Source organism: Gorilla gorilla, chromosome 1, assembly GCF_029281585.2.
Source record: "Gorilla gorilla gorilla isolate KB3781 chromosome 1, NHGRI_mGorGor1-v2.1_pri, whole genome shotgun sequence".
NCBI classification, from domain to species: domain Eukaryota; kingdom Metazoa; phylum Chordata; class Mammalia; order Primates; family Hominidae; genus Gorilla; species Gorilla gorilla.
Window position 1 is genome coordinate 115,604,390 of NC_073224.2, and position 72,089 is coordinate 115,676,478.

Here is a 72,089-nt window from a genome sequence, read left to right on the forward strand (position 1 = left end):
CTGTGGTGGCACATGTTCGTGCCACTGCACTCCAGCCTGGGTGACAGAGCAAGACTCTGTCTCAAAAAAACAAAAACAAAAGCAAAAACCAGTGTATTTTTCTGTGCCACACTGATGGTGAAGACTGGAAGGTAATGGTTTGGAGTATAAAGGGAATGTCCTTTGATCATGTATGGGGATCAAGAAAGGAAATTGTTTGCAGTATATTTGTGGACAAGATGGGTATGTATGGGCTGGATACTGAAGCAACTAGGCATGTTCACCACTGGTTAAATTACTGGAGCCCCAATCCCTGGTATACAAGGCCTCATGGAATAGGCCTCCTGCCCACCTCTCCAGCCTCATCCTCCACCACACTCCCTTTTGCTCTCCCCCCAGATCTCGAGGAGTTGGCTGCCTCTTGTCATTTTAGATCTCAGCTTAAATATCACCCTCTCTCACATGGGAATATATGTATGTACGTATATATTTAATTGAGTGTTTATTTCTACAGAGACACAGTAGAAGCCCAGTGGTTAAACACACAGGCTCTACAGATAGACTACCCAGGTTGATGCTCCATCCTTTAGGATCCATATGACCTTGAGCAAGTGACAACTTCTCTGCATTTTAATCTATAAAATGGGAACAAGAAGAGTATTTACCTCATAAGGCTTTGTGAGGAATAAACACATAAAGCATTTAGAACAATGGCTGGCACATAGGCAAGCTAAAAAATATTAGCGATTATTTGTTTTTAAGTGTTTGTTATCCCTTGTAACCTTCTCTGCAAAAAGCAGGAACCTTGTCTGGTTGGTTCACTGCTGTATGCAGTGAACATGCTGGATGCTATCTGTAGATCATAACCTGGCATGTAGTAGGGACTCAGTTTGTGCTTACTGAATGAATTTGCTGAATTAATAAAGAAACTAATTCAGTGGTCAGCTGTTCTTCAGGGAAGTGTTCCATGTTGTATGATAGGCCTTTGCCCTGTTGGACACGTTTTTTTCAAAGATTTGCGTAAAATACAACTGAGTAAAGATACAGGGTGCAGACTGGCCACATTTACTGAAGACATACAACTGGGGAAAATCACTTACTGGATGACTAATTGAATGAATGAATAAATGATAGATGTCTTAGATATGTTTGTGCTGATATCAGTTTTAGATCCTAGGCCAAATATTTTAAGATGAAACTTAATGGAGACAAATGCAGAGTTCTGATCTTGGGGCCTCACAATCAGTTGCCCACAACTGAAGAGGGGTTTTAGTGAGGGATTTGTTCAGTGTGAATCTATAGTATGATGTGTTCCTCAAAATCCTAAATGTGCAATGGCTATCCTGGTACTGGAATGAAGGAAGTGATGTTCCACCCTGCACAGTTCAGAGCACAGCCAGGGAACTGTGCTCAGATCTGAGAGCCAGACTTGATAGCAGAGCTAGACAAGCTTGTCAATTGGAGAAAGACCATCAAGAGGAAGGGATCAAAGAGACAGAGGGCATATCAAATATTTGATTTATGTGGGCACTGAGGACCACACGCAGAACAGTATTGTATAAGTTGCAGGGATGTATAGACTTGAGATCAACATAAGGAAAACCTTTGAAATAATCAGAGCTGACCATGGATTAATTGGACTACCTTAGAGGGTTCTTTTACTAGAGAATTATAAGCTTACACTGGCATTAGCCAAAGTATTGTAGAGGGTCACACACGGGCCAGTCCCTGCCTACCATGAGAATCTGAAGTTCTAGGATTCCACAGCATCCTTCATTCTCTGTGAACAGTTTGAGTCAGAGTCAGGCCTCATTTTGCTTTTCATGTGGTCAGGGATGGAGTTTGGTCCTCTAATTAGATGATTCTGAACTTTAAAAGCAGGAGGAGAGAAGTGCTTGAGAATCTGGTGACCCCAGTGTAACCCTATTAAAGTGTTGCTGTTATCCCCACCTTGGGCTGGCTGGGCTTGGGGACTCCAGTAGCTCTTGAAAATGCCTTCCTGCTGTGGCCACCACCATCCCATCATGGAATTTCCACTGTGGTGCTTCTTTCTCTATGGCTTTTCTGTGCTACCTTTCAGTGCCCAGGAGGGCAGCAAGAGGGGTCCCTGCGTGTCCCTTCTGAAAGAAGAATCATGATTTTCTGCTTCAGCTAGAACCCTCTTACTGCCCAGCTGGTGTATCTTGTGAGCTTTCTAATTTACCAGAGCAGCCATTTCATATCTTTTTGCATTACAGCCTAAGGCATCTCTCAGAAATGCTCTGATAACTCATACTAGGCATACACACATGTTGTCCGATAACAGTTTCACAAAAAGCCTATGACATCCAAATGTGAAGCAGCCAGCTCAAAGAGATCAAAGTCAAATATCCAGGGAGAGGCAGAGGCAGGACTCAAACTTTCACCTTTGACCTGAGGATCAGCATGTTTTCCTTCCATATCTGCACATCTGGCTTCCGGGATGTGTCCCTTTGTCTCTTTGCTTTATCTGCTTCATCACACATGGCACCTTTCTCCTTTCACTTGTGGTATCTTTCTTTCCCCAAAGCTTACCGCTACCTGTGCTTCAGTTCCTGTCCTGCTTCTTGTGATCTTCCTGCCAAAGATGGCAGGACTTCTTTTGCGTCCTCAATCCTTCCCACTCAATTGGTTCCTTCCTTTCTGTCTTAAATTCGTAGTACTTCTGTTGTCTTAAACTTTGCTTATTTATATTTTTCTTCTATCTAACCATCCTATTTGTCTTGCCTGGTACTGCCAAACCTACTGAGCATGTATAACTCAGTATCTCTTTGCCTCTTTCACACTTACACCCTTTCCCCCACATGCTTAGGTTTCTCTTTCTTCTGCTTTACCACAGCTACACTCTGGGAGACCAATACATTAATCAATTTCAAGTACCACCGTTAGTTTCCTCACCTTTTTTGATTGATCAGAAGTATTTGGCCCTGTGGACCACCTCCTATTTCTTGAAAGCCACTCCCCCAACCCCTCAGGACTTATGCAACTCTATATTTTCATAGCTGCCTTAGTCACGGATTCATTTTTATCTGGACAACCATTTCCTCATCAGTTAGATGGGAGAGGTGGACTAGATCATTTCTGTTTTCTTCCTATTCTGTGAATTTCAGTTTCTTTTGCTGGAACTTGTTCCTGCCTGCAGACTGTGCCAGTCCCTCATGACTGAGTTCTTGGCCCTCCACTTGGCTCTCTATTCTCTCACTCCCATAGAGAAATAATCTATATTCATCTCCGTGTGGAGGAATTCACATCTCCATATCTAGTCCAAACTGCTCACTCATCCCTGTCTCTTATTTCCAACTGTCCACACATAGACACCACTTCATCATTTCATACTCAACACTCCCTCAACCCCAACAAGGACTTCTCCCCAACTTCCCCAATTTTTACTCATGATAATACTAGAAGCTTGGGCAAGATTGGGACAGGAAGAGGAAGCTGAGGGCTCTTAAGCTGTATTCTGAGAAAAAAAGTAATGAAGAAGTAAAAGATAGGCTCAGCATCTGGGGGAGAAGATTTAATAGAGGAGAGAGAGAAAATGAAAGCAGTTAAATCCAAATCCCTCTCTTTCCTAGTAAGTCTTTCCTAACAACAGAATCTACCTTTAAGCCACAAATGGCCCAAGATTGCTGGGAGGGATTGAAATCTTAGAGCAGTGAGGACAGCACCTGGTTGATGTCAATGAGTTCAGATCTTCCTATTTGGTAGGTAATACTCTGGAGTAATTAAAGTTAAGTTATAGATGTCACTTCAGACAGTAATCTATGAGAAATGAAGATACTCTCAGATTTCTAGTCTCAAAGAACCAAAATACAAAGGCAAATGTGGCCCTAGTTTTTAAAACCCATAAAATGATAGACTCCAGAATTTAAGGACTGGAGAGCTCCTTGGTCTAGAGTGGACTTTTAAACAAAGGAAAAGTCTGTGGAGCACTTAGGAAAGAAAGCAGCAATCATTATTAGTATTTGGCTGAACTATTTCCTTTCTCCTTTGGGTTAACAGACCAGTAGATAGAAGATTCTCAGGAAATTTGATAAAATATTTTAGGTTGCACTTCCCTGTCTTTAATGTGGGCAGCTTCCTTTTCTTTCATGCCATGACTGTGCTTATAATTGCTTATTCAGTGTTCGACTTCTTCAATAGACTCTGGGTTTGATGAGCTCAGGGTGGGACCACTCCTGACCAGTTCACTGCTGCATCCACAGTTCCTAGCCTTGTAGAGACTGATGAATCAATCAAAGAGCCAGTTACTCAATAGGTAGATGGAGAATGTGAGCTGGATGATAAGAGGTAGAATTATAAGTGATTACGCAAGTATATTTAAAACATTTAAAAATTTCTGAATTGATGTCACTCTAAAGATTAGCTCTAACTATAAAATCTTAGAAGACAACACAGGGGAAAAGCTTTATGACATTGTATTTCACAGTGATTTCTTGGATATGATACCAAAAGCCCAGGCAAGGAAAGAAAATATAGATAAGTTGGATTTTATCAAAATTAAAAAAAAAAAACTTCTAGGCATCAAAGGACACAATCAACAGAGTGAAAAGGCACCCCATGGAATGGGAGAAAATATTTGAAAATCATTTATCTGATGAGGAATTAATATCCAGAAGATTTAAAGAACTCCTACAACACAACCACCACCAAAAATCCTCATCAAAAAACGGGCCAAGGACTTGAATACACATTTCTCCATGGAGGATACACAAATGGCCAGTAAGCGCATGAAAAGATGCTCAACGTCACTCATCAGAGAAATGCAAACCAAAACCACAATGAGAAAACAAACAAAAATAATAAATGTTGATAAGAATGTAGAGAAATTGGAACCCTTGTACATTCTTAGTGGGAATGCAAAATGGTGCAGCCCTTGTGGACAACAGTATGGCAATTCCTCAAAAACTTCAGAGGGAGAAATGGGGTTATTGTTTAATGGGTACAAAGTTAGAATTTTACATGATGAAAAAGTTGTGGAGATGGATGGCGATTATGATTGCACAACAATGTGAATGTACTTAAAGCCATAACACATTAATATATACTTAAAAATGGTTAAAATGGTCAATTTTTTGCTGTATTTTTTACCGCAATTTTTTTAAATGGGTGAAAAAAGCACCTCAGTTATGAGCTCCAGGTCTTTATCCTGGGTTCTTGTATCACTTTGATGAAAATATTACCAGCTTTGCTTTTGATAGAAAAGTTAGAACCAATATAAAGATTGTTAGAATAAGTTTCTAAGGACTTTCAGATTGTGGAACAACAGATCAGAATGAATATTGAAATTAAATAGGAATAACTAGAATTCTGAATATAGGATAAAAATAAGCAAAATAATACACAGGATTCGGAGCGATGACTTTTTTTACATGAAAAAGATCTTGAGGTTTTCATTTCCTAAAATTCCAATATAACTCCATAGCAGTTAAAAAAAAAAAAAAGAAACTTTTGCCTATTAGTGAAACTGTGCTCAGATAAAAGAAAGTAATAGTCTCACTGTGCTCTCTGCGGATCAGATAGTACTGGGGCACCAAACACTATTTCTTCTTTCAAGGTATGTGTAAACTGTGATAAAACAAGATAAAACTATGAGGGCAGTTAGGGAACTCAAAACCTGATCTCATTGGTCTTAATTGATGGACCAGGGCATTTAGCTTGGGAAAAAGAAAATTAGGAGGGAAGTAATAACTGTTTTCAACTATCTGAAGGGCTGGGATGAGAAAGAAGGACTGCTCTTATTCTGTATTTACTCCTACAGTCAGAACTGGGATAAATGGGCAAAAAACTAAAAGAAGCCTGATTCATTAGGCGGCAGAATTTTCTAAATATTAGAGCTAATGATGTTCAATAGAATGGGCTCCCATTATCGGACAGCTCAAGTGGAGGTGCTGGCCACCTGTCAGGGATACTTAGGGCAGTAGGATGGCCCCTTCCAACACCATGATTCTACCTTTCTTTCAGCTTCTCAGTCTCAAAATCACCACGTCGTGTTTGATTCCTACCTCTTCTCCAGTGATTGTCCCCATTATCCAATGAAGTCTTGGGGGTTCTTCCTTCACAGCTGTCTTTGCTTCACCCTTTACTCTCCACTGAATCGCCAGGAGCCTCACCTCCTCAACTGCAGAATAGGTGTGTGCTTCCAGTCAGCTCTTCCAGCCTGTCCTTGCTTCAATCCATCCTGCTTGCCCCTGCCAGACTCACTTGATAAAACACTTAGCATGTAAGTCCTCTGATTAAGACCAAAGAGTGGGTCCCAATTGTTTCCCATATCAAGATGAAATTCCTTTTCTTGGCTTTTGGGGCTATTCATTCTTCCCTCCCTTTTCAATTTCACATTCTATTGTGCACATGATCAATTTTGTTTAAGCTGTTCCCTTCGCTGTCATCTGGCCTGCTTTTCTTTATCTGTCCATTCCCACTGCCATTTCCTCATTCGTGTTGTTCTCTGTGTGTCCTCCACCCCCAGCCTCATTATAGGGTCCACCTCATGTACCACAACCAGCATGAAATCTTTCCTGGCCACCCAAGCTCATATGGATCCTTCTTTCCTCTCATGTATTTAACAGCTATTTACTGATCTTTGATAGAGTGCAGGCACTATGCCAGATGCTGGTGAACAAGTGATGAGCAAGAAAAATTTGGCTCCTGACTTCACACAGTGGGCAAGATAAAATACATAATTGCTATGAAGGATACAAACAGAGTTGTGATACAAAATGATGGGGTGTTTGTGTGTGTGTGTGTGTGTTGGGCATAGGTAGGTATTTGACAGGGTACTCAGAGAAGACCTCTCTGAGGAGATGACAAATAAGCTGAGACCTGAGGGGCATGGAGAAGCCAGCCATTGGGAAAGCCTGGAGTCAAGTATGCCAGGCCAAAGAACTGGTGTGGGTAAGGTCCTGTGGCAAGAAGGCCTTGGCACACTGGAGATACTGAAATTAGCATGGTTCGGCTGGAGCACAGTGGGTGGGGGAAGGGCATGAAGCAAAACTGGAGAGGCGCTGGGGCCTGGCAGTCCTGCCAAAAATCTTGGGTTTCATACTAATTACATTAGGAAGCCATGAAAGGGTCTTAAGGAAGAAAGTGGTGTGATTCATACTGTTTTTTTGTTGTTGTTGTTGTTTTAAGACAGAGTCTCACTCTTGTCGCCCAGGCTGGAGTGCAGTGGCACGATCTCAGCTCACTGCAGCCTCCGCCTCCTGGGTTCAAGCGATTCTCCTGCCTTAGCCTCCTGAGTAGCTGGGACTGCCGGTGCGTGCCAACAAGCCCCGCTAATTTTTGTATTTTTAGTAGAGACGGGGTTTCACCATGTTGGCAAGGATGGTCTTGATCTCTTGACCTCGTGACCCACCCACCTCGGCCTCCCAAAGTGCAGGGATTACAGGCGTGAGCCACAGTGCCCAGCCAATTCATACTTTTTAAGGTTACTTTGTTTATATTGTGGAGAATAGACTGAAGAGCTAGAGTGAAAATACTGGTTAAAAAACAAACAAACAAACACATAATAAATGAGGTGAAAGATAGTAACTTCATTTAGAGTGATGAAGAAAAGTGCATGGATTTAAGATATGTTTTGGAAATTGGCATGAAAAGATTTGCTGATGGTTTTACATGAGGAGTAAAGAATTAGGAATGAGTCCCAGGTGTCTGACATGAAAACTAGGGGATGGATATAATGTCATTTACTGTGATGGGGAAGTGGGGTATGGAGATAAGATGTGAGAGAAATTCAGAGGTTAAGTTTAAGGCATGTTAAGTTTGAGGTGCCTGTCAGATAATTTCTCTCCTGGGCCTGGTTCTTCCTTTGTATGGAAGTGATCCTTGTATTTCCTCATTGGTATTATCACACTTTTAAATAATGATGATTTTATTTTAAAGGCCTTGCAGGTACCAAGCATAACAGGAATGAAGAAAATTCTAGGGCTTTTCCAGCCTCATTGACAAGGAAAAAGCAAACTACTCTTCATTGCAGTGTTGACATTTCAAAACTGGCATTTAATTATTTACATACTTTCATATATTAAAGGTACATATACATGTGTATAAGTAAATCTGTATGTGTATATGTGTGTATAAAAGTTTTCAATAGCTCGACTACTCACAGCTATCCTAGAGAATTTTACCAAAGCCCAGGAGATCTTCTGCAGTTTGGAGAACAAAATAAATCACAGTAATCCACCATGCCCTGTAATCAAATACATTTTGACTGAACCCAATAACAATGACTCAGTTTCTAGCAAGGTGCCAGATGCAGCCCTTGTCTTCATTTGATGCTGAGAACCGAGCAGCCAGAAGCCAGTACTCCAGAGCCCGTAAAGCACCGCCAATAGCGTGGCCTTAGATCACAGACTGATTCATGGGGACAGGCAGGAGTCTCCAGGGAAAACAGCTCATGGGGTAGCTGTTGAGCTTCTATGTGGGAAGTGAGGAAAATGAAAGCTCCTGGAAGCTTGGTAAAGATGAGAAACAAACATGAGCTCCTGGGGTCTTTAATAAAGAGAACTTTGGCTGTAGAAAACAAAAAGATTATTGAAAACTAAATTCACCCTCAACACTAATTAATTGGACACTGGATATAACTGAGATTTGTAAGCTGTTTCTGCCCTTGACCCTGGCTCCAGCCTCTGGAGAATGGAAGAGTGTGGCTAGCACAGAGCTGCGGGTCAGCCCCTCATGAGAGGGAGTTGCTGGTCTAGGTGCAGGTGCTGAGGTATGAGAAACCCAGCCGCCCAGAGCCACACAGCAACATGCCCAGCTGGCCCCGGTGAAGACATGCAGTTTCCTAGGGCTGGGTCTCTTTAACCTGTTCTTTGGAACCGCGGGGTACCCACATAATTGTTCGTGGACACTAAGCGGGTATTTTGCAAGAGAAATCTGGTTTCTTTCGTGTTTGGTGAAATAACTGAATTTTCCCATGCTTTAACTATGTGTGAGGAAATAATTTCTGGTTCTTCTGTTTATTTTCTCTTTCTATGGTCATACATACACTCACCGTCTTCCTCTGACAGTATTGATTACCAAGCACAATTAAGCACTGAGACAGAAAGTTAACAGCTGAAGTGGGGTCACCTATAGGCAGAAAATAGATTCGTGTCTGTTTAACAGTAACCCAGATAAGAAGCCATGTTAAATAGAGACAACTTTTATTACAATCCTTATAGCATACCTTCCTTTTAACATTATTTTTATGATTTAGCTCCCTCCAATAGGAAATGTTTGGCCACCCACTGGTTTTGTGCTTTATATACTTATTGCTTTAAATGTGTTATTAAAATCTTACCACCAAATTAGGATTCCATGACTTTTCTTAAATGTAAGGGTTTGTGACTTTGAAAAAAATAACAGGTCTGAGTCAGAGAAAAGAAAGTGGCAGTGAGGCTCAAGTTGCCTAAACAGCATGGGAAATATGATACAATTTAATGTTATTTCAAGCAAAAGAGATGAGTCTGAGGATTTTGTAGAATAAGCAAATTTTTGCAAGTGATCTTCCTGTGGTTCTCTCACCCCGCCCCCAGGCTATCTTCCACAATCTGATCACCTGATCCTTTGCTTAAAACTTTGAAGTTCAAACTCTTTAGTGGGCCACACTGGGCTCTCTGTGACCCACTCTCTCTCTAGGCTTATTTCTTTCCTTTTTTTTTTCTTTTTTTGAGACGGAGTCTCGCTCTGTCGCCCAGGCTGGAGTACAGTGGCGGGATCTCGGCTCACTGCAAGCTCCGCCTCCCAGGTTCTGGCCATTCTCCTGCCTCAGCCTCCCGAGTAGCTGGGACTACAGGCGCCCGCCACTACGCCTGGCTAATTTTTTGTATTTTTAGTAGAGATGGGGTTTCACTATGTTAGCCAGGATGGTCTCGATTTCCTGACCTCATGATCCGCCCACCTCGGCCTCCCAAAGTGCTGGGATTACAGGCGTGAGCCACTGCACCCGGCCTAGGCTTATTTCTTACTTCTTTACTTCTTCCTCCGTTAAAGAGGCCATCCCATCAGCAAGCCCTTGCTGTTCCCATTTCCTCTGCTTCAGTGCTCACCACCATCCTCTCCTTTAAGAGTCAGTTCAAACAATCACCTTTCCTTTGAGGATTCATTGAATTTTCCTTTCTGGCCCATTGCACCCTGTCCACACTTTCACTGTAGCAATCATCATATTACATCGCAATAACTGGTTTACACACCTGTTTCCACATCCCAGCCTTTGCACAGTTCCTGATACAGTAGGTGCTCTATAAATATTTGCTAAATAATGAGTCCTCGGGTTAAAATGCAACTTCCCTCTCCTTTCAGCACCTTGAAATCACTCAGAAAAGGAAAAGGAAATGACTGAAGTGTAGACAGTTTAAGCGGAACACAGCAAGTACCCTGCCTGAGGTGCTCCTGGCCACTAGTTAAGGAGAAAGAATAAATATGGAGACTGAGGTCCCAGCGCCTCTGTGGAGCTGTTGTGATTTCTGTTTACAACAGCCTGGCTAAGCAATCTGTGGGACCCAGGGCGAAATGGAAATGTGGAGCCCCTATTCAATAATTAAGAACTCCAAACAGTGACAGTGGAGCATTAAACCAAGCCGGAGTCCTGTCCAACTGCACAGGTGGCACAGATGACCACAGTTGCGTTGTGATGATAATATCAAGAAGTATAGAGCGCAGGGAGGCTGGGAGAAATGTTGGATCCATTTTTTAAGGAGTAGCTTTAAATATGTAAAATTGTTTTCAATTTATTTTCTCATGCCGCCTCCTTCATAAGACCCCTATAATTATGTCTGTTTTCATGTATAAGTGCAGAATCGTTTCTAAAGTAAATTATTTTATTTTACATTGTTTCAGGGAAAATGCTACATACTTCTAGTTAGTCCTTAACAAATGCTATGAGCCACACACACTCCACCACTTTCCCCTGAAGTGAACAAGTCACTACTGCATTTTCTCCATTCAGTCCCAAACTTCAGGAGAGGAAAGAGAGAAGATTGGCTGGGCTTTCACAGGAATCTGTTAATATGAAACATCTTTCATCACTCTTCCACTGATTTTTAAAAAATCTTGCATCAGTTCTCCATGCAGTAGCATCCAGTCTCTCTAAAGGTAATTTTATTTTATAACAATCTTAGTAAATGATAAATTGTTGTATTTAGACCCTAAATTTGGCTTGTCAGACATTATCGTGATGAAATGGCATGTGCTGATAAAGTGAATGAAGTTGTATGATGGGGTATTTTAAAAACTCAGGTGGGGAAGTTGATCTGCACTGCCCCAAGTTCTCCAGCAGGGGGCTGCGAGAGGAGTGCCACACATCCAGCTGCCCACAGCAGCCAGACCCACCGGTCTCCGCTAGCCCTCTAAGTGAGTACCTGCTCTCCTATGTGGGTACCTTTTATGCCTTGACTCCCTGCCTGTGAGAGTAACAACAGGACCACACACCATTAGTGACTGCAACACTGTTGGGTACAGCAAGGAGGGGAGCAACCCAAGAAGCCAGACCAGTAGACAAATGCCAGGTGGGACCCTTCCTTCAGGTTCTCATCTTGTGCTGCCCATGCTTGGCTGTTAGCCTGTTCTCATCTATATACTTTAAAGCCAGAGAACCCAGAAACATGGCTAAGTTTGTGAAACAAAATCTTCATTTTACTATCCTAATTTCTCTACAACATGAAAGTTTCACTACCCAGCACCAATAGAATACATCAGATTGAATCAGAATTCTTAAACTCGTGAGCTCAGTTTTCTCATCTGCAAATGAGATCATTACCACTCACTTCATAGGGCCCCTTAAAAATCAGCAAGATAAAGTGCAGGGAGGCAACTGGTAGAATAGGTACTCAAATGTTCATCTCCACATTTTTTGTTGTCTGGGGCACTTGTGTTACTGAGAAGACAGGGCTGCTGAAAAGGAAGAGAAAATGGCTCTCCAAAACAATTGTCGGAGAGAAAAGCTCAGACAGTGAAACACCAGCAGAGCCCAATTTGTACAAGTTTGTCTGCAGATGACTCTGCACCTGCCGCTCCTCGCTTAGATTCTCTCACCTAAGAACAAACACGCACACAGACGCCCACTCACTGAGCTAAAAACACCTACAACAACTCAAAGAAATACACACACCAGAACAGAATTAACTGCACAGAAGCACAACAGCAAGTCCATTAGACACATACCTTGCAGGATACACACTGATCTGCTGAAGATGTGTGTGGTGAGAAGTGAACTGTGCACAAAGACTGAGCGGCGTTAGCAGAGGTGATGGGGTAGGGGGGAGGTGGGGAGCCAGAAAGGACCACAGAAACCCACGGACTGTGGAAACCCATAATTTGCAGGTATGGTAATAATATTCTACCTTAACAAGACCAAGGGACATCTCATAGCTTATTCAAATAACTAAACATACAACCTTTGGCCTTCTTAATTACTTCATACCACTAAACTGGCTCTCACAAACATTCCTAATAAAGACCATTAATTGCCCTAAAGTTCAGCAATGGGACCAGGGTTGCTCTTCTGCTTATAACTAGGATTTCATGACTGAGATAGGAACAGTATAGAATAAACCTACATGAGTAGTTATTCCTTAACAGCATGGAATATGCTTTGAGAAGGTACTTTTATTTGGTTTCCCTAACCATCACCTTACTGATCAACTCCAATACAAAGAGTCTACACTTCTGGGTCACATGGCAACCGGTATGCCCAATACTAAACAATCAGGAATCCAAATGAACAAAAAAGGCAGTTCAATTTTGTAAGAAACAATATATTTTATTTTTCTGACACCACAGCTCTGGCGAGTGGTTTTGTACCAAATTTAATGGAGGTTACACAGAACGTCTTACGCATGGGAGGGGGAGGAAAGGGAAGGAACCACAAAATTTAAAACAAACAGAAACAAAATCCTGGATAGCTTTTAGCATCTGTTCCACTCCCTCATTAATAAAATTCACTTGGGAATTCCTAATAAAAGGAGAACAGAAAACAAGGTGGGCAGGGAAGGGTATGATGGGAAAGAGAAAGACTTAGGGGAAAAAAAGACCAGAGAGCATCCCAAGGACAGACCTTTCCCTCTCAGAGCCAAGAGGACGCTCGGCATGGAAGGCAAGGCTTTGCTAGATTTATTTCCCCAAAATAACACTGTGTATTGCAGCTGCCAAAGGGAAAGAGAGAGGGAAGCAGAGGGTCACCAGCGGGGGGCACAAAGGAAGGAAACACTTAACTGAGGAGACAGAGCAAAATCGGAGAGAGAAAACAAGAGAAAAATGTGCCAGTGGGTTGGTATATTGGGAGACAAGACAGTGCTGAAGAGCACTTGAACTGAAAAACAAATGTCCTAAGAGTCATTATTTTTCAAAAGAAAAATCTCCCCCCTCCCCCCACCCCTCGCTGAACTTAGTTCCTTTTTTTGTGCTTTTCATTAATACTCTGCTCTGAGGTCGTAGTTTGGTTTTTCTATACACTGCAGTTGAAAGAAAATAGTCCAAAGGTCTGAAGATGGATTCTCCACCTAAAGTAAACAGCCCAGCATTCCTGTTCTCCTCTTGCCCCAAAGACTAAAGTCTCTGCTAAAATCCCTTTTACAATATAGTACAGTACACAAAAAAAATAAAGCCCAAATCAAAAAAACAAAAACAGAAAAGAATCCTGGGAGAAGCCAGTCCAAAGGACGTAAACATACAGAGAACGGTGCAACACATGACCGATGGCAATTCTCAAAGCACAGCTACAGATTCCCAAAAGTAGGTGCCATCATGGATACCCAAGTCCACAAAAATAATTTTTAAAAAATAAATCTTAAAAAAAACACACCTGTTGACTAAATGAATAATTTGTTTTCAGGTAAATCCATACATTCTCGAGTTCCCCCCTCCCCCAAAGCAGCCCTCGGGTCTCTGTTCTCCTATTGCATGACCAATAGTAAGTACTCCTGGAACTCCCTCAAAGCAGCTCTCAGGACCTGGAATCTCATCTTGACAAGGATCGGCACATCCAATCTTAGCAGCTTAAAACATCATGTTTCCTGGGTTGCCAGGTCCTTGGCTAAATCCACCCATGCCCACGTCAGCAGCCATGCCCCGGGGCCTCATCTGTGGGGGGATCATGATGTTCTGTTGGGGTCCCATCATGCCCTGCATGGACATCATCATGCCTGGAGAGCCCACAGGCCCAGGGTGGGTGTAGAGCCCGGCAGGCCCCCGATCCTTGCCAGGAATCATGCCCACGGCAGCAGCTGGATTGCTCATCAGGGTGGGCTGGCCGGGCATTGTAGATTGTGCTGGTGACATCATCCGATGGTGAGGTCCCATCATGCCTTGTTGGAGAAAGGCTGGTGGTCTCATGGGGTTGTGGCCTGGCATGGATGGAGCTGTACCAAGAGGGATGTCCGGAGTTCCCACTGGCCCTGGACCTCCCATGCCAGGTAATGCTAGTCCCATTCTGGGGGCTTGTTCGCCCATCATCCCCTGCATGTGTGAAAACCCAGGTCCAGGACCCTGGGGCTGTTTACGGCCTGGAACTTCCCCTCGAGGGAAATATTGCAGCGTCTGGCTGGGCTTCTCAGATGGAATAATGCGGGATAGATCAAACTCAGGTATTCCGGTGGCTCCAGGTCGGATGACCTCCTGCAGATCTGGGTCTGTAAACACCGAAGGCATGCTGTTCCCCAGGACAGTGAAGGAGTCAGGACCCCCGGGGCCTCCAGGCTTGCAAAGTGCTGCATCTGCTGAACTTTGGGGCAGGTTGCTGGGGCGGCCAAGGGGGCCTTCTCCTGGGAAACCCATCCCTCCTGGGAAGCTGCCCTGCCCCCCACTGGGGCCATTGTGAGGGAATGGAACCTGCTGTGGGGGAGACTGTACTGGAGGGAAGCCCTGGGGGAAGCCCATCCGTCCTTGAGGTACCATCGGTGGCTCCTGGGACCCATGCCCCATGATAGGATTGTGTGACATCAAGCCAGGCCCCATTGGGACCCCATGAGGAGGTATGTTGGGTCCCATGGCATTTGGAGAGGGCATCTGATTGGAGTGAGAAAGTGGCTGGGTCATTCCCATTGGGCTGAGGGTTGGCATCGGAACCACGGGGTTTGGACCTGAAATTCGAGGATTCTGTGTATTAATGCCCATTCCTAGAAAAATAAAGATATCAAAGGAATCAACTTAACCAAAAATCAACTCAGAAAAACTATAATAAATTAACAAAAAAACTATTGTGCGTCCAATGTGCATAGTATAATGCTGGGAAAACATACAACACACAATCCCTGCCATCAATAAGATCATAATACATCTGGGGACATACAAACCAAGAGCTCTACAGGACAATATATTATTGAGTCTTAAACTGTGTGTAGAAGATAGCAAGGGAGAAATTGTCATGTGTGAAAAGTTATAAATTAGCACACAAATGAGTTTCACCTTCCTCATTGGAGATACTTAATACAGAAGAAAACAATTTGCCTGAATGACTCAAGTACGGTCCTTTTGGAGAAATCAGTACTACAATCCCAATGATCAGGAATCATAACAAAGAAACTAAACAGGTAATTTTTCAATTGGCATTTGGCATTATTTTATAAGTGCCTTATAGAGAAAGCATTTAAAACTCGAGATTCCATGAAATGTTCAAGAAATAACTTTTAATAGAAAAGGAAAGTAACATATTCTAATACAGTCCCTGGGACATTGAAGTATTTGGTCTCTCTGTGGAATTACCACCGAGTGTGGCAGGGGGCTTATGCTGTTCCTGGTACATGTACTAACCCGGTTAGTTAGAGTTACTGATAAATAAAGAGCATTTGTAACAATCAGAATAGAACTGGAACCAGAAACTCATGGCTGAAAAGTCATGGTCTCTTTGCTGATTGCTTTCACCATCCTGATCATTTTCTGTCAGTCAGGTGGCAGGAGTCGAGGTGAGGGGTGGGTGTAGCAATGAAGGTGTACCGAATGTGTAGGGAAGGGAAGGATTTTATTATCTCCCTAGTCCTAAAAAAAAAAAAAGGCTTCTCTAGGAAACAGGGGCTTTCCACTGTCTGAAATCCTGTGGCTGCTTGTGGTTTGAGGCTGCTCTTCCAGAAAAAAATACTTGAGAACTAAAGACATTCCAATCAGCCTGTTAGAAACTGCTCTCTATATTGCTACATGAGGACCCAAAGAGAAAAACAAAAACAACAAACCCTCAAAACCATCCAGGTACACAGAAGCATCAGAACTATAAAGAAACCTGCTTTCTTACAAACAAATAAGGAATCAAGCTAATAAGAAATTATCTTCCTCTAGTCAAGACACTTTCATTCTACTGAAACTACCTTAGATGGAAGATTTTTTCTACTTGTTGAACTTCCACCTATTCAGGTGTATAGCCATTGAGAAAACGCTTCAGGAGGTTTCTCTTTGGTCTAGCTAGCACTCACTCCACAACCTGCCTTTCTGATTTCTTACCTGGCATATTATTCATTGATGGCAAGTTGGGAGAACGAGCTGGAGGGGAGTCGTCATCTGAGCTGGCCACAGTCTTGATAGCATCATGGTATAACGGGGTGGAACTGGGCATTGCAAACTTGGACATTCGAGACATCATAATAGAGAGTGGGTTCTGGGAAAGGGTTGGCTCTGGAGGCATGGTATAAGGTGTACTAGAGGGAAGACTTCCAGGGATATTCACAGAGGCAGGCTGGCTGGCTGTAGGAGGTGGGGGGCCACCTAAAAGGAAGCAAAATAAAACAAAACGGGCAGGGAATTAGATTCCTTTTGAAGGGTATTGGGCCCTATGATTATGAACTAGCAAGGCCAGGAATGAGACAGATGAACAGGACAGTGTTATTAGATCCCAGACACAAATCATCAATCTTCTAGTCAAGCTCTGTGTGAGTGCAGAGGGAGACTGCGGTGTGATATGGAGGTGACATGACCCATCAGCAGATGTGAAGACAAACACACCAGGAATGTGTTAGAAATATTAGTTCAAGCTTGGGGAAAATATGGTTTACAGACAACCATTTCACTGAATAGAATGTGAAATAAGTGGATCTCTTTCCCTTGCCAATCACAGTTTAGAATTCGACTCAGGTATTAGTATGCTATGAAGCCAGACTAGTGATATGATCCCAGGTACTAACGACATCACCCTACACGCATTCTTGATTAATTTCCACAACCAAGATGTCTGAACCAAGAAGGTCTGAGGGGGCTGTTCCACTGTACTGCTTCAGTGAACTGCTACCCCACAGAGAGGCACTTTAGGCTGGTAGGATAAATCTTCTATCTTGCTCTGATTCTAGTCTTTCTCAGGTGGAGACAGCACCAACCTAGTATTTACACCTTGGCACTACTTCCACTGACCACCTCTAGTCCCACTCACAAAACCATCATCATCAGCAAGAATCTCTCCCAGGAAGAAAATCCTCCTAAATTGTAGCTGATCTGTGAAAACAGTGGTCTATCAAGGAGAAGGTTTTGGTAACTGTTTCTGTGGTCAACAGGTATTTACAAGAACCACACAAGTCTTACAGCAGCTTCCCCTCTCTCTGCTTAGGATTATACCCAGAATCTCGATTCAAGGGCAGCCCCTTGCAGTGGGTCCAGTATTTAAAGAAGCCACATTCATCCACTGTTAAGACATTTTATTGCATTTGTTCATTGTGCGAATGTAAGTTATTCTGTGAACCCAACACATATTCCCCATTTCCCCTCTTCCTTTTAACAGTCTCTCTGACATATGTATTTTTTGCTGAGATTGGACACTTCTGCATAACCCCATGGAAGCACTGATTATGCACCTTGCCACAAATATGGCCATTTCAACAAAGACTGCCTCCTCTGTCTGTGTACTCAAGACACCAGTTTTCTTAAAGTAACTATCAGGTCTAGCAGTCTCCAGCTACTAGGTGCAACTGTGAGGATGCAAGCATACTGACCTGACTCTACATTTCCCAGCATGGCTGGGGAGGCCATGGTGAGGGGTGCTTTATGGTTTGGAGGGATCCCAGGACTCTGAAGGGGAGGTTTTGGAGAAGAGGTCCATCCAGGTGACGGGGCAGGAAGTGATGGAGACTTGAGGTGGACAGGTGAAGCAGCAGCAGACCCCAAAACAGGGGGGGACTTAATGGAAGCAGCAGCAGCTGGGCCCGCCAGCATGCCTGCCAGCTGCGATGGAGTCTGGGGGGACTTGAGGTTCCCCGAGGGCGAGCCCAGCATTGGTGACTGGACTTGGTGCATCGTGGGAGACTTCAGAGGGTTAATGCCTGGGGAATGCACCTGGCTGCCTGCCACAGATATATCCAAGGGCTTCCGCCCCAGGCCGCGCTGAACTGAAGGAGCTGTGTTGAGGCTGGTGGGGTTACTGGAAGGGTTGAGAGGTAGTGGTGGCATATGACTGAGCCGGCTGTTAGTCCTTTGGTCGGGCCCAATTGGTTCTCTGAGATTCCGCAAGCCACTGTTGCTGCCTGGACCCTGAGACATGGGAAGGAATGGTCTGGGGCCCATGCCATACTCCTGCTGGGGGTGCTCACCAAATGGCAGTGGCACCATCTTCTGCTGAGCAGGCAGCATGTCTGAGCCACCTGGGCGTAATTTCAGCATCTCCTCAGGGCCCGCCCCAGCCTCTCTCATCTTCTGAGGTATCATCTGAGAGTTGGATCCCATGTTGACATTTAGATTGACATCTCCCTTCATTCCACTAGGAACCATCCCAAACTCAAGTTCCCGACCAGGGCCCATCTGTGGGGGCATTCCTTTTGGAAAGTCACCCCTAGAAGGACTCAGAGGGCCCTCAACTGGTATTCGAGGGAAAATGGGGTTATTCCCAGGCTCCATGTGGCGCTGGGAGCCTGGAATCATCCTGTTCATCTCCATGCTGGGCCTGATGCCTTCCATGGCCATCCCTGGGGGGAGACCCAGCTGTTTCTCTGCCAGCTGCTGCTGAAACATCTCTTCAGACAATCCTTGGGGGTTTGGGAAGCGTTCCCCTCGGCCAGGACCACTGAAAACGCCCTGGCCAGGAGGAAAATTTCGACCATCTGGGATTTTTGGCACATCATCTGGCCAACTGACTCCAGAAAGACCTGGTCTAGATGCAGGGTTGGGGACATTCGGCCCTTCCATTTCAGAGTTTATCATGCCTGCAAATCCAGGGAGGCGCATCTGGCTCCCTGGCATGTTGGGGTGGGGAGCCATGCCCCTCGGGGGCAGAGAATGTGGCATGTTGATACCATCAGAAAATGGCTCTGTACCCCCAGGTGCCCAGCCTTCACTAGGGGTCATCTGGTATGGAGGGGGGGGTCCTCGGACCACTCCCCGAGGCCCGTGCTGATGGACCATCATGTCCTGGAGGGAACACTGCTGGACAACCACTTGTTCCTGCTTCCTCCTCTTCTCTTCATAAAACTCCTGCTGCAGTTTCAGCCACGCTATCTGCTCGGGAGTCATATGGTCAAGGTGGTCGGGTCCTATGGTCCCAGACTGGGAGTTCATAGAAGGTGGAACCATTTCATCTGGAGAAAAGGGTACATCTCTATGTCCTTGAGGGCCAAATGGAGCTCCCACGTCTGTCCGGGGCCCAGGTCCCTTACCTAGGCTTTGGGATTGGGCCATCATGGCCTGTATTGGCCCTTCTGGTTTTTTCTGAGGCCCATCTAATACCCCAGGATTCTGCTGGGGTCCCCCACTTTGTGCTCCTGTGAATTCTTTCTCATCAGGAAAAAGCATGCGCTGGATATCTCTGAGAGTTTGTAAGGAGCGCTCCCGGTGCTCCAGCTGCTCCTGAGATAGGCCATCGGGATTCTCTCCCAGTGTGGGGGGCTCGCCACTGGACACTGGTGGAGGCGGAGGGGCTTTGGGATCTGCTGAAGAGCTATTGCTCCCCTGGGAGACAGGGGTCACTGCCCTATTGTTGGGAGTTGAGTTGGGCCCAGTACCATCTGGGGGCAGTGGAGTGGAGCTGGCAGGACTTCCTACAGAAGGAATCAGTTTGTTTTCTACCCCAGGACTCTCCCGGTCCAGGGGACGTGGGGGTGCGGCAGTCTTGGGTGCTGGTGCCGGAATGGGTGGAGTTGGCTGCAGTCTGGTATTCTGGGAAGAATTCTGGTCCTGGTTGGCCGGAGCTGGGGGCTGTTGTGGGAGAGGTTTCGGATCATTCCGAAGGGCAGATATCTGTGTGTTCTGAAGACAAACAAATAGTTTAAAAATCATTAGTAAACTGAACAGAAGGGCAATTAAAAGAGCAAGATATGTTATAAAGGAATTGTCCCCAGGCACATAAATCTAACTGACACTGGCTGTAGAAATTGCTCACGTACAACCCTCTTTTGGGCATGGAGACATTTTGATTTTTTTTTTTTTAAACTTACTGTCAAATGGTATCCTCTTTCCCTTGCTGAAGATTAGGTTTCAATAACTTTAAAAGTATGCCAGGGGAGAGCCACTCTGCCAAAGTGAATACATTTCAGTATCTATTTTGAGGAACAGGTTTGATATCACATGTCTACTATGTGTTTCTGATTCAGAGAGAGATTAGTTTCTTGGTATGTGGGAGGCTGTACCTAACACCTTTTTCTTTTCCCTGAAAGTATAACTGGGTATGTAGACTTCTCATTGTCAATCAAAAGGCCTGATGTTGCCATCTGAAAGAGAAAGCGTAAGTCACTTGCAGCTCTGTATTCTACCAGCCGAGGAAGCGGCTGCTCCATTTCAACGTCTCCTCTGGCAGGGTGACTACTGAGGCACTCCCCTCCTGGAGTTTCCAGGAGGCCTGACATCTCTGGTTTCTGTTTTTGGTTGGTGATCACTGATTCCACATTTGATAAGAATTTGTACATTAACTGTAGTGAGATAATCTGCAGGCAGGAAGCTTCTGTGGAGAAATCTGAGGCTATCTAGCTCATGGTGTCTCTTGAACTGTTCTTTCCAATAGGCAGTAGACTGCCCTTTTTTAATATGCTGGATGATTGCCTTATTATTGTTTATTAAGTACCAGTGCTATACTAAGTCCAGGGTAGAAGCACACTCACCTACAATAGGTGACATGGACACCTTGAATGTTTGGAAGAGAGATGTGTATGTTCTGGGTCTAAACCAAGAGCACTGCTGAAATGTAAGAGGGCACTGATGAACAGAAGGGCTTGATCTACAAACCCTGTCTCAGAGACCTTTCACCAAACGCCTTTCTCCAGACCCCTTTTTCGTGTTCATTTGCTCCTACTTGTTCGCTTAATCCAGTCTGTATTTCCAAACCCTTCAGGCTCTTACCTCCTCACCTACTCTCTGGAATGTTTACCTGTGTGCAAATAAGTAAACAAATAATTATGTGTATCTCTGCATATGAACAATTTGTGTTGTATACACGTGAAAACATATCTTTGAGCACTTATATTCTGTGAATATATATATAAATGTTGGATTTTGAGGTATCCATGCACTTCTGCCTATAGGTATCGAGTTGTGTGGGTAAGATCAGCTGAATCTTGTATGATTCTGTACAGTTAAAAGTATATTTCATATCCACACTCCTAACTGGAGTTTAGAGGTCACCTTGATTTTCCTTCTAGTGCCATTTTAAGTTTGGTTTTGTTGGTCAGGTTTTGTTTGTTGTGGGTGGATACTGATTTCATATAAGGAAACCATGACGGCAGAAAACATTTAGATGTGGAACAATGGATTATTCCCAATTCCTTCCTTAACTCCTTTCCTGATTTTAGTACCAGAGAAGGTGTAGGTGTAGGTATTAAGGTGTAGGTATTAAGAACTGCCATTAAGTCAATAAAAGGTTGGTTTCAGTTACACTGTACCATATTCATTCCAGGACAATAAGCATTTTAAATATAATTGTATGCATCTTCTACCCTTGAGTAGTCAAGATGCATGCGGAATGTGAAATTCCTTTTCTAAGTTTAGGAAGGCCTAAGCTCTGCTTATGTCTACAAACATGGAGACTTTTCTGATACACAAAATAGGAAAGATGTCATCTATTTTATCCTGAATTGTCACTTTGATCATTTATTGTCAATGAACTTTTCCCATGTTTAAGACTCATCCCAGTATTAGATTTCATGCTCCCTGAAAGCAGGGACTGTGCCTTGAACTTCTTAGTATCCCCCATAGCATTTGGTGCAATGGCTTGACGATGCCAGATACAAGAAGTATCTTTTGGTTCAATTTGGTAAACTACATGCATTAAAACATCCACTGTATGCTTTTTTTTTTTTTTTTTTTTTTTGAGACAGAGTCTCACTCTATCACCCAGGCTGGAGGGCAGTGGCACAATCTCGGCTCACTGCAAGCTCCGCCTCCCAGGTTCAGGCCATTCTCCTGCCTCAGCCTCCCAAGTAGCTGGGACTACAGGCACCCGCCAGCATGCCCGGCTAATTTTTTGTATTTTTAGTAGAGACGGGGTTTCACTGGGTTAGCCAGGATGGTCTCAATCTCCTGACCTTGTGATCCGCCTGCCTCGGCCTCCCAAAGTGCTGGGATTACAGGCATGAGCCACCACGCCCGGCCACTGTATGCTTTTTCTAATGGAGTTTATAGCAGGTGCTTAAGATCCAGATAGAAAACAGACTAACATTTATTACAATTTTACAAATATCAAGCAATTAAAAGCATTTAATGGTCTTATCACTTTGACATAAATATGAATCACTTTGAAAGTCGATGAGGCTCTGATTATGATACTGTCATCATGTACTCTAGAAGTTTTAATTGTTGCTTTTTTTCTGTTCTTTGTTATTCAACTAGCTCAAGAGTGTTGTTTTTTAAAAACCTGCTCTGTACACAGGGTCTGAATTTAGATTTTCCCAGAGACGATTACATGAAGGAAACCCAAAGATATCTGTATAGCTCCTCTTCTAGTTTGCATCTTCTTCCCCCTAGTAATTCATCAATCTACCAGCTTTCTCGTAGAAAAGGCTAGTATAGTATGATATGCCTAATGCCCCACAATGCCAGAATTAGGTTAAATGCCAAGAACGCAACTCATGCCATCAAGACTACCTTCCTATCAATTAAATTCACCACCTCCTTTCCTTTGCAGTCACTGTAGAATCATTAAACCATTACTCAGTTTCTGAAACAACATACCAGAGGCGCTGTGCTTCTCTCTGTCTTGCTGTTAGAAATGTTCTGGATGTGGAAAGAGACGATAGTTTCAACCTGGCCCTTCAAAACAGCTTCTGCAGCTCTGCAAAGACAGAAGAGACAGCACACACTAGAACTTGTTTCTATTTCACTAACTATAATTCCAAAGCACTTTAACCACACAATAAACTTGTAAGGGAGAGGAAGGAATAGAAAGAACCACCAGAAATGTTGAAGAAATCAAGACAAACATGTTTCATTATTTATATTTACCACTTATCATCAAACTTCTAAAATTAAAAGACAGCCATTAGCAAATCCCAAAAGAGGCATTAAAAGACAAAAACCAAGATTTTCTCCTGAAACCAATCTGCTGTGGTAGGTGTTTTATAGAGAATCCGAGTTCAAAATCCCAACCCAAGAAGGGGGAAGATGAGATCGTACAATACCTAGTGATAGTTTAAGGCTGTTAAGATTCACTTTTTATCTTAAGTGGAAAAAAAGTCAGAAAACCATATATGTAGGGTATAATCACAATTCTGATAAAAATTGATGCATCCAGCCACTAAAAATTTATATATAAAAATGTTTACAGTAGTTATCTCTGTGAATTCCAGAGATATTAATTTTTAGTTATACTTTCTAATTATTCTAGAATGGACATTTGTTACTTGTGTTGTTTAGAAAATAATAATAGGTAGGTTGCAGAAAAGCGTGTATTGTGCAATCAATTTCTTCTGTTTAAAAGAGGTATATATGGCCAGGCGCGGTGGCTCATGCCTGTAATCCCAGCATTTTGGGAGGCTGAGGCAGGCAGATCACCTGAGGCCAGGAGTTCAAGACGAGCCTCGCCAACATGGTGAAACCCCATCTCTTCTAAAAAATACAAAAAATTAGCTGGGTGTAGTGACGGGTTCCTGTAATCCCAGCTAATCAAGAGGCTGAGGCAGATGAATTGCTTGATCCCAGGAGGTGGAGGTTGCAGTGAGCCGAGATCTGCCACTGCACTCCAGCCTAGGCGACAGAGACAGACACCATCTCAAAAAAAAAAAAAAAGAAAAAGAGATATATATGTATATTTGTACAAGCACGAAAAATTTCTGAAAGGGAAGCAAAGGATGTATTATCAGTGGTTGCCTCTGGGGGAGTTTGGGTTGGGGAGGTTTTATGTTCTATCTGTACTGTTAACTTTAGGCGATAATAAAAGATCAATCTGCAATGGGAATAAGAACTTAGGTCCCCAGACAAGCCCTGCCCAACAGCAAGACACAGCCATCAACTTACTTATTGGCCATCTCAGTAGAAAACACGTACACCACTTTGGCTGGAGTCTTCTGAGCAGGTGTGGGCTCTGTGGCAGTAGTTTGGCCATGGGAGGGGGTAGAAGACCTGGGGGCTGTAGCATTTGATGGGGTCATCGAGTGTGGTGTGTGCTGGGAATCCTGGGACTTTATGTGGTCAGCAGAATTACATTCTAAAAGAATAAAATGACTCGTCATAGAAAGAATAAAATTTCCTTTCTTCTGCCAGCATATATAGCATCACAACACAAACCCACCTTGAGAATTTCAAGGAAGTACCACCTTGCTAAGAGGAAACCTCTTCTACTTATAAAATTTCAAATACTCTTCTCTCTCAAATGACTAACCATAAAGCAGTCTTCCCCAACTTCCTTGCCTCTCTATTACACCTCCTTCATATATTAGTGTAAATGTCCCTTCTTCTGGTAACCTTTTTGAAACCTCCTAGACTTAACTGGGGATGGATCTCACAGCCCTCTAACTTCTCTTATTTCAGCATTTATCATATTTTACTGTAACTGTCTAATAATCAGCTTTCTAGGTGCATTCAAATCTTTGAGGACAACAGCTGTATCTATCTTGCTGACCATGGCCCCCCAGCATAGTGCTGGCACTCATAGCAGGCCTGCCAAAATACTTGAGGGAGGAGGGGAGGAAGCGGGGGAGAAACAATCACCCAAGTTTCCATTTCTAATTTGGGTTGGAAAATCATACTTCCATTCCTTGAATACTAACTTCATGTTCTGGCCTACAGTTAAGACTTTTGGTCTTATACTAGGAGGAAAAAGCCTACAACCACAGCTGTTGGTCCCATACCCTTCTTGGCTCACTCCATTTTGGTGCCTGCCAAATCTCTACACATCTGGTAGCCAGCCACTCATTCCTGCTACACTAAAATCAGCTGTAACAAATCTGGACTACTGCCAGGGCCATTAAGGCTTCCTCTTGTGTCTGAAGTCTGGCAAAATGGCAACTAGAGAACACAAGACCCAAGCCTTGGAGGATTGCTCTGATGGAGAAGAGAAGGGGATACCAGAAAAACTGCCCCAGTGGGGGCCACTGGCACAGACAAACTAGAGCGACTGGCTTGAAACTAAAGTACAAACAGCATAGAGGCCAGAAATGTGTACGAACAGGGATAGGCCTGTGAAACATCCTACCATAACCCCTAAACCGTTGCATCCTTAAGGGCAAGAGCTACTCAACTAGGAGGTTCCAAACAATTCTTCAGTTAGTAACAAAATGAGAAGAAATAGTTCCATCATAAACTGTGAGAACTCATGAATCTGATACCTACTCTCCCCACTTGTCTGATATTAGGCTCTCTGGCCTCTGTCGAATGTCAGAGGCCTTCCCTCAGGAATACCTACTTCCCTCTGAGTCTCAAAGATCTTATAGACATACCTTTAATGTCAGAGTCATCGTTTGGAGTCCCAGGATCTCTCTGATCAAAGGAGTCGGCGGAAATACTTCGCTCCCTTTTCCCCTTGCCCTTGGCACCATTTCCAGCCCCATTCTTCAGCCCCATGCTCCCACCTGGGCCAGGGAGTGCTTTAGGGGTATGGCCCCCACTCTTGGAGTCACAGGGGGATGGCTGGGATTGGCTGGCTGAGCCCCCCTGTTTACCCTGATTGGAGAATTTGGAATCCAGCTGGGGGTTTCCAGATGGGGACATCACTGTAGGGGGACGGACCATCACCTCCTGCTTTGACTTAGGGCTACTAAAAGAAACAAATAACAAAGGAAGATCAGACACCAGATACAGCTGGTCAGCACAAATTAGGGAGAGGCAGTTTCTATTGGGGGTCAAGGAGACCCTTACGACTAAAATAACCACCCCATGATTCACCTCAGCCATTTGCTTGCTCCCGCCACCCCTGATCCCATCTCAGAGCTATCAACATAGAGGAGGATCAAGCAGAGTGCCCTGCCAGGTTTCAGGAACCCTGGAGTCACATGGGGACCCATCTCCAGGGCTTCTGTCAATAAAGGACAACGGTTTCTATGTACATAGAGAGGTGACTCTTACACTAAGACTAGCTCAGAGTAAACAAACAGGCATCGTTAAGATCAAAATACTACCCACCCCCAGGCTGATGACAAGGAACAGCTGTAGGAGAGCCTCACTTCCCTGTTGGAAAATGCAAGCTGGTCCCAAAGAGCACGGGAGCTGGTGACTATCAGGTTAGGGAAATCCTCCAGAATACTAATCCCTCCCAACAAGCAGTATTACACCAAAGCAGATAAACCAACCACTGCCCTCAGGGAGTGAGGACAAAATTCTTTTAAAGTAACAATTTAACTACTGTGAAACCGAGGAAAAAGTGTCACAGTGGGAGTCGGGGGAATAACGTTTTAGTTCTATGACATTAGGCTTCCTCACCATTCCAGGCCTCAGTTTCCTTGTTTGCCAACTTGGGCAAACTGTACTGGTTGGTCTCTATGGTCCTTTCGTTTGTGCTTTGGCAGGGAGGTGCGTGGAGAGGTCAGGGAATGATGGACAAAAGAATAACAAAGGAAAACTCTAACATAAGCTTTGATTACACTGTATCCTGCTTACTGTTATATTACTATTTACTAGTCTATTTTCTCTTCCTTTCCCATTTGGGTTTCATTTACTTCTAATTCAACATACTGTTTCACCAATGAGTGTTCATGGTGTGCCTATGGCATCCCCAAGGGGCTGCAGGAAGAGGCCCCAGCCCTTACCTCTGTGTGTTTCCTGATGGAGAGCTCCTCACTTTAGGGTTACTGGAATGCATTGATTGAAATCCTGAGCTTGCAGTCACAAACGGGACAGGCTCACCGAGTTCCTCTCGGGTTGCAGCAGAAACAGCTGCTGGGGGCAGTGGCACTGGCCCACTGCTTGCTGGGTGCGTCCCTTAGCGCTCGCTGCCTGTATGCCTTTTTCCTCTTTGTTTTTCTCTGCTGTGGAAGTGGGTCCTTTCCCCTTGCAGCTCCAGCATTCTCTGGGTGCGTGCCTCCTGCTGCCAGAGGAAAATCTCGCATCTCCAGGGCATACTACAGGAAAAGGCCACCCAAAAAAAGTTGGGAGCAAAAACAGAGACATAAAACACCCTCACAACAGGATCAAGGTGAAAGCACTAGCCAACTCAGCGAAGCAGCTAGACCATGCCTCCACTTCCATCAGGGTGAAAGGAAAGGGTGATGCTCCCATTGTGACAAAGGCTCAGGGGCCACACCAGCTGGAGGGTGACTAGGACTTCCTGACAAGCATGCAAGCCTCCCCCGCAAGCAGCATGGACCAGGCAAGGGTGAGCAGGTGAGAAAGGCAGTTTTCTCTTTAGCTATGTATTCTCCCTTACATTTCTGTAGTTTTGAATACAAAACCCTCAAAAACTTGTGTCTTTCTTTTTTCAAAACAATGCTTTGAAACCCCTAGGTACCGCAGATCCATAGTGACTATCTGGTGTTTCAGTTCTGATGGCAAACAACAGCACTGAAATGAAACAACCCCCCCAATTTCAAACCATGATGCAAATTAATCTATGTTTACACTCTCAGGGCCTTGGGGGTGGGGGGACTTTAAAGGAGGTACTTCTGAAATCAAATATTGAACCAACACCAAATACAATCAGTTCTGCCCCCTGATTTCCATGATCTTTCTATTAAATTATGCCAAGTATGTGTCTAGTGTTCTCACTGCTTAATGACAGGGACTGCAGGCATGGGTAAGCATGGGAATGATCCATAATTCTGAAAGCAAAAGAACATCTTTGAAGGCTAAGATATTTTTTGAGCCAATTTGCAAGGCTAATTTGAAGCATAAAGGTCAAGAAAATATTCCCAAACCTAGCTAGAGAACAAATGAGAAAGTCCTTACTGACAAAGTATAGGAATGAAGGAGGAGAATATTAGGTGCAGGACTAGTGACTACAGAACCAAAGGGAGTTAGAAACAGCTCAGGTGTTGCAGCTTACATGTACTCTGAGAGAATGGAGACTGGGCTAAAATTGGGAGGATCAATTATATCCTAGGTTGTAGCACTATGATCACTGTCACACGTTAAAGGTCTATTTCTTCATTTAGAAATCTGTAATAGTCTCAGCTATTTTACCTGGGACAGTGAAAGAAATTTATGGAAGTTCTGAGTACACTCAATTAAATTTTTTCCTTTTTAAATAAAAAAGTCAGGAAAAAGAACTAGAATAAAAACATTATGAATGTTTCTATGCTGACCTCAGGAGAGAGCATGTTAAAAAACATTTTGGTCTTGATTATATTTAAGGTTCTATTTTTATCCCCATCATCTTCCAGCTTTTTTTTTTTTTTTGGTTTAGACTAAGAAATGGATTGTGGTTGTCAAGTTGGACATATATAATCATAAACCATTTTGTAACCTCTCAATGAACATTAGAAATCACTGGGAAAATAGAAGTAGAAAATGAATCCTGCATGGACAAAGCCATCAGAAAACATTTACCTCAGGAAAAGAAAAGCAGTTACCACCTATATAGTCCCCCTCCACAACTTCTTCTAGTACTTTCTGTCTGCATCACGTATTCTAGCACTCAATCACGTCGTACTGAATAATACTAGGTGTATATTTTATCACCCTGTGAAAACTATATTCTTAGAAGCCAAGAACCTTGTTTTAAAGTTCTTTTGTTTTTCTATAATACTCAGCATGATGTACTACGCGTGTAGTTAGATCCTCTGTGACTTATTCAAGTTCTCCCATAACAGAAACACCTGGCATTTGTGTTACACACGTCTTCCAAAGAAACTCAAAACATTACAATTATCAAATCACCTCATTAATCTGCCAAGCATTTATGATGAGCTGGTAGCAAAGATTATTTCTAATAATAATGCTGTGAACATAAAACACTTTTATTTTCAAAGTACTTCTACATACAGTTTCATTTTCTCACAATTTGCCTGACTTTGATTGACAGGCATTTTAGAGATGAATGAATGGAGCACATGGGGTGTGAATGGCTTCTTCCAGGTTTCCAATCACTGCTCTCAGACCCTGGCTCTTTCCTTGAAGCCATCTTCCTTCCCATTACTTTATGGAGGGAGAGACAGCACAGAGGTTGAAATAAGCATGTGGGCTCACCCAATGACTGGGATCAAAATCTAGGTTTTTCAATCCCTAGTCCAAGGAAATAAGTTGTCCCTACTTTTAGCCTTTCTGATGATAAAAACGACTGAGCAAAAAATCTGCCAAACATCTTCTATAGTTCCAAAGAATAAAATTAGGCTCTTCAGGAGGTTAGAGTTCAACTGTTTAACCACCTTTAAGGACTGGAAAGGATCTTCCACAGAATCATTATAGCCAGAGAGATTTTTTTTCCCCCAACATAACTACATCTCCTAACACCTTAGATCTACTTATACAATGTTTTTCTCTTCTCTTCTTAAATTAGTACTTAAAATTTTTACTATGTGCCATGCATTGTTCTGAGTACTGTACAAACATGTTAAATTAACCCAGTCACAACAACCCCAGGAGGCAGGTGCCACCACTATTTCTATTTTAGAGATGGGAAAACGGGCTCTGCAATGTTAAGTAACTTGCCCAAGCTCACACCCTAGTAAGTGGTAGAGTGGGCATTTAACCAGCACTCTGGCCACTCCAGCCCCAAAGTCTATGCTCTTCATCACTGTAGTGCCTGTTAAAGTAGAGCCTTGGTGGGCAAGGTGAGCTAGTTCATATAAAGTGCTCAGCAGTATAATGTAAGCACTCCAGTGTTAAGTATTACTATGACTACTACATTCTCTAGCAAGCACGCTGGCTTATCATGCCAGAAGCCGTTTCAAAATACCTTCTACGTCTCCTAGGTACCCCGTTTCCTCCCTTCCTTCCCACTCCCAATACCTGGACTTGCCCAGTACTTAATAGGAAGAGATGTTGCCAGGCAGAAAGTTCTTAACTGCTAAATACACAAACCAATTTTCATCAATATCTATCTCCTCTTTCTTTCCTATTACTGAAACAAAAAATAGCCCACTTTCTCCCAAAAGTCAATCCAGCCACAGGTGGACTAAGCCTATCCCTTCCAGCCTTCTGAGAGCTCTCATTCTCCCCTCTGGCCATCCCCTCTGTCTGTTGGATCTTTCCAATCAGCATTCAGACAGGCTGTAGAATCTTTCAGTGCTAAAAAAAAAAAAAAAAAAAAAAAAGCAAAACAAAACCCAGGTCTAGCATTCTATTATCCCTTAGAGCCAAATTTCTCCACAGAGTTGACGAGACACAGGGTTCACTTCCTCACTTGCCATTCGACCTTTAATCATTTTAAACCAACTTCCACCCCCAGATCATAGTGACCACTAATTTTGTTAAGGTCACCACTGGCCACTTTGCTAATCTCATCTTACTCCATCTCTTAGATTCTGCCAGTTGCTCACTTCATTCTTGTAACTCTTCTCCTGGTTTCCATAACACCTCATTTTCCTAGCTTTCCTCCCACCTCTCCAGGCCTTCTTCATCTGCTTCCTTTGCAGGCCCCTTTTTTACCTGATCTCTCAACTTTAGAGTTCCTCTGGACTCTACTCTGAGTCATCTTCTCTTCTCATGCTGCAAGTTCTCTCCATGCCAACAACTCCCAAATTTGCAGGTCCAGTCCAGCAGATCTGTATACACATCTACCTGCTTGACATCTCCCTGGATGTCTCAAACTTAACAGGATCAAACATGAATTCTTCAATTCTGTGTATAGCCTTCCTCCTGAAACCTTTTTCCTTCAGTTTTCCATATCTTAATAAATGGCTCCTTTATCCACCCAGTTGCTCATGCCAGAAATTTGGAAGTAATTCTTGACACCTCTCTCCCTAAACTTCAACTTTCCCATATCAAGTTTGAATAGTTTTGTTGAATGAATGAAGTCTTGGCTTAAGTGTTTCTTTTTCAGAGAAGAATCCCTTAATGCCATCAATCTACATAAAATTTTCTATTACATTCTTTTTAAAGCATCTAGGGTTTTTCAACATTTTTCATGCTTTGTAATTACATATGCAATTTATGTGATCATCTGTGTAACATTCATCTCTCCCACTAGACCATAAACTCCATGAAAGTAGGGACCACAACTGACTTACTCATCTCTGTATACCCAGCAATTACTATAGTGCCTAGCACACAGTATTTGCTTTAAAAAATTTCGTTGTTAATCAAATGAAATGAAATCAGTATATGGAAGTCATATTTGCCCTCCCATGTTCACTGCAGCATTATTTACAGTAACTAAGACAGGGGATCAACTAAGTATCCATCAACAGAGGAATGGATAAAGAAAAGGTGGTATATATGCACAATGCAATACTATTCGGCCTTTAAAAAGAAGGAAATCCTGTCATCTGCAACAATGTACATGAACTTGGAGATAGTATGTTAAGTGAAATGAGCCAGGCACAGAAAGACAAATAACACATGATCTCACTTATATGTGGAATCTAAAAAAGTTGGTAGTAGAAGCAGACAGTAAAATGGTGGTGACCAAGGGCAGGAGCTGGATGGGGAGGCAGCGGGAGGGCTGGGTGATGTAAAGAAAAAAAAATCGTTAAATAAAAGCTGAAGCTTTTCCCTAAGCTTGTTCTTCTAAGCCAGGCGTGTGCTCCAGTGCTATCAGCCATCAGTGTACTCACCAAAACCCCAAGGGTCACGACACTGCAGTGCTCATCCTGGAGGTGAGGAGTCCAGGAACCCCCTTCTCAAAGATGACCCTTGTCTAGACGAGGGAAAAAGGAAGTCCTAAGCAGATTTTTTAAAAAATCAACAACATCAATTTGTCAATGAATATCTTAAGAGAAAAACAGGTTTCTTATTTATTCCAGAATATCAGTTTAAGAGGAAGCTGTCATCCCCCACACAAACAGAATCAACTCCCAATTTTTGAAGGATTATATCTGATCTGTAGCCAGTTCAAGGCTCTTGTGGCTTTCCCTCCTTCCCAACTGCACATTTCATTTTCAGAGGCTGGAGAAATATAAACTGCAAATCAAGTTTTCTACTTTTTAGAATTTTGGGAATTTAGTAGAAAGAAACTCCTCATAATTTTGCTTCTTTCCATTCCTTATTAGTATAGAGATTTGAAAGCTGACTGTAAAGGTGAGAAGAGACAAAATTCCAGATATGTCTCTGAATTTACAAAGTGAAGATCATTCACAGTTCTCCCTGCTCTCCACCGTAACTCTACATCCAGCAAGAACATTTATTTTCATATACTTGTGGGGAACTTAAGAGCTGAATAATGTGGCCAGATGACTTCCTTTTATTCAGTGCCTACTGTGTGCAAAGTGCGGTACTGAATTGAGCTGGTTAAGTCAATAAAACACTAAGTACTGGCCAAGCAGAACAATTTCCACCATTAGTCCTTGTAAACTAGAATTATGACACTGAGCCTCCCTCTTTGCCCAGAATTTATAGTTTTGAAGTGGCAAGGGAGAAGCAAGTTGCAGACTGTCTTAGGGCTAAATTATTTAGGAATCTTTAGAAGGATTCCTAGAGAAGCATGCCATCAAGTTGTTAAATTCACAAATTAATCTAACCAAGCTCAGAATCACCTCTATGACTCCAATTTCAACTCTTCCAATGGTGCTTTCCCATTTCCCTGCTCTAAGAAGTCCAGTTTATTAGAACGATGTCATGTTTAACAAATTTCATTTCTATGCTATGACCACTACTCCATAAAAGGCATAGTATCAAACTTAGAATGTGGAACTAAAAAGCCTCAGGATTCCATTCCTAGCTCATTCTTAACTTCTGGCATACCGACTACTAAAAGGCTTCCTCTCAGAAAAAGTACACAATAGGAAAAACCAATCTTTCCCCAACATGTGGAGAAAGTAAACTATGCAATGGGCATGTAGAGAAAACCTTGGTCCAAGCAAAATATTAATGTACATTTTAGTACTCATGGGGTAAAAATACCTCTGTCACCTTTTAATAGCTAACTTTAAGCAAATTAAATTTTATATCAAGCTAAAGATTTTTGACAAAATTCAAGCATTCAAAATGAATTTCAACTATCACCATCTGGAATAATGGCTACCCAAAATATTATTTCAGCACAGATGTCCCTTCTCTGTGAAATTCTCCTTGATTACCAACTCTCCTCTGTATGTCCTCCATGGCCCCCGGCATTATAATCACAAACTATTATAACACAAAACTGTATGTGTAGACACGGAACTCTCTGAGGGCACTGTCATTCCTCCTCTCAGCACCTGATACCTGGTAGAAACTCAATCAATGCTGTTTGATCCATGTATTATAATGAGCTTGGGGCTTGTGTATTGCTACCTTTACCCTGCATTCACACACAACGATGATATGATAAATACCTGTTTAACTTCTCACCACCTGCCTTTATCCTTGGCCCTATGAAATGAGTTATTGTACAAGTCCCTGCTCACAGAAAGGTGTAACTGCTCTTATATTTTTGACTTGCATTTAGTTTGATGACTTTTGCCTTGAGAATTCTTAGAATAATGAATAAACGTAGTTTTAACTTACAAGAGGCCCTATAGAAACAGAAACAAAAATCCAACATATTCAGATTGAATCACAAAAGGAACTGACTTATCAGGATGTTCTTTACCTTTCAATATGTCCAATTTGCTATTTCTTCTACATCGGGACACGGAAGAACTTTCCAAAAATGATCTCTGCCACCCAATCAGATGGGAATGTTTAGGTCAAAGCAGAATGACGCCAACTGGGCCCACATTCAGTCCTATACAGATAAGGAAAAAGAAAAGTTCATACTCCAATTCATGCTGATTCCAAGGAAAACCACCCATTCCCCAGTGCTCTGCAGCCAAAGCAATCTTTGGAAGAAGAAACAGTAAGAAAACAATTAGGTCAAAAAGGGAGAAGGAAGTCAAAACCACTAAAACTCAAAATACAAGAAGTCCAAGATAGGGTCACTGCAGCCCAAATCCATCCCACTGAGGCCTAACCATGCTAATGGATGACTGGGAGTTTAGAAAAGCAAAAGCCACCAGATACAAAAGCCTCATTTTAATCATTGTTTTTAACATTTTCCACAATCAAAAACAGTCATCACAGGTTGTGAAATGGACTTTTGTTTCATGTCTTCTCTATGCTCGTTCTTAGCATGGTGGAGATGCTAAAAAATACTGCAAAGCCTAAAATGCAAGTGGCCATGAGATAATATAACTTTCAAAAATCAGTTGGTCTAGGGTAAGAGTTCTTAACTTGGGATCCCACGGACTCCCAAGAGGTCTGTGGATAAACCTGGGGGACGGGAAAATGTTTGTGAACCTCCTGGGGAAAGCTCAGATGTTCATTTTGACCAACCTCTAAGTAAAAATTTGCATGGCCTTCAATGGCGAATGGAAGTAACCATCCCTGGTATTATTAGCAATTCTGTGACCTTGTCACCAACAGAAACCACAAGACATTTTCATGTCACATAGTTGTTGCAGATATCTTGGCATAATATATACACTACTTCAAAAATTACAGTCTCATTAGACCTGCAGCTATATTTTATTATTTAATGTGTTATAAAGAAACATACTGTTACAATTAATATTTTGATGACTGTTTCCATTTGATTTATAATTCAATGTATTTTATTTTGTGCATTTAAAAAACGTTCTCAGAAGGGGGTCCTCTGTTTCACTAGATTGCCAAAGGAGCACATGGGACATTATAAGGTTAAGAACCCTGATCTGGCCGGGCACAGTGGCTCAAGCCTGTAATCCCAACACTTTGGAAGGACAAGGCAGGCAGATCACAAGGTCAGGAGTTCAAGACCAGCCTGGCCAACATGGTGAAAACCCCATCGCCACTAAAAAAAAAAAAAAATTACAAAAATTAGCTGGGCATGGTAGCGTGTACCTGTAATCCCAGCTACTTGGGAGGCTGAGGCAGGGGAATTGCTTGAACCCAGGAGGTGGAGGTTGCAGTGAGCTGAGATTGTGCCACTGCACTCCAGCCTGGGCAACAGAGCAAGACTCTGTCTCAATTTAAAAAAACCAAAACAAAAAACCCTGATCTAGAGCAAGTAATCTTCACCAAGGCAGACAGAGAAGTTATTCTGCCAACACTATTTCATAGCTGAAAAAAATTAAGCTGCCAGGAAGCCAGGAAACATATCCAAGGCCTCAGACATTTGGGGTTGGCGTAGCCCAGGTTAGTACTCAACAGCATCTATCTTCCATCTCCATGGGGACCTTTGCTTACATTTCTACAATTGTCATCACTATTACTGTCTTGCCACTAAAGGGAGAGAGGCATTACCTTTCAAAACTAATATAAAACAAAAACCCAAACAACAGAACAAGACAGATGTACAAGATACTCCTTTTTGTTCCTTGATCAAGCACATTACCAAAGCTGAATTTGGTCTGTTAGTAAGACTGTAGTTTTACAGAAATTGGAAGAGTTGGGCTACATAATCTCTCATTCTAAGAGATGTTCAGAGCACTTTGCAGTTAGGCATTAACCTGTTAGGCAGAAACGCCATTATGAGTGGTTAGGGCAGGTGGTTTTACTACTTTGTAGATGGGAGAACTGGAGAAATATAAGGGATTTGTTCAAAGTCACACATAAGTCAATGGAAGAACGAACTTCCTGATTCTACATCCAAGGCTCTAACTACTGTACCAAGTCACCATGAACAAATATTTAGTTTATTATAATGCTTGTGAAACATCTGTATTCTTTTCCCCCCACAAACAAGAGAGCATTTTCTTTTATTCACAGGAGCAGACACTTCTGAGGAAGCAAGTGACATACACTTGCCTTATACAATGAGAACTCTATGGAAATTGTTCTTTTATCTTTTAGCCAATGACCTCCCTGTCTATCTACCATCTCTTTTGAAACCATTATCATCTTATATTCAACATGGTTATTAACAAAATGTTTTAATGGTTCAATTCCAAATCTCTAAGTCATAAAACTTCCAAATCTCATACTCCCATCCCTCATATCAACTTTTCTCAAATTTATATTAAAATTTCTCTTCTAGGCCATGCGCAGTGGCTCACACCTGTAATCCCAACACTTTGGGAGGCCGAGGCAGGCGGATCACGAGGTCAGGAGTTCCAGACCAGCCTGGCCAACATGGTGAAACCCTGTCTCTACTAAAAATACAAAAATTAGCTGGGCATGGTGGTGCGTGCCTGTAATCCCAGCTACTGTGGAGGCTAAGCAGGAGAATTACTTGAACTGGGATGGGGAGGCGGAGGTTGCAGTGAGCCGAGATTGTGCCACTGCACTCCAGCCTGGGCTACAGAGTGAGACTCCGTCTCAAAAAAAAAAAAAAATTCCTCTTCTAGCCGGGCGCGGTGGCTAACACCTGTTAATCTCAGCACTTTGGGAGGCTGAGGTGGGTGGATCACCAGAAGTCAGGAGCTCGAGACCACCCTGGCCAACATGGTGAAACCCCATCTCTACTAAAAGTACATAAATTAGCTGGACGTGGTGGCACGTGCCTGTAATCCCAGCTACTTGGGAGGCTGAGGCAGGAGAATAGCTTGAACCTGGGAGGCGGAGGTTGCAGTGAGCCGATATTGCACCACTGAACTTCAGCCTGGGCAACAGAGCGAGACTCCGTCTCAAAAAATAAATAAATAAAAATAAAAATAAATAAAATAAAATACAATTTCCCTTTTTATCCAAGCCCTCAAACAACTAATGGAACCTTCATTGCTCAAAGCATCCTTATGCCATTTAACTAACAGCTCCTCTTATAAACCCATCTGTGTCTTTAATAGTTTGGGTGTTTTTCAATAGTGAATAAGGATGTCTTTCTTAAATTTTTATGTAGGGCCTTCACACTATTCACGCAAACATCTCTTCCTTGCTAAAACTTTCCAATCACTAGTATTCAGTAGAAAACACAAAACAGGACAATCATGTTGCACAATTTCCACAAAGGTTCTAAACCCACATGAGTCTTACCTCCAACATCCTTTTGCCCCCTCCTCCCATCTCTCAATGATTTTACAATTTATCCTTACTGTCTGTTAGTTCTAATTCATCACTTTGCTCAGTGCACGAATCCAAATCTCTGCCCCAAAACGAACATTTAATTCCTGAATATATCAAGTGCTAACTAATACTCCAATACCCATCATTGACCAAAATGTAACTCTTTACATAGAAAATCATTTCCCCACTGAAATCACTGCCAGGGATTTACCTATGTTTGCTGTAATCAAAGTCAAATTTTGCATCAATTCTATCCCATCTTACAGACCCTCCACTAAGAGATAGTTATGTCCATTTCTCTAACTTATCTAGTAACTTTATTAGTCCCCAGCTGGACTCCAATCTAGGCTCTAAGTCTCTCCTATCACTAAAAACCCATTTTTCCTTCCCCCTCCTTCAGACCTCTTGGAGGACAGATTTCTGGCCTCCTCCTTCATGCTTGGTAGCCTTCCCATAAGGCCCCCAGCAATACTATTACAGGCCTCTGGCCCCTCCCTCTCCTTCCCTCTGGACATAACAACGAACCCTGCTGTTGTTTTACTTAGGATATCTCCATTTCACCAGGCTCACCCAACACTCATCAGTGACATCTTAATAGTCTTTGCAACTTTCAAAGGCCAGTGACTCGGGCTCCACTTTGGAAATCACTGGTGTGTCCCAAGACCCCCACAATGACTCAGTGACCTAGACATCACCAACTCACCTGCTTGGGCCCTTAACTACTCATAACATTCTTCCTAGCTTCCACCTCCCCCTACCCTTCAACAAGTCACTGGCCTGCAAAGTCCCCTTTACCTCTATCCATCTCAGGGGTCTTACAGACCCCATCAAACTCAATCCCAAATCCCTTATTTAGCTCTCCATCTCGCCCCTCCAACACTCCTGCATCCCAGGACCCTGGGACTGTCCTCACTCTCCTGGTTTAACCTCTCCAAGCACTGCTTGGGACACAACCTCTGAAAAAAAGAAGAGATGCCCTCTCTCTCCACCGCCCGTGAAGCACCCCCACCTCCCCCCACAGGTTCCTCCAGACTCGCCTCACTAAATCCGCAACCCTGGCCCCCGCCCCTTTTCTGCCCCCCTCCACCCCGCTCTTCGCGGCTGTGGCTACCCCTGCCCCCAAACCGGCTCAAAACACGCGGACGCGGACCTGGCCCCCATTACCCCCGGCTCCGGTCCTTCCCCTCCCCCTCCCCCAGGTGCCACTTACCCCGGAGGCAGGAGTGGGGGAGGGGAGAGGAGGTGCGGAGCAGGGAAAGAGGCTTGGGGCCGGGGCGGCTCTCAGCCCCGGGGGGCCGGGGCCGGGGCCAGCGGCAGCGGCGGCGCAGCGTCTCCCCCCGGCGGCGGCAGCGGCGGCGGCGGCGCCGTCCCACTCCGGCAAGCACACATAGGCTCCATTGTCCGCCGGCGCCTCCCCCTTTCCGGCTCCCCCCTCCCGGTCCCGCCCCTTCCCTCCCTTCGGCCCTCCCCCGCCGCACCGCGCCACGAAAGGTACAGCCGGCCCCGCCTCGGACGCGAGCGGAGGGTGCCCCGTCCCCCCCGGCCCGACGTCCCGCCCGCGGGGAACCGGGACCGCCCCGCCCCGCCTCAGCGTCCGGCCCTGCGACCGGCAAGGGCCCGCCCCTCCAGGGAAAGTCGCTCGTCCCCCTCCCCAGACGCGCGCGATGGTACCAACCCGCCGCGGCCTCCTCCCGCCCCCAGCTTCCCGCAGGGCCCCGCCCACCAGGCAGCCGCACCTCCCGCCGCCCCGCCCCCTATATTTTACTACGGGCCCGCCCACCGCCGGCACCACCTCCTGGTTTGCATAGGCACGCCCGCCAGGGCCCGCCCCGGACCGTCACCCGGCCGGAGGGGACGCCCACTCCGCAGCTTAAAGCGGCAGAGCTCTAGTCCCCAACTCCAGAGCCTCCCGAGGGGCCGGCGGGGCGGGAGGTTCGGCACGGGAGGGTCTCCTCTTCCCGTCCCCTCCTCCCCACGCGCACACTCTCCCGGACCTTCCCGCCGCTTCGCGCAGCCCTGGGAGCAACCGAGGGGGGGGCCAAGAAAGGCGCGGAGGGGGAAGGGCAGCGTGGAATTTGGCCATCTTTTGACAGAAACGAATTGAAGAGCCGGTCTTTCCCTCACTCTTCCCTGCTGCCCAGGTCCCGGCCTAGCCCTCAACCTTCAAGGCCACCTCCTCACACCTTCGGGAGGCAGTTCCACCCCGCTTTCCGGTCCCTTCTCTCCACCTCTGAGTCTGCACCGCCTGGGCCATGGCCGGCTTTCTCCCCTCGCAGGGGAGCAGCCCCCACCCAGGACTGCGCTCTCCTCCGCCCTCTGCGAAGTGCAGGAGTCCCGCTGATGCGCCGGGGGTGCAGGGGTCTCCTTTCACATCCGGCCCAGCCCAGCCTGGCTCAGGCATCGCTGCCTGGTGCCCACAGAGGGAACCTCTGTCCAGGACCTCACGTCGCTTCACAGCCGGGCTAGCTCCCCTAATTTTTCGGAAGACCTCTGCTCTGAAGGGGTCAAAGCCTGAGTATCCCGGCGCTGTTGTGAGAGGGTAGCCCATTAGATTACACTTTTTCTCAGAAGGAAAAAATGACGGCATCATGGTTAGAGCATGTTGCTGAATCAAAGCTCAGATTCGGGCTATTCTGCTCCATCTGCGTGGCCCCGGTTGCTGCGGTGAACAACCGTTATTATAGATCTGTCTGCTCTGCACCCTCCCCAAAATACACTGTTGTTACACCTCTGTCCTTGTGCCTTGTGGGGTCTTGATCTAAGTTAGCTGCTTCGGCAACTGTGTGCACTGACCCCGCAGCTCTTCTGAATCCGTTAGGTGAAGACTACCCATGTTAGAGTGTACTGCGTGTTCTCCCTGGAGACAGATGGAGGCAATATGGCCAGGAGGACGAGATAAATCTTCGGCTCTTGCTTCTGTCACCCATGGTTTTAACCAGGGTACTTATTCCTGTGTCAGTTTCCCTTCCTAAAGGAAACCTTCCTTGGGCAACCTTTTAAGGAATGGTGCTAGTTGTAAAGGATGGTCAAGAGAGCCCTAAATGATAAAGCTGATCTGCTTTCGAAATCATTTAAAACTCTTTAACTGGTCAACGTAAGTTACCATACCCGCCTCCCCTGCTTAGATCCTATGAAAAACTGTGGCAAGGTATTTTCTCTTTGTCTTCTGTCATGACTGAGGATATAAATTAAATAAAGAAGAAAGGCAATAGTTGGTATAAACAATATCAAGATCAATTGAAGAATTCCAAATAGAAAATAATTAAAATGCCTTTTGTCAAGTTTGGGGCATAGAATATTTGATGTAACATAGCTAAGAACCCCTGTAAAAGAAGGCAGGAGGAAAAAGTCAGGTATGGACTTACGGACTTTTCTTATGGTATTAGAAAAGACAACCAAATCAGGAATATGCAAGAAACATTTGGGATTGCTAATGTAGGTGGAAAGAAGGAACTCACAGAACTTGTCTATAAGAGAAAACCACTGCCAAAATAAGCTCTGGCCTGGGGGGAATCCCAGACCAGATCACCTCTGCTCAGCAAGCTCAAAACAAACTCATTAAAACAATAATACACATGTTAAAAGAAAGTCTTAGCCATTTTACTAAGCGTTAAGCCCTCATGCAGCCATTATGTGTCAAAGTTCAAAATTATTATTGAATCAGAAGAAAAATGCAAATGAATATTAAACATACGACACTAGGGTAAAAGAATAATAATATTGAGAATTTAAGCATGCTAAAAAGTCATGAAATCTAAAGGTTAGAGGTTCCATAGAAATGGTAATTTAGCTACATTGCACATGGGATAGAAATGTGTTTTAAACTAGGATTTATTCTATTAAATAGGTTATTTTACTAGAATTTTTGCCCTCTGAATTTTCTACCTTGTATGCATTTTCATCTCACTTGAGAAAGAATTCTATTTTGGTGTATAAGGATTTAACACACTATATATACATAAACATTAATGGATAATGAAATCCTTTTTTAAAAGCATCCTATGAATAAGAGCTTCAAACTGTTACTGCTACTCTAGAAATTTTAAGATAAGAAATCATTTTTTTACCCAAATGGTAAAATTGCTAAAAATAAAGGATTTTGATGCTAAAGAGACTTGGTTTTGATTTTTTCACTTACTGAAATTTGCTTCTCATAATGATGAGCACTCACTGTGTTGCAAACATAGATGATGTAAGTTTGACTTCTTCGTTCTTTAGCTAATCATAGCATTTATGTTAGGTTTGCCTCCAGTTTTTCCACCTGTAAACTCCACTTTCAAGTTGAGGCAGCAAGTGCTTTTGTTTCCTCCGTTCTTGATAAACTTACACCTAAATTTTAGGATTGGAGGGAATTCCATTCTGTCTTACAGAATGCTAAGGCATAGAAGTTCAATGATTTGCCAAGATTATGCTCAGTTTTAGGGACTAGAATTTGAGTCCAAGACTCCACGGCAGTATTCTAAATTCCAATGATTGTTCATTCCTAACAATATTTATTATTGTAGAAGAGAATATGAAAGTCTTCCTCAGAAATGATGAAACCAAGACTAACAAAGGTTGAGCCCACTCAGCCAGCTAGTATCAGGGTTATAAGAGGGCTTGACAAATTCTTGCCTTGGTCAAAGCCCTCAGCTTGTCCATGGGCTCCTGCTGCTTGTACTATTAATATTTATTACCGATTCATCTACCTCATTGTTCACCAAAACTGGTGAATTTCAGCTCCAAAAGAATACTACCAAGAGAGTCATTAATGATTGAAAATGATGGGTTAGAATGGAATAGCATCTAACCATTAGAAAGTCAGTCTAATCTCGGCCAGGCGCGGTGGCTCACGCCTGGAATCCCAGCACTCTGGGAGGCCGAGGCGGGCGGATCACGAGGTCAGGAGATTGAGACCATCCTGGCTAACACGGTGAAACCCCGTCTCTACTAAAAATACAAAAAAATTAGCAGGGTGTGGTGGCCGGCGCCTGTAGTCCCAGCTACCAGGGAGCCTGAGGCAGGACAATGGCGTGAACCCGGGAGGCGGAGCTTGCGGTGAGCCTAGATCGCTCCACTGCACTCCAGCCTGGGCGACAGAACGAGACTCCGTCTCAAAAAAAAAAAAAAGAAAAAAAAAAAAGAAAGTCAATCTAATCTCTTGACTTTCATAGTGCTGTGCCCCAATGCTGTAATAACATAGCCAGGAAATTATTTCTTTTTTAGGTTTTCCAGGCAAAAGAAACAAATCTCCTTATCCTACCTTTCACCAGTCTATTGAAGTCAATGGGGGAGTCCCAGAGCTTCATCCCTGGCTGGAAAATTTAAAACTAATTGTCTCCTTCGTTAGGTGGAAATCAATTTTCCCACCTCCTTTCCTCCTGCAGCTTCACCTGAGGCCCTTGGCATTCGATGAGAGCTTGAGTCTTGTTCTGTGTCACCACATACCTGCTCTTCACAACTTGAGAATCAGAGTCACCATTCTTAAGAAGCTTTGAAGTGACACTCAGATCCCATAAGAAGGCACCACCAATGCTTCCCCTTTGTTTTCATGCTCAAACCTTTATGGTTGTGCCTCCTACTCTCATTACTCTACCTTCTAAAATTCAAGTTTTGTGACATTCTCATTTCCTGAGCCCTAAATGATTGAAATAATGATCCTGATCCTTCCCCACTTTTCCAATTTAACCATTGTCCATCATGCCTTACCAAGGGACAATCTACGTGTTCCACATGCTTTAACCATTTATCTCCAAATCTCTTGATCTTCATACCAGTTCTTCATCCCACTTCCCTTTTCTTCCTCAATTTCCACTAATTTATTATTTATTTATTTATTTATTTATTTATTTATTTATTTATTTATTTATTGTAGAGATAGTCTCACTATGTTGCCCAGGCTGGTCTCAAATTCCTAGCCTCAAGCAATCCTCCTGCCTTGGCCTACCAAAGGGTTAGTATTATAGGCATAAACCAGTGAACCCAGACTCATTTCTTATTCATAACTGCTTTCCCAACAATAATTCCGGATGTTTCTACTACTTCATTTTGTTTCATTCTCCTAGACATTTCCCTGGGAATTTTGCCCTCCAGAAGACCTATTTTGTTTTTCCTGATTTCAGCCTGTGCTACTGGACTCTTCCCAGCTCACACAATCAATCTCTTCCCAGTTTCTCTAGAATTACTACCCAACTATTTCAGCCTTGATTTCACCTTTGTGGTTTGCATTCAGGTTGCACCCACTGGCCACTTTGTCTCCATAGAATCCTTGACCATCCACCATTCTGGCCACGGAAATTTCTAATGCTAAGATGTACCTTCACTTCCTTGTTTCCACATCTGGTCAACCAGACCTTGCTAGAAAAAACATGAAGCCAATAAAATGGATCCCAACCAAAATTAAGGTGATGATGCTGAATTTCTTTACTTACCACTTTGTAATCCTTTTATGTATCCTCATTGTTGCCGCTATCATTTTCCACAGCGATTATTCCAAATTCTATCCACACTTCTTCTACACTGCAAGACCAACCTTGTCATCTCATCTCACCTCTGAAGGACGCTGCTCACTCTTCTCCCATCCATTGGCTTCTTACTTTTTGCTTTAGAAACTTCAGTAACATTTTTCTTACATTAGTACCCTTTTTCCCCCTTTCTTTTTATTCCCAATTTATCCAAAGGGCAACCTACATTCTCTGCCACAACTATTGTGTTTCCTCCTCTGTAGTTAACCCAACCATTCTACCAAAATGCTCTGTCCAATATGGCCAAACCTAATTGCCAAATTCACGTAATGAATATCCTTTCCTCCCTGAATCTCTTTTTAGTTGTTAATTCCAAGATGTGATGATACAGTTTTGCCTTCTTTATTGATTTAAATTCTTCCCATTGTCTCTTAATTGTTGTTCTTTAAAGTTGTTTGTTCTTGATCTTGTCTCTCTCCAATTTTCCCTAAGTCATTTTACTCTCCTAACTTTAGCTATCATCTCTTTGAAGTTTAAAGAACTTTAACTATGACCAGCACATCTACAAGTCTAGCTCAGGCCTCTCTTGAACTTAATCCTGCATTTCTATCTACTCAGCTTGCTCATCTAAAGTGACTTAACATATCAAAAAGCAAACTCACCATCTATCAAGATTAAGTCTCACTTCTGAATTCCCTATATCTTTCACTTAGGCTTAAAACTCTGTGGTAATCCTGGCTCAACATCTTCTGTCTTTGTCTCCTCTCATCACCAGTGTCCACAAATTCCTCCTTAAATCAATTTCTTGTTTTCTGTTTCCAAGATGGGACCGTTGCAATAGATATTCTGCCTCCAGCCTCTCCCCTCGTCAGTCAATTCTACATGCTCTTGCCAGATAGATCTTTCTTTAAAAAGTGGTTTACGTATACCACCATTTTTTACATAATTCATGCATTGTCTATTCCTTTCTAATTATTTAAGCCCTACTGGTTCTGCTGAGCCCAATGAGGGCCCCTCTATCTACCTTAAGATCTCAACAATATTGTATAACAGAAACAGTATTGGTTTTAGAGTCATATGGACCTGGGTTTAGATATTAAACTATATTTTTGTAGCCAAGTAATTTTGGTCAAAAACAATGTTTTCTTTTTCATCTATTTTAGTGGTAGATGTTTTTATAATCAACTTAAAAATATAGCCTAGATAGGCAAACTTTTACTCTAGGTCCCAGTCTTCCCCCATATCCCAAGAGCAGAATCTCACATATCTTTTGTTTTTCAATTACTTATTCATTGCAATATTTATTGAGCAACTACTAAGTACAGGGCTTGGGGGATACAAAAAATGAATCCAACATTCAATTCTGTTTTCAAAGTATGATCAAATTTGTATGGAGGGTTCATTCATTAATAAGAAAAAAAAGAGTTTACTAAGTGCCTACCATGTGCTAGGTATTGTGCAAAGTACTGAAGATTCAAAAAAGTATAACTTAACTCCCCTGATGTTGGGATCAGTGATCTAGCTTGTTAAAAATACTGACAAGCAAACACTTATAATCACTTATAATAAGTGGCATAATATGAATAAATACCAAGTGTTTTGGGCGTACAGAAGAGAAGTATCTAGTTCAGGCAGGAGAGTCAGAGTATGCAATAAGACCTGAGTGGAATCTTAAAGAATGCGTAGGAGTCAGCCAGGCAAAGGACTCAGCAATGTGCAAAGGCTCAGATGTGTGACAATGTATATAAATAACCACAATGCAAGATAGAAGGCAATAAATAAATAAATGGCAGAGCAGAAGCAAAAAATAAATCAGCAATCAGAGGAGATACATTATTTGAGGGAGAAGACATGAGCAGAAACTACTTCATGGAGGTGGAAGCACTTGAGGCAATCTGAGGGTCAGGTTGATTCAGGCATGCAGTGGGGCTGGATGCCTCTTTGTCTTCTCAGCACCTCATGCAGTGCCCTGCACACAACAGGGACAGCACCTTGCTTGCTGTGATGATGATGGTGATGGTAATAATGATAATATCTAGGTTTGTTTCTCATGAAGTTTGTTCCTCTGTTTTTCCAGAATGCTTACAAGGGCAGATGCGTGATTCAAAAACCCACTTCAGGGTGGAAACCACCTGATTTTGAATCTTACCTCTGCCATGAGCAGGCTATATAGCCTTGGAAAAATTATCTAACCTCTCTAGGTTTTTTTTTCCCCCATAAAGTGGAGTACTGGTAATAGGTATTTGTCTCCCAGAGTAGTGTGGGAATAAATGAATGACATTTATTCATTCATTTATTGAATTTATTGAATGAAATGTAGACATGTAGGAATAGTGCCTAGCACATAGTTAAGTGCTCGATAAATGTTGGTTCTTATTATTGCATTTGGTCATCTCTGGATTTTCCAAAATGGAATTGGCCTGTGGGGAGATTTTAGGGACACTAAAAGGCTATCTCCTCAATACCTTACTCATTCTCACACCCAACATCACTTACTGATATCTCTTCAACTCTCCTGACACACTCTTTTAAATTCTGCCATTAGAAGTTCATACTTTGGATTTAAGATGTCACTTCCCCCAGCCCTTGGGGGGGGATAACATAATAAAAGGTTAGCCTTGTTTCATTTTAATAAGTTATCTGGCCAGACCTCTATCCTCCTTAACTGCTAACTGCACTGAGGGAATATTGAGGGGAAGAAAGAAAAGGCTAATTTTGAAGCTTGGAGAACTTTCCCCAGAAATTCAAGATAGAAGGAAAGATACTCAGAGGGCTTTCTGAGGGCAGCAAGTCCTCTGGGATTGGAAAAAGTGGTTGAGATTGGCGAGAGATGCCAAGAAGTGGTGAGGAAAACAAAAACAAGGTCATCTGTGCCAGTAAAGACAGGCTTTGCTAACTTAAACAGTGCTGACCTTGATTTGGGGGTTCTGTATCAACTGCTCTTTTCTCTACTCTGTGCTAGTGTTTTGGAATAACACTGCTCAGGATCACTCTTGATTCACAGTCATTGAGGACACTATCCAGGTGGTTAAGGAACCCCTGTTTGTAAAATCTCATAATGACTTTTACATGTTTGCTTTCTTAGTTATTGTTTATCAGTCAAGCATTAGTAAGCACCTACTATGTGTCTAGTGCCAAACTAAGCAGAGTGAGAGCTTCATTAGAAGCTGGATAAATACCCCTCCTCCAGAACCTTACAGTCCAGTTGAGGAAACAACTACAACAGAAGATGTTTAATAAATAATTTCTAAACAGAATTACAGACACCGCACAAACCATAGATTTCCGGGGAGTGGGAGGGCAGGACGGGAAGCAATGATTAGAATCTGGACTAGTGTGTGATAATTTTGTGAAGGATCAGAAGCCGAACTGGCTTGAAGAATAGGATTTGGGCAGTTCCAGGAGGGGAGGATGGCCAGGAGGGAGAGACAAGGAGCCAAGCCAGAGACTGAAAGCAGCACAGCATATGTGTGGGCAGTGAATCAGAAAATGATAGTGGTAAAGGTTATTAGAAACAAACACAATGGCAGTCGCTGTTTATTGAGTATTTAGTATGTGCATGTGCCAAGCACTATTCTAAGGACTTTCTATGATCTTATTTATATATGCAATAACCCCATGAGGTATGAATTGCTCTCCCTCAACTGTTTTGCAGTTGAGGGGCCAGATACTTAACAAGGTGAGGTAACTGTGCTGAGTCATGTGTCTAGAGAGTGGTGGAGCTGAGATTAAAGCCAAAGTCAGCCTGAGGTGAAAATGTTTAATCTTTCCACATTATAGCCTCTCTTCAATGTATGTGTTGGGATCAGTGGGGAATACAGATAGATAAATAAGGTGGAAATTACTTATGAAGAATATAATTTAGATAAAGTATATAAGAAGAATACACTGAGTTATTATTTTTAAAAAGCTACAGTTTACAGAATACTGCCTATGGAATAGGCACCATCCTGACAGCATTATCCTGAATGTGATTTATAATTATACCCATTTTACAGATGAGAAAACCCAAATGGAGAGGGTAAATGACTTGTTCAAGCCTCTCAACAGTTAAAAAGCACAGTCCAGATTTGAATGCTAGGCTAATGGCAAAGCCTGTATTCTTGCTGCTATCCTGCACTGCCTTTCTCCTTATGCAAGGGAAAAAAACATGTAAAAATAACATCATTGCAATTTGCATGGTATTTTTCAAAGTATTTTTTTATACTCACAGCCACACTTGATCCTTATGACAACCATATGATAGGCGTAGTAGATAGCTCCCATCATAACGATTAATAATAATGGTCATAATAATCATTAAAATAACAACATTCGCCACCACTGATTGAGTGCTCTTCATACATCCGTGCACTGTGCTAAGGGCTTTGCATGTATTATGTAACAACTCTATAAGAAAGGTTCTACAATTATCCTTAATTTGCATATGAGGAAACTGGGGCTCAGAGAGGTTAAGTAACTTAATAAAGGAGCTGGGTTCAGGTAAGTTACAAGACTAGTTCAAGGTCATGTGATGATGAGTGGTGATTCCTGAACTAGAACACAGATCCTCCAATTCCATATCCATGCATGCTCTTTTCATGTTACTATTTTAACCATCAGTCTGCAGCTACAGGAAGGAAGATTTGAAGAAAGAGCTACAACAGGCAGAAGAAGAGAGAAGAGAGAAGAAGCCAGGAGAGAAGCCAGAAAATGGCAGAAATTCAGGTGTGAAATGATGCAGATCCAGGTAGGGCAATGTAAAGATAAATGAAGAAGTAGGAAATTCAGGTGCTAGCTGACAAAGATTGTAGCAGCTTACTCCCGCAACATATAAATGTAAGAGGAAGGAAGAATAGTGTAAGTTTGGTTTCTAGCCATAAAATTGGTGGAAAGCAGGGGCAGTGTGGTCAGAAGTGAGATGAATTCAAAAATGACATTAGGCAGGATGTGCTGGTGGCTCATTCTGGTAATCTTAGCACTTTGGGAGGCTGAGGCAAGAGGATGGCTTGAGCCCAGGAGTTAGAGACCAGCTTGGGCAAGATGGCAACACCTCGTTTATATAAAAATAAAATAAAAAATGACACTGGTCTACAGTGAGCTACCACTACACATCAGCTAGGAATGCCTATAATAAAAAAGAAAGACAATGGCAAGTGTTGGTGAGAATGGAGAGAAACTATCACTTTCATGCATTGCTGGTGGGAATGTAAAATGCTGTAGTCACCTTCAAAAACAGTTTAGCAGTTTGTTAAAAAGTTCAATGTAAGTTTACCATGTGACTCAGAACTTCTACTTCTAGGTGTCTATCTAAGAGAAATAAAAATGTATGTCTACACAAAGAATTTATGTGAATGTTCTTGGCAGTATTATTCCTAATAGCCAAAAAGTGGAATCAATCTGAATGTCCACCAACTGAAGAATGGTTAAATAAAACGTGGTCTATCCCTACAATGCAATATTACTCAGCAATAGGAAATGAACTGCTAACACACACCACAACATGGATGTACCTCAAAACCCCTTTGCTAAGCAGAAGAAGCCTGAAAGAAGCCAGATGCAAAAGACTACATATTGCATGATTTCATTTACATGAAATGTCCTGAAAACATAAATCTATAGAGACAGAAAGCAGATTAGTTGGGGTGGGAATGGGGATCGACTGCAAATAGTATAGGGATCTTTTTGGGGTAAAGTAAATGTTTTAAAAGTGGATTTTAGTGATGGTTGCACAACACTGTCAATTTAAAAAAAATCATTAGATCATACACTTAAAATGGGTAAATTTTATGGTTTGTAAATTATACCTCAATAAAGCTGAGTTTTGGAAAAGTGAAGCTGATTTGTAAAAGACAAAAGAGAGTCGAGTTTTAGAATTATGGGTGACTGAACACCAAAATGGAGATGTCTTGCCAGGTGAGAGGACAGGCTGGAGGTGCAGAGGTGAGAGCTGAAGCCAGGAAAATGAATGAGCTCACCAAAGGAAAACATAAGCAAGAGAAAAGGAAGATGTCAAGGGTAAAGCTTTCAGTGTCACTACCATTAGGGACAGGGATGATGGTTTGCCTGGGCTAATATGGTGCTCACCCTGGTAACAACATGTCCAGCTAATATTAAAATTCACTGATATCCTCTAAGCATGCATCCACTGAGAGCAGAGGTATAAGCCCCAAGGCATGGCAAACAGTAGGGTAAATCTGTCTGGAGGAAAATTGCCTCTAAATGACTAAAATACACAAAGATAACTGGGAAAGGATTGAATATGTTCCCTGTATTTTGGGTTTAAAAAGAGAACTGCACAAACACTTTAACCTAAATTAGAAATCACATCAGCATTAGGGAGTGCGGGGTCTCAAAAGCAATATTTCACTTAGTCACTAACTACCAAGATGGATATGATGCTGGACCACCCCTAGAATCACGCTCTTTGGTCCCAATATTGACTTCTGAATTTAGAAAGAGCCAGCAGAGACTCTCAAGTAAACTCTGCAACTGCTTTCCTACCTCTGAATTTGGGACAAATCCTCCTCTTCCTCCTGGCCTCGCCCCACCCCGCCCCATGGATAGCACTTCTGGGAGGGGGTGCTCCCAGGCTAGGAAACTAGTGAGCCTCTCTTTCTCCCATAGTCTGACATCTTGATGCCTTGGCTGATGGAGGGAGAACCCAAACAATCCTTTTTGTTTCACCTTATTTCATATTTCTGTAAATGAAGTAAATGTATACTGTCGTTTTTTGTTAAATAAAGGGTAAAAAATAAGAATCTGAGAGTTTAAGGTCAAAGTAGTGGAGAGTAGAAAAGGAAGCCTAGGATCCAAAATGGCACTGGCTTCAAGACCACCCACATCATATTGAGGGTTCAGCCAAGTCAGGCCTCTTAACCCTGGGTCCGCAACGGAAACTAGGGCTAGAACTTGGATGGAGAAAAAAAAATACATCTTTGCTTTCATTAACTTCTAGTTGAAAATTATCATTTCCTTCAATTATGGATCCAGGCAACAGATCAAGGTGACATGAGCAGCTGATGACTTTTTAACCAGCAGAATCACAGATATCCCAAATATCGCTTATAGTCATCACTATGACATTACAATAATTATAAGACCTGCCAGTAGACTTTTTAATTAATGTTCTAATAAAGAAGCACATATTACTATATCACAAAGCTTGACGTTTTTAATATTTAGATCATTATATTTCATTATAACCTATTTTTGTAATCCTACGTAATTTATTTTATGTGTCTTAAATCATTATTCTGTTCATAGGCTTCACGAGACTGCTCATGGGGGCCCATGACACAGAAAAGTTGAAATACCCCTGGGCTGGAGGAACTCTTCCCTAATCCCCATCAAACACCACACACACACACACACACACACAGGCCTCACTACAAGGCCTGAAATCCCACCATTAGAGAACATTTCCTTTGGGTTTTTAAGATTCCCATTAAAATGCAAATGCCCCCTAAGGAGAAGAACTTCTCTGAGTGTTATTAGTTAACCCCTTAAATGAGGTTGTTTAGCAGCTAGCTGGGCACAACATCCTACAACTTAATTAAACAAACGTTTATTGACCTCCTGCCATGGTTAAGGAGCCAGACTTGGGAATAGGGAGCAAAATCCCACGAGGTTTCTCCCCTCAAGGGGGTTTGCAGTCTAGTAGGGTGAGTAAAATAAGTACAAAAAAGACAGAAAGAGAAATGCAACGGCAGAGGTGCAAAGAGCAAAGCCTGTTCCGGGGGAGGGGCGGCTGGGAAGCAAGAGATTCATTCATGCGTGCATTCTAGAAGGACTGACTGCCTGCGGACTCCGGGCTAGGTCCTCAGAACACAGCCTGAGCCAAGTTCACTGCCTAGTGTTCAAATTAAACAGATAAACCACAAGTAAGCTACTGTCGTTGGGTTCTCTCGGGCGTATAAAGTCTGGAGAAGCACAGGAGAGGGAGTGACTTAGCGGCTATGGGGGCGGGGAAGAGTCTAGAAAGACTGTCGTTGTGATTGATGAATGTGGCACGGAGTAAGTGACATATGAGCCGGGTCTAGCAGGGTAAGTTTAGGAGAGACGGGGTTGGGTGGGGAGAGAGGAGATATGTATATACATAGAGAGACAGAGAGAGAGAGAGAGAGAGAAAGAGAGAAAACGAACCACATTCCAGGCGGAGGTATGTGTAAAGGACCTATGCTGAGAACCATTTCGGTGTGGTGGGCTTAGGGATAGCGGAGGAACCAGGCAGGAAGGCAGGAGATGGGCCTGGAATTGTAAAACAGAGCATCTTAAATTTAAGGCTAAGGAGTTTGCAACTTATCCATTTGGAACAATCAGAAAACGCTTCGCGAAGGAGATATTTGAGCTGGGCCTTAAAGCATGAGAAAAATTTCAACAGGTGGAGAGGGGGCTGAGAGCGTTTCAGGGTAAAAGAACAGCATAGCCGGGCACAGGGGCTGAAGACTACGGGCTTGGGAAAAGCCTGCGAGAGCAGTGTGTGGTCCATAGGGTCCCAAGCACTGGGATCACATGGAGGCCTATTAAGGGCGGGTGCCCTGGCCCCGGAGCAGACCCGCCAAATCAGAATTGCTCACGGCAGGCGCCTGCCAGCCAAGCTCTTGATGCGCAGTAAAGTTGTTCAGTGGCTTAGTAGGCGAGAAGGCCAAAAAGGAAGGTGACCTCTGAGTGCAGGATAAGAATCTGCACTTAAATGGGAAGGCTCCTGAGAACGAACCCAGTGGGAGAGTGGTATTTATCAGAGCCTTACTTCAGGAAGGTTTACCAGACAGAAGAACTTAGGATGGAAAGTGTGGGGACCCAGTTAAACGGCTATTACAGTAGTCCAGGTAGGGGGTAATGAGGACTGAATTTTGGTAGTGGGAGGGGGAAGAAGAGGGAAGGGACAGATGTAAGACATTTGGGTGGCAGAATCTACATGGCTCCCTGGGCAACTGAAGTGGGTGGAAAGGCTGAGTCACGCATGACTTTAGGGAGCTAAGCTGGGCGGTGGGGAAAACGGCAGAGCTTTTAAAAGAAAAGCAGAGTTAATAAGGTGAGTTTAGGAAGGTGATCAGTTGAGAGATAAAGTGCCAAGCACAGAGAGGCCAATAATAGTGATGATTTTTATTTTGCATCCCACTGTAGTTAGTGGGATACAGGATGGAGCACAGGTGGTACTCGTGGGCTGAGAGCAGGCAGAGCAAGGGCTGAATTTATCACCATTTTGTTGAGGATCCCCTAACAAAGTGGCAGGAGCTCTGAGCTATAAACCCAGGCAAGTCCCTTCTCCTCTTAGGAGCTTCTGTTTCCTCCTTGGAAAAGCAGGTGATAATAAAACTTATCACCCACTCATCCCTTGGGAGTGCTGCGAAGAGCAACCAATATAAATACATAAATACGCTTAAAACACTCAGCAAGAACAAAGTGTGCTAGAAATGCTAAACAATAATAAATTCAGCCACCCCCAGTTCACCATGATAATAAACAAGGTGTCTTTTTTAAAAGCAGGTGTAGTTAACCGGTACTAACTTTGAGGCTGTCTTATATAGCCTCTAACACAGGTAATTAAATCTGAACTTGATTTTCAAGAGTACTCTCATCAGAGGGTCTCAGAATGACCCTAATACCTCCATGAAACCGAGGCCTGGACTACATAGCAATTAATTAACATGAAAATTACTTTATCATCCTCTCCCCATCGTTAGCATCGTGTGTGACTAATATCAGCATCCATACTACAGGCAATCCCCACCATCCCCCCAAGCTGTACTCTTTGTCACATGTCACACCCCTGAGGTCCGTCTCTTGGCAGAATGGTGCCATATAAAATATTCAGATCCTAGGTAGGTTGTGTGCAACCTACATGGAAAAGAAGGCTGTCAGAAAAACAGAAGGCAAAAAACTGCATTTCTAAAATGACAAAGATTGTAAATCCAGTTTTAAAGGAACACATCTCTAATTATATGTTCCATGCATAGCAAATCTCTTTTAATAAATCCCACCACAATCTCCGCTCCCCTAAAGAGCAGACCTGATAGGTAATAACTCCCCTCCTCTGTGGTAAAATCCAATTTTCACACCTGGTAAATGAAATAACTCCACTATGAACCAAGGTTGGGTTGGGGTGAGCCGTTAACAGATGGTTAGGGGCTGTGCATCATGTAACAGCTCTTCTGGGAGCCCCTTCCAGAGATTTGCTCTTTTTATGCCGGTTGATGCTATTTGGCCAGAAAACCTCCAACCTCCGAGGTTACAAAGCTAGAGCCTTTGTCACCTGGAGTGGTTATGAATGAGAACCACGGTTCATGGTTCACCTATGTGCAAGGGCTGGCCCTGGCCCTCATTTCTTGTTTAGTAGGAAGGTTCCTTACCATTTGTGTACTTTAGGAGCTAAACTTCTACTGCATTCCTGACAAATTGACCAAAAGAAGGAAAGATGCTACTGAAATTTACAGTTGCAAAGGAGTAGTACCCGGGAGGCGCACACAAGACATAAGTCTGAAAATCCAGCCAGGGTCTGTATTCTGTGTAGGCCTAATCAGGAACAATAAGGTGGACATCCACAAGGAATCAGCAACAAAAACAAGAGACACATACACCATTGAACATAACTGGGAATTGATGAAGGTGACATCACAGATAAGTGGAATAAAAAAAAGATTAGTCAACAAATAACATTGGAATAATTATTCTACTGTCTGGAAGAAAATTTAAGATCCTCATCTCATACTACACGACAAATAATTCCAGAGGTTCTGTAGGCCAGAGTTGAAGAAAAAAAAGTTAAAGAGGGATGAAAGAGGCAAATATAAAAATGAATCCGGCTGGGCGCGGTGGCTCACACCTGTAATCCCAGCACTTTGGGAAGTCCAGGAGGGCGGATCACCTAAGGTCAGGAGTTGGAGACCAGTGTGACCAACACGGCAAAACCTCATCTCTACTAAAAATACAAAATTAGCTGGGTGTGGTGGCGTGCGCCTGTAATCCTAGCTACTTGGGAGGCTGAGGCAGGAGAATCACTTGAACCTGGGAAGCAGAGGTTGCAGTGAGCTGAGATCACACCATTGCACTCCAGCCTAGGCAACAAGAGTGAAACTCCATCTCAAAAAAAAAAAAAAAAAAAGAATCCGTTAAAGAAATGAAAGAAAATAAAGGTGAATATTTATCTGAACTTGGGGACAGGGAAAGATATTCTTAAAATACATTTTTCTTTTTTTTGAGACAGAGTCTCGCTCTTGTCATTCAGGCTGGAGGAAGGGCAGTGGCGCAATCTTGGCTCACTGCAACCTCCACCACCCTGGTTCAAGCAATTCTCCTGCTTCAGCCTCCTAAGTAGCTGGGATTACAAGTGCCAGCCACCATGCCCAGCTAATTTTTGTACTTTTAGTAGAGACGGGGTTTTGCCATGTTGACCAGGCTGGTCTCGAACCCCTGACCTCAGGTGATTTGCCCACCTCGGCCTCCCAAAGTGCTGGGATTACAGGTGTGAGCCACCTCACCTGGCCAAAAATTTTTAAAAATTGAATAGACTTGATTACATACAAATGTAAAATTCTGTATGTAAAAAAAATCATAAAATTAAAAGGCAAACGATCTAGGCTGGGCATAGTGACTCACGCCTGTAATTCCAGCACTTTGGGAGGCCAAGGTAGACAGATCACCTGAGGCCAGGAGTTCGAGACCAGCCTGGCCAACATGGTGAAACCCTGTCTCTACTAAAAATACAAAAATTAGCTGGGCATGGTGGTGCATGATTATAATCCCAGCTACTTGGGAGGCTGAGGCGGGACGATTACTTGAACCTGGGAGGTGGAGGTTGCAATAAGCTGAGATTGCGCCCATACACTCCAGCCTGGGGAACAGAGCAAGAGTCCATCTCAAAAAAAGTAAAAATACATAAATAAATAAATAAAAGGCACACAGTCTAATAAAAGCAAAATATTTCCAACAACTATGATTTCAACAAATGACTGAGAAGACATTAATATTCTTAGTATATAAAGAGCTCATACAAAGGGATATGAAAAATGTAAATGGCTGAGTTGAAATGTAATATTTCATATACACAGAATGTGAATACAAAAAAATGTACATGAACTTATGGAAAAACTCATCCTAACTAGTAATCAAAGAAATGCTAAGTTAATTGTATTTTTCATGAGGGCCTGTTCCGGGGCAAACACTTGGTAAATATTTGTTGACTTGCTCAAATTAACAAAGAATTAAAAAATTCCAGTGTTCAGTGTTAGTATGTGTGTGGTCAAATGAACACTCTCATATGCAGCTTGTAGGATTACATACTAAAGCAGGGATCAGTAAACAATTTCTGTAAAGGGCAGATTGTAAATATTTTTGGATTTGCAGGTCATACAGTCTCTATTGCAACTACTCAGCTCTGCCATTGTATGGTGAAAGCAGTCATAGACAATATGTAAATGAATGAGCATAGTTTTGCTTCAGAAATACTTTATTTATGGACACTGAAATGTGAATTTCATATAATTTTCACATGTGATGCAGTATTATTATTCTGTTGATTTTTTCCCTAAGCATTTAAACATGTAAAACCATTCTTAGCTCATAGGCTGTACAAAAACAAACCACAGGACAGATTCGGCCCTCGGGTCCTAGTTTGCCACCCTGTACTAGAGGAACATTTCTGGAAATCAATTTGGCACTAATAGCAAGAGGCTTTTAAAAGGCCATACACAGGGTGTCTGTATTAAAATAACCAAGTATAAATACATTTTTAAATAAAAAATTAAATGTTCATACTCTTTGCCCTAATTGCCTTAATAATTCCCTGTCTAGGAATAAGTTACAAAGCAAAAGGAAATGGAGAAACTTGGACAGAAATTTATACAAAGAAACATCTAAACATAGAGCAGAATAGGAATGGTTAAATAAACCTTGGTGCGTTCATATGATGAAATATTATGCAGACATAAATCTTTCACAGAAACATTTTATCACATGCAAGAAATGCTCATGATATAAAGTTATATGAAACAGTAAGATACAAAATGCATACATGGTCTTATCCCAATTTTGCAAAGCATATACATACATACAATTTATATAGACAGAACCATATATGTGTAGAGAAAGGATGGAAGAAAATGCAATAAAATGTGAAAAGTGCTCTGGATGCTGGGTTTATGGGTGATTAAAATCTTTTCTTCTTTTGTTTTAATTCTCCACAATGAATAGTTATTAATTTTGTAATCAGGAAAATGTATAAATATTATGTTTAAAATAAATTGGAAAAAAATCCAGAATCAGAAGTTCACAGAGAATAGTCAGAGAAGAAAAACAGAAAAGCTTTCAAAATGCAACCTAGATGTAAAAACCTGACAAATATCTGCAATGAAAAACAGACTCAGGCAATTGAAAGTCGCCAGCGTCTAAAATTCATGCAAGATCACCACAGGAAGAAAAAAAAAGTTCTGATCAAAAGCAGCTGAGACCTGGAATCTACAACTGGCCCTACACCGAATGTATCCAGAAAAAGAAGCATGAGATTAAAGAGCTGCCGTAGGTCCTGTGCACAGTGTGGCTTGGGGACTCACGGGGTTTCCTTTTTCCTACCCTACAGCAACCCACCTTCCCCCAAACAAAAGACCAAAAAACAACCTTCGGTTCACACTTTAGAAGGATGAAATTCTACAGCTAGCACTTGCTTCTTTTGTTTTATTATCGAAGAAGTATGACTTCTCTCTTCCAAGTGTTCATAGCCACTTACACCTTGATGCATTTTTCTAGAAGCTGAGAGTGACAGGAATGAGGATGAGGAATTTAAGAAAACAGAGGGTTCCCTTAAGCGGGAGTTCAGCTATTTCACAGTTTGGTCTAGAACCTGACCTATACACAATTAGCGTATAGCTGTCATTTTGGGAGTTTACTGTTTGCTAGTTGATATGCCATGTCTTTACGTCTGTTGCTTCATTTAATTCTAAGAAGAAGCCAATAAGGAAGCCTTTTCCCAGTGTTATCTAAGCAATTGTCATACCAGACAAGACATACCAGATAAGACTTTAGAGAGGTCAAATAATTTGCCCAGGGTCACATTGGTAATTAGAGGCAGAACCAGGTTTCAAACCCACTTCCAAGTTTGTGACACGATAGCCAAAATACTTCTAAAACCAGATTTGAAGAAGAGGCAGGGAGGAGCACCAGTGTTATCATCAAACACACCTGGATGCAAGGCTTGAGGTCATAGTTGGGCAATGGTTTTTTCTGAGCCCCAGTTTTTTTCACTTTTAAAAATGGTAGTAATAAAATCTATCTCTCAGAAGTTTTGGAAGTTCAGAGATAATACAAGGGAAATACCCAGCACATAGTAGGTCCTCAATTATGGTGGCTATTAGAGGAATGGAGCTACTAATAATTTCCTTTGCTAAGTCAAAACAGGCACAAGGTCTCCACCAGGAAAACAAAGGAAAATTAAGGTGAGGTAGGGAAATTGCTTAGGTAACTTGGGAAAGGGGCTTTTCCTTTCCTTCATTTCCCAGAGAGCTTTAATTCTTCACTTTTCTATTTACAATAAGAGAAGCATGTTTGGGACAATGGATTTAGAAATGGAGGTGCTTTATGGCATGTTTATGCTTTCAAAATTAAGTCTAAATTCTTTAAGACCACAAACCACTGTGCACGATGCTTTTCTAGAAGGGTAGGAGGGATAAACATATTCCCATAGGAAGACTCAGTCTCACAGAGCCCATTAGATGAGCCCAAGGAGAATCTTCTACCCACAAAGAGGAAAGTGGTAACGTCCTTCACTTCCTTTGTGGTTTTAATCTAAACCACAACTCCTCCCTTTTAGTTATAAGTCTTTTCTTTACATACATTCAGATGTATGTTTGGTCTCTTCCATCTCATCTGTCACTCCTTTCCCTGCCACATGGGAAAATATCATATGCTTCTCTTCATCCAAGGAAAGCTTCTCCAGCACACAGGATTGGTTTTGAGAGGCTTTCACAATCCATCTATTCTATCCATAGCTGCCTGCAATGAGAGTCTGTTCCCCAAGACCTTTGGAAGACTCCAGAGTTCTTCCAATGCCCAGACCTATGGCATGGAGGCAGGGAGGATGAATAAACATGTTGTACATCACTTAGGCAAAAGAGGGAAAGCCTTCTGTCTGAAATGAATGAGAATATCAGAGTTTCCAGTCAGAGATGAATGGAGGAAATATGTCTTGTTTTTGCTTTTTAAGAGAAGAGGAAGAATGAATGAAAGGGGGAATAAACACAATGCTCAAGCCAAGGAAAGGAAAATCAGAAAAACCCAAAGTGATAGTCAGGAAGGTGGGTAGACTGCTTGCTGCCTCCTAACTGCTGCTGTGGTTCGAGTTAATATTTGCCAGACTTAGCATTCCTGTGAGTGCCGTTGGGATAATGGGCCCCACTCAGCATCACGTGAGTTCTCCATCTCAGCTGAGGGACAGGATTTCAACCATATCACACACAGCTCTCATTACGTGCAAGGAAACGATCTTACTGAGGAAAGCAGCACAAACCATAAACACATTTACTTAAAAAGGCAAAGCTGTTAGGTGTGCCCCTATTCATGACTAATACAGTGTGCTAGTCTCAGCTTCTGATGTTTAAGTCCAGGATAGCATTTCCCAGCATGGGTCTGAGAGCCCCTTTAGGACATGGGCTATAAGAGGGGCACCCTCAGGTTTAACTTCTTGCTAGCAGGGGTAGAACAGCAGTCATTTTCTAAGGAAACATTTATTAAGCACCATCTGTGTCAAGCAGTGTATATATTCCATATAGTAGAGAAAGGCAATTCTCTGCATTTGAGAAGTTTGTGATTTTGTCAGGGAATGAATATGCCAAAAATCAAAATGCTAAGGTTAGAAAGAATCCTAGGAATCATTTGATCCATTCTGCCTCACCTCTCCTTCCATCTTTTGGATAAAAAAATTTGAAATCCATGGAAGTTGAATGGACTATCCTTGGTCACTCAACTAGCATATTAGGAAAGATGAAAACCAAGTTTCAGCTGGGCACGGTGGCTCACGACTCTAATCCCAGCACTCTGGGAGGCCAAGGCAGGTGGATCACTTGAGGTCAGGAGTTCAAGACCAGCCTGGCCAACATGGCAAAACCCAGTCTCTACTAAAAGTACAAAAATTAACTGGGTGTGGTGGCAGGCACCTGTAATCCCAGCTGCTTGGGAGACTGAGACAGGAGAATCGCTTGAACCCAGGAGGCAGAGGTTGCAGTGAGCCGAGATTGTGCCATTGCACTCCAGCCTGGGCAACAGAGTGAGACTTTATCTCAAAAAAAAAAAAAAAAAAAAGAAAGAAAACCAAATTTCCTGACTCCAAGTCTGGGTACCTTTCCCTTATACTTCACATAAAATTCAAAAGGAATAACAAGAACAAATAACTACACAAGTTAATATGATACAAACCATGTGCACAGAAGTGTTATGAAATGCAAATTAAGGGAATGCAAAGTCTGAATAGAGTTAGTCCAGAAAGGTTTCTTTGGAGGAAGGTCTGAAGGATTCCAGGGGTAGGAAATTGTCAGAAATTCAGTTTAATTCAACAACCATTTTCTGAATGCCTAGTAGAAGATTGAGTATCCCTTCTCCAAAATGCTTATGATCAGAAATGTTTCAGATTTTTTTTTACATTTTGAAATATTTGCATATACCTGATGAGGTATCTTGGAGGTGAAATCCAAGTCTAAATACAAAATTCATTTATGTTTCATATACACCTTATACACATAGCATCAAGGTAATTTTATTTTTCCCTTGAGGATGCTGAATAAACTGCTTTCTGACTGTGACCTGTCACATGAAAGTCAGGTGTGGAATTTTCCCTCATGTTGGGGCTCAAAAACTTTTGGATCTTGGATTTTTGGATTAGGGATGCTCAACCTGTATATGCAAACACTTGACATGGGAGGAGGAAGTCCAATAAGATGAGTATCACATGGTTCCTGCTGTAAAAGAAAGCAGTACTGACTAAATTAATGGGGAAAGGGGAATAATTGAAGTCAGTCACACAGTCATTCGCCAGCAGGAGAAAGGCAGACTTTTGGAAATGCCGTGATGGCAAATAGAAGCTGGCCCATGAAGAGCTATTCCTTGAGAGGGAAAACTCAAATCGTATTAAGGTTTCAGAGGGGAAGGTTTTCTACATTTAAGCTGAATAAAAGGGGAAATAATCAATTAACTCATATATCAAAACTAATTGGAATTTGTCTTTACAGACATAATGTCTTCATTTGTCATATCAATTATAGCCACATTCATTCAGAGCTTGATATCATGAAGACATTTACACACACACACACACACACACACACACACATTGGTAGAAAAACTTTAGAAGCACTGCTCCAAAGCTTGGATGGTAGACTCGGAGAATGGCAAAGACAGAAGGGGCCTTAGGAATCAATTGATCCAACATATCATTACAATGGAAAGATCCAGGTCCAGAAAAACAAAACACAAAATTATCTTTCCACTAAGGAAAGCAAAAAGAGTTGGGCCCAACTCTAGAGACACTTTGTTCCAGCTCTAGTGGTTATATTTTCTAAGCCAAAAATTGAGACACAAAATACAAGTGAACACAATGGAACAGAGTACTTAAAATAGAGACTAAAGGTTACTGTGGTCTTAGATGATACCTCCAGAACATTCCACGGCATTCGTCCTTTTGTTTGCCAAAGACACATTCCAGAAGAAAATCACACTCTACTCAGACATGAGTGCCTTCCATAGTCATAAAAGAAGAGCATGAGAGTCTGTCTCCATCCAAGGCAAGCCCTTGGTGAAAAGAAAAGCCACAGGGACTGTAGGCAAGTCTTTGATAAGCAAAATGAGATGATAAATAACTGAAGACTATCAGTTCACAGGCCACCAAGTTTTCTCCAGAGCTGAGCATGTGCAGGGCTCAATAAATTCTAAATATAAACTATCAAAAGCTGACGAGGACCTTGGCTAGTGTACTCTTTGGGTATTGTAAGATACTCATGCTGCAACTACTTAAACCCAGTTTATCTGTAGGCTTGTCCAAATGCAATTCAATTATTTTAATGTCTTGGTTCGATCACTTCTGATTATTCAAAAGCCAGAAACAATAAAAAAAATTATAGCGTACTAACTGCAGGAAGCTTTGTGAATTTTCTTGCACTAAAATCATCATCCAAAGATTCATCAAGCCCTGTCCACACAAAATAACGTAATGATGGTACCTTTTATATCAACAGGCATTTCTCTTTTGACGATAACGGATAAATTCTGCAAACCTATTACAGCCAAAAGAGAAATGTCTGTTGATATAAAAGGTATCGTCTTTACATTATTTTGCACACTGTAGGCAACTTAAGGTCACTAGAGGAGGCGGGTGAGAAAGTGACAAGAGACCAGCAGTAAGTTTCCTCACATAAGTTCCCTACAGTGACTGGAACCTATCAGCTTGGCTTCTTTATTGCTGGTATTGAGATAAATCGCCACACAGAAACATCATCTAGGAGTTAATCAGAACAGAAAACTCAGGAAGATTCAGGACCCACACTGGATACCATTATTGTCATAAGTCAAGCAGCATTTCTCCTTCATTAGTACCACATTTCATTACAGTATATAACACAATGTTTAGTAATAGTTTTACAAGAAAATAGACTTCAAAGCTTTGTGCCTTTGGTTTCTATGTAGTGAATTTCTCATTATAACTTTTTATCTTTGCTTAAACTGAAAAGTGAGCGAATTGACCTTTATGAGTCAGTGTGCACTCCGGTGTTTTACCAAGAAATAATAGCTTTAAAATGATATATTTGCATATGCATAGAATATTCCAGAAAGATATGCAAAACAGATTATCTCTAGAGTGGCCGGGAGATGAGGGAAAGGTGGAAGGGGCCTTTTCACTTAGACATTTTTGTGAATTTTATACTTTGTGCAAGTATCATCTACTAATTTTTAATAATTATGTTAAAACTTTTTTAATGAATAAACAAAAATTCTTGTTAAGGTTCTTAATCCCTGAATATATTTCAGCAGTGACCAAGATTAAATGGCAATGATTTCCCAAGGGTCAAAGGCATTGGCTCCATTCTGATCTAGCCTGTTTCTTATTCCCCTGCAATGCATCATGTGGCATGTTTTCTTTTAAATATCCAAAAAAGTTAATTTGAAAAAAAAACTGAGAATTTTATGTCATTATTCAAAATAACTGGAGATTCTTAGGGTGTGCCAAAACCACAGCTGGGAATCACTGAAATACAGATTCTGAAAGTGTTAGGTACATTTTTAAAGATTTGCAGAATCCAGTGATGTATAAATGCATATAAGTTCTACCTGGTTTACTCTAATTCTCTTGGGCTTATTAAATTCAATGACCAATTATTTGAATATGCACACAAAGATCTAAATTATAACATCAGGCTGAAGCATTAAGTAGATAAATATAGTGAATGGTTAAGGCATGTATTGCAAAATTTTTAAACAGCACTTTGAAATGAGAGGAAAGAAAATCTCTATTCCCCTATCCTTCCTCAAAATACATGTTTATTATAGTTTTGCTACCTAGAAACTTTGGAGTTTTTAACATTTAAAAAAAGGAAGCATGATGTAATGGAAAACACAGGACTACAGAATCACACAGAGTTGGGTTCAAATCATCCAACCTGTCAGTTGGGTAACTTCTGACAATTCATTTGGCTCTTACTCCTTGAACACCTGCTACATTGCTGGCACTTAGCTTGGTGTTGGGCACTGGGCAAAAGCAGTGAACAAGGCAAAAATGAGCTTATGGTTTGGTGGGAAAGGCAGACAATGAAATTATATTAAAGTGTATGAAGGAAAATTACAAGGAGCTGTGTCAGGAAACCAACATGGTCTAGGGATCAGAAGTAGCTTTCTAGAGGAGTGATGCTCAAGGCAAGACCTGAAGGGTAACAGAGACTTAGTTGGGTGAAGCAACTCCCTCATCTTCAGGTCCTTATTTGTAAAACAGGGACTGTAATAGCTGCCTCAGAGGGCTTTTTGAAGTTTTAATGAATTTGATATTGAAAGCATTTAGCACAGCATCCAGCACATAGTAAATGCTCAATAAACAGTAGCTATTATTATTCGTCTTTTTTGTACAGTCTTCTCTGGTTATATAGGAGTCAGCCCTCCAAGGTATAAAAGTTACAAAGTGGCCCCTCAACCATATACTTATGTTTTCCTATACTTGCTACATGGGAGTCAAAGTGTGGAGTAGACCAAGGGCTCATCCTCTGTGCAAAAATGCCTTTGGCTCAGAGCTGTACACTCACCTTGGCCACTGTGGTAGGTCCCCATATCTTTTTTGTCACAGGGTTAACATGTTATGTGAGTCAGATCTAAAATTTTGGCCCCTTCAAAGGCTGCTGGGTCTCTCTGTTTAATCAGACATGAAACAAATCGCGTGCTGTGGCAGAGGCGTACAAACACGCTTTAATTACAATATTGTAACACCAATTAGAGATCTATCTAATCGAGGACTCGGCACTTCCTGCTCGGATATTACTCCCATGTTGGGATAATTACTGCTAATTAAGCTTGGAACTAATTAGGCTAAATGATCTCATTTATACCAACAAAGATGACTTCTAGGAGTTCATAAGAAAAACTAGGGTGATTTTATCATTCCTGGACTATTTGGCATTTCGCACTGGAAATAAAACACCTTCCCCTGACATGGAGGTGCACAGATGGTTGGTTCCTCCGGAATTCTGGTCCTAAATGGCAGTAGGTTCTTCATTTGTCTACACAGATTCTCCTATACGGTGAAACAAATACTGTAAAAACATTGTCCACTCACATCGCACTATGTTCTTCCACAAATGACAACTGCGGTGTCAGGAAGGGGCTGCCACTGAGAGTGGACACAGTGGCAAAAGCTGACCCCCACACAGCCTTGTCCAGAGTGCCTTTTGCCTTGCAGTTATATTTATAAGACCTCAATATTCTTACCACAGTCATCACAGGATAGAGTGATGGGTTTGAGGGTCAGACAAGCCTAGGTTTATGTAAACTAGTCTGCCTAAGCCTCAGTTTTCTACCTCTAGAGTAGGGATAATAACCATGTCATATAGTGATTCTGTGAGGATTAAAGAGGTAACATATATATAATGCAGGACAGTACTTGGCACACAGTAGCCCTCAATGAGCCCTCACTAGGATTTTTTTTTTCCCTTCAAGGCACCATAATATCCACCTCTGAACTAAGCTCCACATCTTATCTGTCTTGCCACTCTTTTGTGGCATAGTGCAGTGACAGTGGGAAATAAACACATGACTGAGAGTTAGGAAACCTAGTTAAGTTCAGGTTATCTCTAACTAACCAGCTGTGTGACTTAAAGAAGTCACTTCTCCTTCCTGGAAAATAACAATATTCACTGCATATAGTGAACCAGGCATTGTGTTAAATGTAGTACATGAATTTTCTGACCTAACCTTTACAGCAATGCTCCCCATTTTAGAGATAAGGAAATTGAGACCTAAATAAATAAATAATTTTAAAAAAACAAAACAAAACAAACCCTCACTTCTATTAAATGACAGGGTCAGAAATTGAACCCCGGTCTCACTCCGGAGCCTATCCTCTCAATCACTGTCCCACCGAGTTGCTTCCACTCCCTTTTGTAACTGAAGGAACTAGAGAAAACATCTTCAAGGGTGAGCCTTTCAACCTTATTCTTTTTTTTTGAGACGGAGTTTCACTCCTGTTGCCCAGGCTGCAGTGCAGTGGCATGATCTCAGCTCACTGCAACCTCCGCCTCCTGGGTTCAAGTGATTCTCCTGCCTCAGCCTCCTGAGTAGCTGGGATTACAGGCATGCACCACCACGCCAGGGTAATTTTTTTGTATTTTTAGTGGAGATGGGGTTTCACCATGTTAGTCGGGCTGGTCTTGAACTCCTGACCTCAGATGATCCACCCACATGGTCCTCCCAAAGTGCTGGGATTATAGGAGTGAGCCACCGCTCCCGGCCTCAACCTTGTTTTTAACAATATTCATCAATTATTAAGTCTTTATTGTGTGTCTAATAAGTCCTCCATCCTATGGAGAATAAGATGCTCACCCCAATACAAAACACCCTGACAAGGCTAATAAGATGTTCCACAAATATGTGGGTACACAAACACATGTGAGTACACACATACAGAAACACACATAGATGTTATTTGCTGGATTGTTCCATCCGGAGAAACAAAAATGAATGAACAAAGCCCCAGCTTCTCATCTTAAATGTTACCACTGAGGATTGAATTCTTCTACCTGTGGCCATGCATAGCGGCTCACGCCTATAATCCCAGCACTCTGGGAGGCCGAGGTGGGTGGGTCACTTGAGGCCAGGAGTTCGAGACCAGCCTGGCCAACATGGCGAAACTCCGTCTCTACTAAAAATACAAAAATTAGCCAGGCTTGCTGATACGCACCTGTAGTCCCAGCTACTCAGGAGGCTGAGGCAGGAGAATCGCTTGAATCCAGGAGGCAGAGGTGGCGATAAGCCAATATCGTGCCACTGCACTCCAGCCTGGGTGACAGAGCAAGACTCTGTCTCAACAGCAAACAAACAAAAACTTCTACCTATGAACCTTTCCTTCTAAAGAGGTGTTAAGGTGATTAGAATGCATACTGGCTGGTCACCTATGGTCAGCTCAGGTCAAAAGCTTTCCCAGCCAGCAGAGCTCTAGCCTGTCCTGGAAGTGATGTCTATCAATGCTAGGAGAGGCTGAAATGGAAACATATTGGTCACTTGTCTCTTAGGAACCTTTTCTGAGAAAGCCTGTTCCATGCCTGGCCTTTAGTCTTATACCCCACAAGAATGTAAACTCCAGGACAGAATTGTGTTTTACGGTGTTTTATCTCTTTTTGTTTGTTTTTGTTTTGTTTTTGTTTTTGTTTTTGTTTTTGTTTTTGTTTTTTTGAGACGGAGTCTCGCTCTACCGCCCAGGCTGGAGTGCAGTGGCGCGATCTTGGCTCACTGCAAACTCCGCCTCCTGGGTTCACGCCATTCTCCTGCCTCAGCCTCTCGAGTAGCTGGGACTACAGGCTCCCGCCACCACGTCCAGCTAATTTTTTTTTTTGTATTTTTAGTACAGACGGGGTTTCACCGTGTTGGCCAGGATGGTCTCGATCTCCTGACCTCATGATCCCATGATCCGCCCGCATCAGCCTCCCAAAGTGCTGGGATTACAGGCATGATGTTTTATATCTTATACCCAAACAGGGCCTGGCTTATAGTAGGTGCTCAATAAATGTATGTGGATCAAATGCATAGAGAAAATGAATAGAGTCCTGGGTTCTGGTACAGGAGTTTGGGGCAAAACCAAGGAAACTTAGACGCTGCTTCAGGTATGCAGAGGTCTGGGAAGGCACATATTCTCTCCTCTTCCTGTGTTATCTCTGCAGGAGGCAACCCCCAGCAGGTCCAGCTTTTCTTACCGAGTGTGTCTGGAGGGCTGCCTACCACCACACCTTGTTGTGAGGCCATTTCCTCTCTCTGATTTCCATCACCCTGAGGTCTCTCTGTAGGAAAATGGGAGTGGGATACAGGGAAAAGGGTGCTTTTTCACCATTTGAGGAAGAACTAAGGGACTTCAACATAACCTGGGGAGGGGCTAGTGGTAAACTCTCCCCCAAATTCCCAGATCATTGAGCTCCTCCCAACCCAGGAGCTTTGCTTTGATGAAGAGGGGGGTCTCTAGCTGCAGCTACTTTTTTGGAGATTAGAAAACCTGAAACCACTCTTGCCTATGTCTAAAATACACCACCCAAGGGTGGTGTCAGGTTGGTCTTTCTCTGCAGAATGGGAGTATCAGTGATGGTTGGCCAGAAGGCTCAAGAAGGAAGGAAGGATTTGGAATCAGAAGACTCAGATCTGAGACCAGATTGTCTCAATTTTTTTCTAGGTAAAATGGGGATAATAAAAACAATCCTACCCACCTTAGAGCTGTCAGAATCAAAAATGAAAAGTTCTGAGAACAAATGCCACAACCGATCACACACTGCAAATGCCGTAACAATGAGCTATTACCTCCTGACCACGAACTGTCTCTATGATGAGACATGCCTTGGAACATCTGTGACCTACTATGTTCTCAGGGGCACCTGGTGGGTCCCAGGGTGTACAGCCTGGTGGATGGGAGATGCATGCAAATACCCCGATAGCAACAAGAGCAAAACTCCGTCTCAAAAAAAATAAAAGGAAAAGAAAAAAAGAAAATCAGTCAATGGGCTGGGCGCAGTGGCTCACACCTGTAATCCCAGCACTTTGGGAGGCCGAGGCAGGCAGATCACCTGAGGTCGGGAGTTCGAGACCAGCCTGACCAACATGGAGAAACCCCATCTCTACTAAAAATACAAAATTAGCCAGGCGTGGTGGCGCATGCCTGTAATCCCAGCTACTCGGGAGGTTGAGGCAGGAGAATCACTTGAACTCAGGAGGCAGAGTTTGCAGTGAGCTGAGATCTTGCCATTGCACACCAGCCTATGCAACAAGAGCAAAACTCCATCTCAAAAAAAAAAAAAAAGAAAAGAAAATCAGTCAATAATTTTGTGTTAGGAAGAGTGGGAATGGGGGGCAAAGGGATAGGATGAGGAACAGAAGCAAAAGGCAGAGAGTGTAAATAGACAAGAATCTGAAAATAAAATTTTTGCCCCAAAGATGATACTGCAAAGCTTCCACCTGCCCTGCTTCATAGAAACTGCTTTGGCCAAGGTCACAAATGGCTTCAAATTGTCAAATCTAGAAGGCACCTCCCTGCCTACATCTTGCCCAACCTCTTTGTGGATTTGGACTATTGACTCCTCAATGCTTCCTGAAGTTCTCTTCCTGACATGGCTTCTGTGACACCATCTTTCTCCTTTTCCTTAGCTATTTCTTCCACCTTTTCATTAAATATCGGGGATCTCCAGAGTCCCATCCCAAGACTTTCTCTTTTCATTCATCATGCTCCTTCTAGGTGATTTTCCATAGTTTCAATTGCTGCTTACAAACAGATGGCTCTCAAACCAATAGCTCCAGCTCAGACATCCTGTTAAACACAATATTTAACACACAGAAAATAAGCAGTAAATGCCTGACGAAACTAACTAGAGTTCTAGCTAGATTTTTCCAACCACAAGCTCCGTTAGACATCACCATCAAGATGTCCCACAGAGTCTTTATATTCAACATAAATAGAACTAATCTTCTCCTGTGACTGATTCTTCTTTTTTAACTCCTTTTTTTTCCCTTCAGAAAATGGCCTCTTTAATATTCAGATGCCTAAGCCAGAAACCTGATTCATCTTAGACTCTTTCTACTCCCTCACTCCTACATTATCCTGCAGATTCTATCTCCAAAATGTTTTAAATGCATCCCTTCCTCCTCTTTCTCACTGCCATAGGCCCTGATCACCTTTCACCTGTTTCACTATGACAGTCTGCTAGTTAATATCTCTGTCTCCAGTCTTGCTCTATTCCAAAGTACTGTAAGAATGATTTCTTTTTTTCTTCTTTTTCTCTTCTTTTTTTTTGAGACGGAGTCTCACTCTGTTATCCAGGCTGGAGTGCAGTGGTGAGATCTTGGCTCACCACAACCTCTGTCTCCCGGGTTCAAGCAATTCTCCCACCTCAGCCTCCTGTGTAGTTAGGATTACGGGTACATGCCACCACACCTGGCTAATTTTTTTTCTTTTTTTTTCTTTTTTTTTTTTTGTATTTTAGTAGAGACAGGGTTTCACCATGTTGCCCAGGCTGGTCTTGAACTCCTGAGCTCAGGTGATCCACCCTCCTCGGCTTCCCAAAGTACCGGGATTACAGGCGTGGGTATAGTTACCCAGCCAAGTTTAAATTTCTTATCATGAGACAGACCCTTCCTCTTCTGGCCCCTTGCTCATTTCCTTTTACTCTCTCCAAAAACAATCTTATTCAAGAAAATACCTATTTATTAAAAAGGCTTTTAGTTCTTTAATAGCTCCATGACCTTGCACATTCTGTTCCCTCTTCCTCGCTGCCCTTCTTCTACTTGACTCCTTTGTCCATTTGTTCACCCATAAGCCTCCTCCAGACCTGTAGAACTCATTCTAAGAGTGTTCTCCTTCACCTGCTTCCACCAGCTACCTGTTGGTTAGATCCTTCTTCCTCCAGGCTTCTATTAATAATTTTTGTCACTTTATATTGGACTGCTTATTCATCACTACTCTACACAGTGTGCTCCCTGAAGGGAAAACATTTATCTTATGATTTCTAGAGATACCTAGCACTTGGCAGAATGGTAGGTACTCAGGGAATGACTGACTGAATTAACGAATGAATGAGAATGGTAGGAGAAACAAGACAGACACAAACTCCTGAGAAAAACCTAAGAACCGAAATAATGATACATTTAAAGAAATGTATTCCCTCTTTTGGAATGCCCAATGCCCTGGGGCTAGACACAGCTGACATTTTTCAAAGATGGCCTCACATCTTACTATCTAACTTACCATGTCTTTTAGAAAGATCTGTAGGGAGGGAGGGAAGCAGATAAGAGAAGGAGATTGTTAATAGTCCTCTTGAACCAGCTCTCCTATTTTGTCTAACCCCTTTCTACATTTGAAAAAGAGAAAAAAAAAATCCCCCTCGGTAGGTGTACAGAAATCACAAAATATTAATTCTTGTTCTGTTTGGATCCAAGTGAAATGACTAAGAAACTTGTTTTTTTTTTCTTTTCTTTTTTGCTTTTTCTTTCAACAACCTTTCTATTTGAACAGTGCCCAACTATGAAATTTAATGATAGAAGGAATTTAAGCCTTCAGTTAGAATACACTGTGATTCCTTCTAACTCAAAACTTTGTAATTCCATAATGAAGTGGAGCATTCTAGGTTGTATCAGTCAACAGGGCATTTATTAGGAAGAATTTGCTGTTAGATTTTAAAGCCTCTCAAGGCTATAGAACTGCATTTCTTAGGAGATGATCTGGCCACAATGCTTCCCCCTAAAGTGCTTCAATCCTATGACAGCCTATTGGGAGAAGTAACAAGACTAGGACATTCTTGAGAATAACAGGGTAGCTTGGACATTTCCAAAAGGAAGAGGCATTGATTACAGAGGTAGGTGAGATCACTAGCATTTCTAAAGCTTGATATGCGAGGGCTTCCATAAGAAAGGAGTTAGCATGCTTTGTCACAGAGAGATGCAGCTGTATGAGGTTTGCTAGTGTTTGTGTGTGCATGTGAGTTGCAGAGCAGTAAGGAACACACTTTCAAGGTGTGATTGTTAGAGCTGCAATGGAATATAAAATTTGAAATAGATCGCCAGCAATAGAGCAGAAAGGCAGTCAGACCTGCTGGGTCACTAGCAATGCCACCCTGGAAGTAGATAAGGGGATCTGCACATTAGAAGGAAGGAGAGGTTGGTTCCTAGCAGGGGGAGGGGGAAGGGGCAGGCTCCTAAGACAAGAACGGTTTTAAGCTTCATTGTGCAGGAACACTACTTGCTTTCACTTCTTGTGGTCTCATTATTTCCCCACATATTTTCCTTCAACAGAGTTAGGCATTATTCTCATTGAGGGTTAGTTACATGCCAAATTTGATGCTTTAAAGATATTGAATTTTGTGCCATTAATTGTTCAGCATACCTTTTTCATAAGTGAAATATTTTATTCCTGCTTTTGCTTGACTTAAAAATAAATGACTGGGTTCCATTTTGTCTTTCCCTCCCAAATTTCCTTTAGGCATATACCAAGTATGTGTGGAAATGTCGACTCAAATAGAATATTTTGGAAATAAGTTATCTACAATTGTAAAAAGCAGGCCAGAGTAGCATTCTCTTCCTATACTTACTGATGATGTTACTACTGCAGTAGTATCAATAATCTCCATTAAGGAGATTTAAACAAACCAAAAATTCTCTTCTGAAAAATTTCACTTGATTTCTTCAATTCTGTACAGTCCACGAATTCACTCGTACAAGAAAACATCACCAAAGCCAATGGGTTTGTAAAATCCACTTGTTGAAACTATGTGTGTGTCAGCAGAAGGAGGGTTGGGAAGGGGTTGCTTTTCTTAGAAAACAATAAATTAATCAAATAATACATAATCATTTCACTAAGTAAAATAAAACTGTAAACAGATAATATCAGTATTGGAGTGAACTCCTTACCCACATTGGAAGAGGTTCTTGTCCTCCTGTTAAGCTTCCCAACCACCCAGACTCTATTTCCCACAGGGCCCAATTTAATGCTTTTTTTCTAGCTTCTGTACAAGATTAGTTAGTAAAAGGTGCCTGATGCAATAACTTTACATATTCAGACTTTCTGTGATTAGCTTCCACCTAGCATTCCCTCTTCACCCCAAATGTATCTTAAACATAAACAAACACTCACAGTTCATCCTTTACACAAAAGCCAATGAAACTTTAGCTTTATGGCCCATGACTTTCTTTTTTTTT

The 72,089-nt window shown here is 42.5% G+C and overlaps 2 protein-coding genes across 5 annotated transcripts; both read right to left on the reverse strand.

The window, feature by feature from the left end:
* Positions 1-12,718: 12,718 nt before the first annotated feature.
* Positions 12,719-27,179, reverse strand: BCL9 (BCL9 transcription coactivator). 4 transcript variants are annotated; one of them, XM_055356826.2, is made up of 7 exons: positions 27,045-27,179; positions 25,962-26,056; positions 24,319-24,508; positions 23,038-23,137; positions 17,883-20,124; positions 16,408-16,668; positions 12,719-15,056 (listed from the first exon to the last, which is right to left on the reverse strand). In XM_055356826.2, the coding sequence occupies exons 1-7, from the start codon at positions 27,095-27,097 to the stop codon at positions 13,975-13,977; spliced, it is 4,023 nt and encodes a 1,340-aa protein (XP_055212801.1). In that variant the 5' UTR covers positions 27,098-27,179; the 3' UTR covers positions 12,719-13,974. The 4 variants fall into 4 exon arrangements, with proteins under 4 accessions (XP_055212801.1, XP_030865118.1, XP_030865117.1 ...); XM_031009258.3 differs by having other exon boundaries at positions 12,719-15,092; XM_031009257.3 differs by having other exon boundaries at positions 25,740-26,056.
* Positions 27,138-27,344, reverse strand: LOC129525686 (uncharacterized). The gene has a single exon (XM_055357049.1). It carries the CDS (start codon positions 27,342-27,344, stop codon positions 27,138-27,140), a length of 207 nt encoding a protein of 68 aa, XP_055213024.1.
* Positions 27,345-72,089: the final 44,745 nt, after the last annotated feature.

Excerpts from the sequence above, each read along its gene's own strand:
- BCL9 (XM_004026506.5), bottom strand. The coding sequence starts at position 27,097 with ATGCATTCCAGTAACCCTAAAGTGAGGAGCTCTCCATCAGGAAACACA. Across the intron at positions 24,509-25,739 it reads CGATGACTCTGACATTAAAG|AATGTAATTCTGCTGACCAC; the intron begins GTATGTCTATAA and ends TTATTCTTTTAG. Across the intron at positions 15,093-16,407 it reads ATCAATGAATAATATGCCAG|GAATGGGCATTAATACACAG; the intron begins GTAAGAAATCAG and ends TTATTTTTCTAG.
- LOC129525686 (XM_055357049.1), bottom strand. The coding sequence starts at position 27,344 with ATGCGAGATTTTCCTCTGGCAGCAGGAGGCACGCACCCAGAGAATGCT.